Below are 72089 nucleotides of genomic sequence, written 5' to 3'. Positions count from 1 at the left end.
AATCACAAAATCCAACAACTTGTGCACCCTAAAAAACGAAGCTGACCTCATCCAAAAAAATGAAGCATCAGCACTGCCTATTAAAACCCCAAACCCAATTCCTTCGCGTGTACGTGTTCGATCTTTCGGTTGATCAAAACCCCACACCCAATTCCTTCGTCTTCTGGTTCAGTGAGAAAAGAAGCAACTTTATCACTCTTTCTCGTCTTCTGGGCACACGACCTCTATTCGAAAGCAACACGTATCCCATAAACATGACTCCGTGCCATAAAAATCGTATAGCTAGACTATGCAATTCAGTAAAACATAGAAGGGCAAAAATGTTTTGCCACTATTCATATGTATAGTTATAATTTCTGGTCTGGTTTGGTACTCACTAGTCAGTAGTCACTACCAATACTTCAGCTTATTTCTTAACAAAGTCAGAACAAGGATGTCACGCAAAGTACTGTGCTTGTAATTCTGAAAACTAGAAATTGTGCCCGCACTTTGTCACGGGTTTTGGAGCTAACACAATGTTATTTAAGGACTAAATTTAAAAGTATAGAAAATATAGCTGACATGATCATTATATTAACAAAAGATAGTCTGTTAAAGATAGTGTTGGAATTTCTTTGAGAAGCTTTTAACTTCTCCTTTTGTTTATCATGGCTGCCGCTCATTCTACCATCCATAAACTTCAAGCAATTGCTTCCAATCTTACCATTGAACAATGCCTACAAATTATGGCATTGGTAAAGAGTAAGGGTGTTTTTCCATCTCAAGCAAATGGTACATGTTTATCACATTCCTCTTCTTTTCTTAATCATTGGATCATAGATAGTAAGGCAATAGAACATATTACATCCATTCCTAATTCTTTATAAAATCTTGTTCCTACACCTTCGTTTCCTCTTGTGAAATTACCTAACGGTGAACATGCTCCCATTCATTCAAATGGGGATTTTTCTTTTAATTCTAATATTCGTCTAAATGACGTGCTTTGTGCTCCAAGTTTTAAGGTTATTCTTATCTGTAATACCCCAGAAATTGGTAATTATTTTCCGAGGATTTTCCGGAATTAATTCAGTGGTTGTTGGTACGAGTACGTAGTTCGAGGATGGGGTGGAAGTATTTCGGATGAATAATTACTCGAAACGTTTTATTTTTGAGGGGTCAATGATGTTGACTTTTTATTCATTGAGTTTCTCTGAAAACTTCCTTCACGAAAGTTGTAGAGCGCGTCAATACAAGTTCGTGGACATGCGGAATTCTTAAATCGAAGTTCGTATGAGAAAGTTATGGTTAGCGGAAGTTTCTGCTATTTTGGAAATTACTATAAATAGAAGTTTCCGAAAATAAATTCATTACTTGTTATTTTCAGAAAGTTTCCATTTTTAGAATTTCCTTTTCTCTCTGTTCTCTCTCCTCAGACCTAACGAAATCTGGCCGACCCGACCCGAATTTTCAGGCCGTTTCAGACGTCCTCCGGCTAAGCCACCAACACAGATAGTTTCGCCTCCGTGTTCTGGTCCTCCCTATGGCGGTCTCTAGCGATGATTTCCACCCACGGCGGTGCTGCAAAGCGGTGACTTTGAGTGTAGTCGGACCCGGCAGGAATTCTCTCCTTCGGCGACGGCTAGGCTTGAAACAAAGCGTGTTGATGTCGTAGGAGCCTCCTTTATCGATCCTTGGTGGTAGTTTTGATCGATTTTCACTGAAAGTGGTTTAACTCAAGGTGAACAGTGATTCTCGGCTTGAGGCGGCGTTCTAGGCCGAGTTGGTTCAAGCTCCAGGTATTAAAGTTGTTATACTTGGTATTCTTGACATTTTGGACGGTTGGATTGATGTGGTTTTAAGTTTTGACCGGCGGTGGTTGTGCCTCCGCCTGTGGCGGCACTGTGATGGCTTTCCGGCCATGTAAGGAGCAGTTTCTTGTGTTATTTATCATCTACTCGCCGATATGAGCATTTCAATATATAATACGTAATTTTTGGAGATCGTATGAGCATGTTAGGGTTTTTAGCGGTTCCGAATCGTTCTATTTTCGATCCGTGAGGATCCGACTGTTCGATCGACTTGTACCTTTGACATATCCATCATTTAAGTATTCCAGAGACTTTGGGTGGTCTTGGATGATGTTTTGCCTCGATTGGCGTTACTTTCATATTTTAGTTCAAATGGGGGATTCGAACTTTAATCACTTTGTGATTCGTGCACTGAATTGAGACCGTATGTATTTAGGTACTTGATAGGCTTGTGTTGAGCGGATTGCGGTGATTGGTGCTTGTCTTGGTTAGCTTGTGAAGACGCAGCAGGATTCAGAGGTGAGTAAATCTCACGATATTCGTTATGAGCATAGTTACCCTATTGTCTTAGAGTTATTAGTTTAATCATGACTATAGTTGGTATTAGTGGCATTCCTAAGGGGATGACTATGTATGTGTCTATATATATATATATATATATATATATTTACGTGAAATATATATGTATTGGTGCATTTGTTGTGATAGGAGCAATATATGATGTATTGAGTTCATCATCGTTTGGAAATAGTGAAATTGTGTATTGAGTTGTGATTATAGAACATCATTGTTGAGGTTGCAAACAAAGATTGGAATTGAGTTCATTATTGTTTGAGACTAGTGAAATGGTGTATTAAGTTGTGATTGTAGAATTCATTTGTTGAGATACCATGAGTCTAGTATGACCATCTTAATTGGGATTTAAGATATGGTAGCTTGTGTAGGAATATCTGTGTAATGAATCGATGACATTAGTGTGATAAATCTTTGTGATGATTGTCATGTAAAGCTTGTGTAGGAATATCTGTGTAATGAATCAATGATATCAGTGTGATGAATCTTTGTGATGATTGTCATGTAAAACTTGTGTAGGAATATCTGTGTAATGAATCAATGACATCAATGTGATGAATCGATGAATCTTTGTGATGATTATCGTGTAAAGCATGTGAGAATATCTGTGTGATGACCGCTAAAATCTGTGTGATGATTTGTAGGATGATTCTTATCTGTGTGATGACCGGTGAAATCAGTGTGATGATCAGTGTGATGACTGCTCTGTAGAGGAGTTGAATTGTTATTAAGTTAACAACGATCGAGAGGATTGCTGTGATGGTCGGAGCTACCTACAGATGTCAGAGTATGGGGTTATGATGATTTCTATAACTTGAATTGTTTGTTTTAATGTAACCTCCTGAACTAAACTATACGTAGGGGTTACTATGAATTGTTTCACTTTGTTTTGAATTGTGATTGCCTTGTTTTCTTCTTGGTTTTATTTGTTGATGGTTTGATTTATCTTAAAGTCCATATTGGTAACGATTGTGCTCTGTGATGAGGATAGGAAGGTGATTCATTGATTTTCACCTTTGATGTCATGTTGATGACAAAGGCTTCCAGTGGGGAGGAAATGAGTGTGATTTTGTAATTCGCCGTAGTGCGTTAAAATGGTTTCAAACATTACTTGAGGAGGTTTTGTTTGACTGGAATTTGTGTAATTGGATACTAGGTTGAGAATCTGAGAGTTTGGTTTTAGTCACGAGTTGACCTACGTAAGCATGATATGGAAGGTTATGAAACTGATGGTTGTAGTTGTGCGTTATGTGCTTATCGTTGTTAGGTTGAGGTGACTTAAGAATGTGTTTTTGCTTTGTGGTTTTGAGTTTACTCATACAAGCTTTCATAAGCTTACTGGGTTTGTTGTGTGGCAACCCGGTGCACTATTCAATAGTGTAGGGGTTAATCCTGCAGGTCAGGGTAATCGTGGCTAAAACTGAGGTAGCGTGCTAGCAGCTTTACGGTAGGAAGCCAATTTTGTGACTTTACCGTTGTTAAGACTTCCACTTGTAGTAAGCTCTGAGGAGCATTTACTTATTATTTTTTTGTGACAATTTAATTCGTAAACTTATGTAATATTTGACTCTGCGGAGCGAGTCTGTATTGAATAGTGGGTTCAGGGCATCAGTAGGTACTTGGTTTAAAAGGAAAAAGTTTTCCAGGTTTTTTGTATTGATGGCTGAACCATCACGCATGTATAATTATGAGATTATACATTGATTTTTAATTGTGTTTAAAAAATCGGGGCATGACATTATCTCAGTAAGCAAGCTTACAAAATCTCTTAAATGTTTCATCACCTTTTTTCCTGACATGTGTCTTTTGCAGGACTTGGTTATGAAGTAGATAATCGGCTTGGGTAGGGAGCAGAACGGTCTCTATTACCTCACTCCAAATTTAGCCACTAAACCTTCACATATTTCTTCTGCCAATCATGCAATCATTTCTTCCACCTTGTGGCATCGACGTCTTAGTCATCCTTCTCCAAATCGCTTGCAATTGCTAGCCAAAACAATTCCTGGTGTTTCTTGTAGCGTAGATAAAGTATGTGATGTCTGTCCATTAGCCAAGCAAACACGTCTCTCATTCAATTTGAGTACTATTTCCACAACCAAACCATTTGCTCTCATTCATTGTGATATTTGGGGTCCTCACAAAATTGCATCTCATTCCGGTGCAAGGTATTTCTTGACAATTGTGGATGACTTTAGCAGATGTACCTGGTTGTATCTTATGCATGCCAAATTTGAAACTCAAAATCTTCTGAAATATTTTGTTGCCTTTACTGAGACACAATTCAATCAAAAGTTACAACACATTCGTTCTGATAATGGAAGTGAGTTTTTATCTATGCGTGCATTTTTTCAAGTTATTGGCATCATTCATCAGCACTCTTGCGTTTACACACCCCAACAAAATGGAGTTGTATAGAACGAAAACATCGCCATATAATCACGATTGCCCGTGCTTTCCTTTTTCAAGCTAATCTTCCATTAGAGTTTTGGGCGGAATGTGTTCTCACATCAATTTATCTTATCAACCGTCTGCCTACACCACTTTTGTCTAGTAAATCTCCATTTTAAAAAATATTTCAACATGTTCCCCAATATTTTCATATTCGTGTTTTTGGTTGTCTTGCATATGCCACTAATGTTCACCCCAAACACAAATTTTGTTACGCCCCATATCCGATTTAACCTCTTTTACTGTGTGTATGTGAATTACGGTACGTTTTACCGTTCGCAGTTATCATTTTACAGTTTAGGGGGGGTTAGAATATGACTTTTTGTTCGGGTCAAAATCTGAGAAAATTTTCTTCACGAAAGTTGTAGAGGATGTTAAACCGAGCGCGTGCATATGTGGTTCGTAAAAATCGGAGTTCGCATACGAAAGTTATACGAGAAAATGTGAAAGTTACTGTTCATGATAAAAATTATATATATATATGGAAAATTACCGAGGTAGGTTTCCATTTCCGGAAACTCACCCCAGCTCTCTCTCTTCCCCGCGCTCTCCCCCTTCCTCTTCGGGCAGCAGCTTCCTCGCTGCAATTCGACGTCGTCCGGCCGTCCCCCGGCGTGTTCCAAGCCACCACAAACTCGCCTCCTTCCCACCTTTACGCTGGTGCCCTTGATTTTCAACGATTTGGCCGGAAAAGCTCAAATCGACGTGAAGTTCCTTCCGGGTCCGATTTCGATCCTTCCGGCGATTCCATCGTTTCCGACCACCTCCGACCGCCAAAAGTGGACAGCAGGGACTCCACGAGCTGGTGAACGTTTTCCCCAACCCCTCTTGCTGAAATTTCCGGTGTAGAGGTCGAATCGAAGAGGGGATCCGAAACCCATTTCTGAGTTTTCTTCACGGGCTTAATCCAGACGTTTAAAGGTAAAATTGAGAGAAGTTGTAGTTGAGAATGTTGTTGGGTCTGTGGTTTTGCAGCTACTGTTGATTTCTGGTGGCCATCGGAGGTGGTGGCCGCCGGCGCGTGAGCCCCCACGCACCGTCACTGTGGGTGGCGCGTGGAGGTGTGTAGGGCAGTGTTTTAATTCCAGTTTTTAGGCCATTAAATTCTATAAATGTTGTAGAGCTTGTATGTGAAGTTTGGTGATTTTTGGAGAAACTTGGAATTAATTATGAATTTTTGAAGTTTAGGGTTTCGATTATCGAACTACGAGAATCCGACCGTCGGATATCTCTCGGTTCTGCCTTGGAACCTTTAAATTAACGAATTGGTATTAGTGGTATAATTTGGGTTGAATCCGAGAAGAATTAGAGAGATGTTATATGAGGATTCGATTTTGAGAATCGTATTTAATTAGAATAGTTATTCACAGAATATAATTGTGTACAGGGCGACGTACCGAGCTATTGCTCGATGAAGGAACTCGTATGCGTGATCGTCGGAATAGTACTGTGAGTGGACTTTTGTTTTAAATAATGATGCATGCAATTATTTTCAAATTATTGATTTATTTAATTATCGAGCATGATATTTTCTTTGGATTATAATTTGACATTGATTTTTCATGAGTTTCGGATATGAACTTATTATGCTCGGATTTGGATTTATGAGTTGTTTTTGAGAATATGAATTGATTTTTCAGAAATTGATTATAATTATTATTTGAAATTCTGATATTGTGATTTTCAATGAATTCTTTTCCGAGGTGATTTCCGGAATTCCATATTTATTTTCATTCGTCGATTTTAGATTTCTGAAAGATTTTCGAAATGGGATTTCGATGGAATTATTTCTTGTTTATTTATCGACTTTCAGTTTTGGCATTGGGAATGCCTCGATGATGATTTTGGAATTGGTTTTGTTTCGAATTATGGAGATACTCTTGGCGTGTGGGACACGTCGTTGGAAATTCATTTGTGAGAGTTGGGGAAGCCTTATGTATTTATGGATTTATGGTTTTCGGATTTTCTTTTGCCATACTTTGGGTGACTATTATCATTGCTAGCATTGATCTTCCGCCTTTGTGGCGAGGTGATGGGATCACCGAAGCCCGTCCGCCTTTGTGGCGCTGGTTACTGTCTTTGTGACAGTAATGCTGAAGCCCAGTATCCTAATCGCTACACATAGTGGCGTGTGGGTATATAACGGGAGTATATGGGAGTACTGTAGCCTGGGAGGCTATCACCCGAGCCTGAGTGGCTTATTCGTGTGGCTATCATCTTCCCCTACTCATTATATTATTGCTGGGCTAGCGGGGTCTAGTCTGATTCCCTTAACCAGCGGGGCTGGTCTTATTTTCATGAGTATCAGAGTTCTTTACTCTTTGCTTGGTTGTGGCTAGCGGGGCTAGTCGGTTTTCTTGAGCTGAACTAAAATTGTTGTGTTTCTTTAAATTGTTGCATGCATCGGGTTTTTAAAGAGATAAATGTGGGAAAGTATGAAATCTTTTTTCTTTTTAAATTGTTTATTTTTGTCCACTCACGCTAACGTTTTCATGTACTTTCCCCTGGGCCCTTCGGTTTCAAATGCCCAGTTTGCAGGCGAAATTAGTTGAGGTCGGGCGTACATGGAGTCGAGGCATAGCCAACAGCATTGCTTCCGCGTACTCATTCTATTTCTGTTTTCTTTGTTACCTAGTGGATTAGTATTGCTCTGATAACCTATGGGATTAATATTGTTTTTGGGTTGAGACTGATATTTGTGAAATTGGAGTTGTGATTTGGGGAGCAGATGGCTCCAGGAGATTAAGGATGGATGATTTAGAAGTGTAAATGTTTTCCTACAGGTTTTGGGTAGCCTACTTTTAGGGGAAGTTCCGCCAAATTTTTGGTAGAATTTCTTCTAAAGTGGGCCCCGCAAGGCCACTTCGGATTTCGGGGTGAAATCTGGGGGCGGGTCCTGTCAAATTTGATCCTCATGCTCATAAATGTATATTTGTTGGATATCCTTTCGGTCAAAAGGCATATAAACTTTATGATCTAACTACCAAAATTTTTTTTACTAGTAGGGATGTTGTTTTTCATGATGATATCTTTCCTTATAAGCAAGATTCTCCTAATCTTTCTCTGCAGCTTCATGATGCAGTGCTTCCTAATGTGATTCCTGAAAATGATATCCCTCAAGAACCCTTGTCTGCATCTAGGGTTTCTCCCATTGAACACACCCTTCCTCAAGTTGACAATTCTTTATCTCCAGATGTCTCGTCTGACCATAAGACTCATCCCAATGATCAGACACCTCCATCACCATCTTCACATCATTCATCCCCTTCACTTGACAACTCTTCACCTTCATCACCATCTTCACCTCCTTCTTCTCCTCCAATACCTAATGAGGATATTGTCCCTGCACTTCGCCGCTCAGAACGCGTTAGAAAACCAAATGTCAAACTAAAAGATTATGTTTGTTCTCATGTTGTGTTGCCTACCCAGGAGGATTCATCGTCTTAATTTGTAGCCATTTCAATTTTTATTTTTTAATTTTTGGTATCAATTAATCTTGGCCTTCCATTTTGAATCGAGTTAATGAGGAGTGAATCAGAGCCGCTCATTTTGGATAGTGAAAGGTGGGGCCCAGCCTTCTTCCCTTAAGCCATTTTGGCTTTCTACCTTCATTCCTTAGAGCATCTCCAATGGAGTTTTCTTTTAGCTTGTGTCAAATTCAAATTTGACATGTGACATGGCAACGTTCAGTTTTGCCTAATCTTACTCCAACCGATATGTCAAAATTGTATGTTATTTTAATATATTTTATTCTATTTATTTTGTTTTTTTCTTTTTCAGATCTCATCCTCATCTCTTTCGCTGCTTCTTCTGTTTCTTTCAGTATCTTCTTTCTTTTCTCTCTCTGTAATCAAGTCCAACCCATCTACCCATTGATCAATCTTCCTTTCTATAATCAAATGGTACCCAACTACGATCTTCTTTACTCTTCTCTTTGTTTATGTTTTCTGCAAAATTTTCCATCCAACCTGCAATTACATTAAAACTAGTTCTCTCACAATTCAGGCATGCCCTTTCCTGTTTTGGCATCATACGTCTTCTCTAACACAAGATTCATAGGAGTATCCTTTGGACCAGATGCAACCAAATCAAGTGGTACCCGACTATTCTTCCCAAATTATTGATCAATGAAGGCCCAAATCAATCAAAATCTACGTGATTCTCAGCTTTATGTTCTACGCCTTCACGAATTCCAGATCTCAAATTGCCATTCCATGAAAGCCCAGAAGGATTCATGAAGGTTTTTTACAAGTTGCTTTGGTCTGGGTAGGATGAGTGAGAGAGAGAGAGAGAGAGAGAGAGAGAGAGAGAGAGAGAGGAGATCGACATATCCTCTTCTATTTCTACTTTCTTCCTCCATCTTCCTTCCCACTAGGATGAACTATTCTTATACTTACTGAGATTGATTGCTTTTTCCTACTAGGATGAGAATGATGAATCTGGGTGTTCTAAGATAGTTGTTCTAATTGGTGATTTTATTGGGTCAGATTGTATTTGCTTGGGTTTAAGCAATTGGGTCAAAGAATTGGGTTTAAGCAGCTGCAAAGAACTGGGTTTCTTGCAAATCGATCATTGCTATAAACTGGATTTGTTGCAATTGGGGAATGGGTTTTCAAAACTCGAATTTGTTGTACAAGTTTAGAAGCTTATTGAGATTGGGGAAATTTGATTTGGCATGGGTTTTCTAAGAACAAGTTTTGAAGGCTGCTATCACACTGGAAGTCTGGTTCTGGGTATGATTTTGGGTAAGAAGAAAGAGAGAGAGAAGAGAGAAAAGGAGAGAGAAAGAATAAAAAAAGAAAAGACAGAAGGGTTTGGATTTGTCAAATTTGACAAATTGGTTTGATATGTCAAATCTATTGGATTTGACAGATCTATTGGAGTTGAGTTGCTATGTCATTTCCTACCGTTGCCTTGTCCATCTAGCAAAAGACTTATCCGTTGGAAATGGTTTTAGTCATTTTGACTCAAGGTATGGCTCAAAAGCCATTTTGACACCCTTTTGATTTGGGTTGGAGATGGTGAAACAAAAGCCCCTTAGTCATTTTGGCTTTTGACTCCATTGTTGGAGATGCCCTAATGCACTTCGCTCCAAAAGCTCCGATACCCCCAGCTGCCTTTCAGTATGAGAAGCCTCCATCAAGGTCAACATCTACTCTTGCGATATCAGGCTTATCCATCACAATCAATATCACCAAAAACTGGGTAAAATTTGGCTCTCATAGAATCACTTGATTTAATCAATCTTTTGATTCTCTCTCATTCTATTATATATGTGTGGGCTAAATACTGTTTACCACCCTGTGGTATGGACCTCACATCAATTCAGTCCCTCGACTTTCAATTTCATCAAAAACACCCCCGAACTATCATTTTCTCGTCCAATAGGTCCTTCCGACTCAATTCCGTCTAAATTGGACGTTAAGTTTGACTTTTGAGGGCTAAAATGGTCATTTCAACATAAAAAATTAAAAAAAAAAAAAAAATTTCTGTTTTTTAGTTTTTTTTATTTATTTATTTTATTTCTGTTTCTTCGTTTTATTTATTCATTTATTTATTTATTTTGTCTTCAACCTATATACCACAAGTTATAATAGGTTTATAAAAACAAAAAAAATACTCTAGGTAGTTGAAAGCCGCCAGCTGGTCTACGATATTTGTGACATATCTCCAATAAAGTGAAGAATTTAGGATATATCCCCAATAAAGTGAAGAAATATCTGTAAAAAATAATTTTACACTTTATCTGTAAATAAATATCTGTAAAAAATGATTTTACACAAATATTTCTTCACTTTATTGGGGATATAAAGATATTTACAGATAAAGTGTAAAATCATTTTTTACAGATATTTCTACACTTTATTGGGGATATATCATAAAATTCTTCAATTTATTGGAGATATATCACAAATATCATAGATCAAAAATGATTTTACACAGATATTTCTTCACTTTATTGGGGATATACAGATATTTATTTACAGATAAAGTGTAAAATTATTTTTTACAAATATGAGTTTTTCCATTTTTATTTGCTTCCCCGCTGTGATCGAATGAGAATGGATAAGAGGCCTATTTCTCAAATATATGTTTATCAATACTAAATAACTAAATATCTTAATTTGATTAATTAGAGACGAATATTTTTTTAACTATTCCATATTTAATATTTCCTTTACTATTTTTTAATAATGTTTTTTGATATTTTACTATATAAAAAATAAAATAAAAATAAAACTATATAAATTCTAAATAAAATATTTTAGTACATGGTTTTTTATTTCTAGATATTTATTTTCTTCACTTTATTGGGGATATATCCTAAAATTCTTCACTTTATCAGAGATATATCACAAATATCGTAGATTAGCGAGCGGCTTTCAACCACTTAGAGTATTTTTTTTTGTTTTTATAAACCTATTATAACTTGTGGTGTATAGGTTGAAGACAAAATTAAAAAAAAAAAGTAAAAAAATTAAATAAAAAAAATAAGAAACAGAAAAAAAAAAAACTAAAAAACAGAATTTTTTTTTTTTTTAATTTTTTTATGTTGAAATGACCATTTTAGCCCTCAAAAGTCAAACTTAACGTCCAATTTAGACGGAATTGAGTCGGAGGGACCTATTGGACGAGAAAATGATAGTTCGGGGGTGTTTTTGATGAAATTGAAAGTCGAGGGACTGAATTGATGTGAGGTCCATACCACAGGGTGGTAAACAGTATTTAGCCCTATATGTGTTTTGCTGATACTTTGTTCATGTCTTGAATTTAATGATTTAACAAATTGGTTTTCTTTTTTATACAGATTAATTTGGTTCCCACCAAACCGATCGGAAGCCAGACGACCGGAACCAGCGGTCTCCGAAAGAAGGTATGTATCTATCTTTCATTGTTTTTGTTGTAGCATTTTGTTGAAATGAAGAAAATTGTACGTGATTCGAGTAAGCCAATTGGTTTAAGCATGCCTAGATGAATAGTGTTTATATATGCAGTCAATTCAATCATCAACGGCTAAATGGATACAATAGTTCATCAATTTCATACAAGTGAAGACAAAGAAAGTTTCTTTATGATCAGAACCCAGAGCCCATTTTCCGGATTGTTTTCATTTGCTACCGCTTTCGCTTGATCTTTGATTTGTTTTGAGGGATTTGATTGTGTGTGGAGCTCTGTTTGGTTAGTGGCTAAGTGAAGGAATAGGAAAAATGAAATCTTGTGTACATACCTCCAACAATATGGAGTATTTGCTACATCACCAAGCATAATTAACACCCACTTTGGGACACCCACGAGACATGGCAAGGCCCAACCGAGACATGCATCGTGTAGCCCTATGTTCAAGCTACGCTACGGTATCCGGAAGTCGCAAATCCGCCACCGGGAAGCCACCTTCCCGCCCTTGCAAAGTTGCCTCCACAAACTAGGCATTTCTACACTAGAATAGTTTCTACACTAGAATAGTTGTTACTTGTCCCACATCGAAAACAATGTAAAGGAGATGGCTTCCTTCACCTATGAAAGGAACTCTCCTCCCACTTAAACACCATTCATTCCACATTCATCCATCCCATTACATCTCTTGTAATCCCCTTGGGCCGCAAGGCTCAACACACATAGTTAAACATTCAAGTGGACGTAGTCTCCCGCTCATGCGGAGGCGAACCACTATACTTCGCTTGTGTCGCTCTCTCTCTTTACTTATAGTTAATTAGGATCCCCACGGATCCAAGCATTAACATTGGCGCCGTCTGTGGGAAGCCGTCACACAAAGGCTTTGTCACGTACCATTGAGTTAAGTCATATTAACCGAGCTCAAAATAATTTCTTTCTTTGAGTCATATAATTGAAATTCTTAGCGGTAACTTGTGCCATCGGGACCGGTCAACGCCCAACGCCCGGCGGGGTCGGTCAACGCCCAGCGGGGTCGGTCAACGCCCGGCGGAGGCGGTCAACGCCCATTAGGGGCCGGTCAACGTCTGGTCAACGCCAGCCAAAATAGGTCAACGCTGAACCTTAAAAAAAAAAAAAAAAAAAAAAAAAAAAAAAATCTCTCTGGTGCCAATTCTCTCTGGACACCCAGAGAATTATTTTGGCCACCCTCCTTCTTCTTCGCTGCATCAAGCCGCCAGCAGCAGCTCGCACAACACCATCACCTCCGCCGAACTTACTCAGCGGCACCGCCGAACTCCTCCTCCGCTGAGTTCCGCTCCGCCGAACTCCACCTCCACTGAGCTTCGAATTCCGCCGACCTTCCACCTCCGCTGGACTGTTCACCGCTGAGCTTCACCTCCGTCGGCAGGCCTCCGCCAAGCGAGTCCTCCAGGTTTGCCATCTCCGCTGAGCTCTGAGCTCCGCCCAACTATCCTTCTCCGCTCCGTCAGCAACCTCCGCTGACCACACACCTGTGGCCGTGCTCCGCTGGGCACCACCGCCGGCAGGCCAATACACGCCGCTACTCTGCCAAGGAGCCAACAACGAAAGTTCTCCGCCGAAGAACAATATCTGCCAAGGCAGCACTGACCCGAGATTCTTCCGCTAGCCACCTCCGCCGGTTAAAGATCCGTCAGCGGCACCGCTAGGGAGTGGCTTCGTCAGTGGCAGCGTCGACATATTTCTCCAAACTCCGTCAGCGGCAGAATTCCTCCGCTAACTCTTGATCAGCCAGCGGTACTCGCAAGTTTGCTCCGTTAGACAGCATCAGCGGACACCCACCCGGTCTGCAGCGACGTTCCCAGTTCTGCCAGCGCTACATCCTCTCTCAGGAGAACAGAGATGACGAAAGCTAAGCTTCTCTCATTTAAACACTCATGAATACATGCAAACCATGCCTCTGTTTTAAAAAACTCGAGTTTTCTGAAGTCAAGGAACGCATGCCTCTTAGTTTGCTGCCACCGCTTAAAAGCATGATGCAATTGTCAATACATGTGTACTTGGGTTCCTGTTCTAAACACTGACCATGTCTATTGCATGGCTATGGCCCGCGTCCCAACCAAGTATAACATGCTTTATGTATGCTACTGTGAGACCATAATCATGCAAGTCAATGCATAATTATACATATAATTTTCAAAGTGCATAATTCGCAAAGACCATAATTATGTATGCTGCTTTAGTATTCAATATCATATACAGCCAACTGCATCCAGTATGTCAAGCATTCTCACCATCCATGCTGCTATGCCATTCATATGCAATATGCACGGTCACCTAGGCCTCACATGATATGTACTGCACACTTTCATCATAATACTTGATTACTAAAGCATGTCCCATAGCATCAGACACAGGGCACCGAGACTACCATCTTGTATCCTTCTGGAAACTAACTTAATTGCATAGCTATTGGGCGTGTAACAACACATGTCAGTATATGAAACGCTTCGCTCACCTACCCTATAAGCATCTGACAGGGCGTCACTTGTAACCACACATATACTACGTATTCATGTCTCTGATTTTATGCAGTCATTTAGAACCCAACTATCCAAGTATGCCGCTTATTCTTCCAGCAAGAATAAGTCCAAATACTCATAAATACTTATGCAAACTCATTACTAGTGATTTTACAAACTCATGTACTAATCACCTACTTTATTTCATGGAGACATAATCACCGATCACCTCTCCAACGAATGAAATCATCACCCTTCTACTAAGGAACTTCGCCGGAGCAACGGAGCGGTCATGCTTGGACAACTCCAACATGATTTGGGTACTTATATCAATTCTAATTCCAACTCGCTCCAAATCGGCATAAGATAAGTAACTATACCTTATCTTTTACGCTCTTGCAATTAGAGCTACTACCATGCCAATACCATGCTTTTACTACTTCTAAGCATGCCTATAATATATCACACTTGATATGCTTTTACATGCTTCCATAAACTTTTGAGCATGCCTAAAACATTTCGTAGATTTGGCAACGCTTTCTAGGTCTCACATACTAGATATGCCATGCTTCACATACCGATCTCAAACAATCTCTACGCATGTTTACAATAATGCAAAAATGATATTAGCATCCCCATTACAAGTACATGCTATATACATATGCCATGTTTCTATTTAATTGCAACCAAATTAAATAAACATGGGACGCTCATACAAAATATTATTACTTGCTCTATGTGTTCATCATTTTTCATTCAACCGCCAAGCGGTAAGGCAACGCCTCATAATGACAATGACCGCTACGCGGCATTGCAGTCAAGTTTCTCCTATGAGAAATAGCAAAGGGACTAGTTAACACAGCCCACGGCAGCCATTGATCCGGCAGTTAACCCCGACGCTTGGGTATCAAAGATTGGGCTCGCTACCCAACACCCTCTGCTCCGCGCAGCTCCCCTCATCAAACAATTTTCTGACCATCCGGAGGTCTATAGCCAGGAGTGGGGGACTCCTCGCAGGGCCTAGCAGGGGCCCACCCGAAAGGGCAAAAGCGTTCGCTCCAACCAATTCTAGATGGACGACGCACTCGCACTAATTATGCTTGATATACGGCACAAAGCTACGCTTTGGTATCAACCCGCCAGAACACCCTCCTTGACTGGGGACTTCGGGGACTTGTACATACAGCCCGGCATAATTAGCAACGGTCACGCTCATGCCTCAGGGCATCACCTCAAGCTACCCGTTAATGCCTCATGGCAACACCGAGCTTCCCGCTCATGCCTCAACGGCAACCGCTCTTCGCGCTCGTGCCTCAGTGGCACCGCCGAGCTCTTCGCGCTCGTGCCTCAGCGGCACCTCCGAGCTCTTCGCGCTCGTGCCTCAGCGGCACCGCCGAACTTTTCGCGCTCGTGCCTCAGCAGGCACCGCCGATCTTTTCGCGCTCCGCCGAGCTTCCGCTCATGCCTTCCCGGCACCACGAGCTTCTGCTCATGCCTTCCCGGCACCACGAGCTTCCGCTCATGCCTTCGCGGCACCCCGAGCTTCCGCTCATGCCTTCGCGGCACCCCGAGCTTCCGCTCATGCCTTCGCGGCACCCCGAGCTTCCGCTCATGCCTTCCCGGCAACCCTTGAGCTTCCGCTCACGAGCTTCCCGCTCATGCCTTCTCGGCACCCCGAGCTTCCGCTCATGCCTTCCCGGCACCCACGAGCTTCCGCTCACGAGCTTACCGCTCATGCCTTCGCGGCACCCTTGAGCTTCCGCTCATGCCTTCCCGGCACCACGAGCTTCCGCTCATGCCTTCGCGGCACCCCGAGCTTCCGCTCATGCCTTCGCGGCACCCCGAGCTTCCGCTCATGCCTTCGCGGCACCCCGAGCTTCCGCTCATGCCTTCGCGGCACCCCGAGCTTCCGCTCATGCCTTCCCGGCAACCCTTGAGCTTCCGCTCACGAGCTTCCCGCTCATGCCTTCTCGGCACCCCGAGCTTCCGCTCATGCCTTCCCGGCACCCACGAGCTTCCGCTCACGAGCTTACCGCTCATGCCTTCGCGGCACCCTTGAGCTTCCGCTCATGCCTTCCCGGCACCCTTGAGCTTCCCGCTCATGCCTTCCCGGCAACCCTTGAGCTTCCCGCTCATGCCTTCCCGGCAACCCTTAAGCTCCCCGCTCATGCCTTCCCGGCAACCCACGAGCTTCCCGCTCATGCCTTCCCTGCAACCCTTGAGCTCCCCGCTCATGCCTTCCCGGCAACCCACGAGCTTCCCGCTCATGCCTTCCCGGCAACCCACGAGCTTCCCGCTCATGCCTTCCCGGCAACCCACGAGCTTCCCGCTCATGCCTTCCCGGCACCCCGAGCTTCCGCTCATGCCTTCCCGGCAACCCTTGAGCTTCCGCTCATGCCTTCCCGGCAACCCTTGAGCTTCCGCTCATGCCTTCCCGGCAACCATTGAGCTTCCCGCTCATGCCTTCCCGGCAACCATTGAGCTTCCCGCTCATGCCTTCCCGGCAACCCTTAAGCTCCCCGCTCATGCCTTCCCGGCAACCCACGAGCTTCCCGCTCATGCCTTCCCGGCAACCCTTGAGCTCCCCGCTCATGCCTTCCCAGCAACCCACGAGCTTCCCGCTCATGCCTTCCCGGCAACCCACGAGCTTCCCGCTCATGCCTTCCCGGCACCCCGAGCTTCCGCTCATGCCTTCCCGGCAACCCTTGAGCTTCCGCTCATGCCTTCCCGGCAACTATTGAGCTTCCCGCTCATGCCTTCCCGGCAACCCTTGAGCTCCCCGCTCATGCCTTCCCGGCAACCCACGAGCTCCCCGCTCATGCCTTCCCAGCAACCCCGAGTTTCCCGCTCACGAGCTCCCCGCTCACGAGCTCCCCGCTCACGAGCTCCCCGCTCATGCCTTCCCGGCAACCCCGAGTTTCCCGATCACGAGCTTTCCGCTCATGCCTTCCCGGCAATCCTCGAGCTTTACGCTCATGTCTACTCGACACACCATACGTTAATGGAACATTGAATTTTTCTACCATTTGTCGTTTACCGACCGCGACAAATCAAATTCTTTTCGAGTTCCATTAATACGAGCGAAAACTAAACAGACACAACCGAACGCGCGGTCATCGTTCATGAGTTACAAATGCATACCTTCGCTGCACTCATGCAACTTACACCTCACGAGCGTAACCCCGTCAAAATCGACCTCGTTCGTCTCCTTGCGCGCGTCACACATTTATCATATGCAATCCATATGCTCACACGACCATGTATCACGCACCCCATACGTTCATATATGCCAACGCATATCGGTGCAACTCACATTTGTTGCCCAATGCAACGAGCATTCTACGTATGCCTGTTTTTTGTCTTTGTTGTGCAGGTTAACGAGTCCCTTCTTGCTTACGGAGTTCGGGGACTTGTAGGGGCTCCGTACCGCCCGGTTACTTATGCTTGGTGACATCGTGTGTATAACTCCCCAACCAAGAAGCTCCTCTTACTTGGGGACTTCGGGGACTTGTACATACCTCCAACAATATGGAGTATTTGCTACATCACCAAGCATAATTAACACCCACTTTGGGACACCCACGAGACATGGCAAGGCCCAACCGAGACATGCATCGTGTAGCCCTATGTTCAAGCTACGCTACGGTATCCGGAAGTCGCAAATCCGCCACCGGGAAGCCACCTTCCCGCCCTTGCAAAGTTGCCTCCACAAACTAGGCATTTCTACACTAGAATAGTTTCTACACTAGAATAGTTGTTACTTGTCCCACATCGAAAACAATGTAAAGGAGATGGCTTCCTTCACCTATGAAAGGAACTCTCCTCCCACTTAAACACCATTCATTCCACATTCATCCATCCCATTACATCTCTTGTAATCCCCTTGGGCCGCAAGGCTCAACACACATAGTTAAACATTCAAGTGGACGTAGTCTCCCGCTCATGCGGAGGCGAACCACTATACTTCGCTTGTGTCGCTCTCTCTCTTTACTTATAGTTAATTAGGATCCCCACGGATCCAAGCATTAACATCTTGATTATGGGTTTTGATTTAACTCCGATGATATGTACTGGAGGAAGGGAAAAGAAATTTATTTGAAGTTTTTGTGTTTGGATTTGTAAATTGCATGGTCTGCTTTCTGTGATTCTGCAACATCTGTGGCTACAAGTTTCTCTTGCATGCATAAAACGGAGCTGTAGAACTCCTTTTACAACTAAAACGATTCAGAAAAGGGAAAACGAGGTTTCAAAGTAATTTAATTAATTACGTGAAAAAAAGATTGCATGTATAGTACTGCACAACTTATGTTTGCTATGAGATTACTGTTCTCTAGAGAGAGAGACAGACAGACTTACACTGTTCAAAGGAAGTTGCAGTAGTTATGGGATAGCTCATTCCAGAACATGTGATATTTCTTATATATCACTTCCAATTAAAGAGGGAACTGTAAGGTCATTAAAAATGGGTGTCTGAAAGTTATGGAAATTGGCACGGGTTTTATTATATGGATCAGTAGTTGAAAGTTAGCAAAGCTATATGTTGCAGATGAGAGTTCATCAACTTGAACAAGTTTTTTCTGGGTTCATTTTTCTTGAAATTAAAACCCACAAGATTTTGAATTGTTGTCTTGATTTTGCTTCACCTAATGAAGTGAGGGAGTCGATCAATATATGCTTCTGATATAGTTTTCTGGTAATGACCATAAACATAAGCTTCATGTTTGTTTTCATTAGGCACAAACGAATGCAATTTCATCGATTTGCACAGAGTTCTAAGTATATCATAAAGCTCCATTATTTTTTCTGGGAGAAAAAAAGTTGGGTTTAGCTAATTAACATGTCAAGTGGTCCTCTCAGCAGTACCACATGGCTGGAAATAGAGCATGAGAATGTAGAAACTAATGGTGTTTGTGTGAAAAGAATCAATGTTTCAGATAAACAAAGAGGTCCTTCATGGTAAGGACATTCAATCTGTTCTAATCAATATTATTAATCAAAAATTCAAAATCATGATATCCACCTTTTCCAAAGCAAAGAAAGATTGATTTGTCCTATTGACAATCATAAAATTAAGAGAAAATTATCCGTACGGTACCCGAACTTTTCCTCCTTATAACTTTTGGTACCAGAACTTCAAAAAATATCAATACGGTACCTGAGGTTTATTGCCCGACCGAGGATTGGTACATATGGCCGTTAGCTCCGTTACGGAAGTTGCCATGACAGGACCCGCCCCGAATTTCACCCTGAAATCTGAGGTGGCCCTGCGGGGCCCACCTTAGTGATAACTCTACCGAGAACTGGTCGAGTCACCCCTAAAGTGGACTACCCAAAAACAGTAACCCACAATAGATCAGAGCCAACAAAAAGAAGTGCGGAAGCTATTCGTCAACTATGCCTCGAACCATGTACGCCCGACCTCAACTAATAGCGCCTGCAAACTGGGCATTAGAAACCGAAAGGCCCAGGGGAAAGTAGACGAAAAAACGTTAGCGTGAGTGGACAAAAATAAATAATTTAAAAGAAAAAGGATTTCATTCTTTCCCACATTTATTACATTAAAAACCGATGCATGCAACAATTAGAAAACACATTTAGATTTAAATCCAAGAATTTCAAAACAGTAAACCGACTAGCCTCGCTAGTCACAATATTCGAAAAATATATTGTAAAATCAAAATCTCGGTTCTCAAGAAGATAAGACCAGCCCCGCTGGCTACAGTGAAAATCGGACTAGCCCCGCTAGTCAAGCAACGATAAAATATGGGGAAGAAGTTTCACCATACGAAAGAAGGGAGCCTCCCAGGCTCGGGTCGGAGTGTCCCACACTCTGGAGCATCCCATGCTCTGCTCTTACTCACCCACAAACACATAGTAAGCAGGGAGGAGTACTAATAGGCTAGCTAGCAATAAATATGACGACCCAGGTATGGAGGGTAAAAATCATACGAAAAAATCGAAAATCAGTAAGGCTTCCCCATAAGTCCAGCGAATAAAGAAAACACGGGTACGATTCCCAACCGTACCCGGAAATTCTCGTAGAAAGTCACATAAATCTACAACGTGTCCCACACGCTAAAAGAATAATTAGATCATCAACAAGGCATTCCCAATGCCAAAACCGAAAGTCGATAAATAAATAGGAAAATAAATTCATCGAAATCCCATTTCGAAAATCTTTCCAAAAATCTCAAATCAATGAATAGAGAATATATATTTAATTCCGGAAATTACCTCGGAAAATGATTCGTCGAAAATCAACATAAATTATAAATTCGAATCCGAGCATAACAAATTAATATCCGAAATTCATAACCGGAATAAATCATAATTACTTCATGAAAATCATTATTGAAAGTAAATCCACGAGATAAACCAAAATCAAATTCCGAAATCAATTCATATGCTCGAAAAGTAATATGTTAATTAAATAAAGCATTAATTTAAGAAAATAAACGCATGCATCATTATTTAAAACAAAAGTCCACTCACAGTACTATTGGGCGACCACGCAAACGAGTTCCTTCATCTAGCCGTAGCTCGCAACATTGCCCTGTACACAATTATATTTCCGTAAACGACAATCCGATAAAATAAATACGAACCTAAACGAAACCGGAAAATCCCTATCTCCATTACTTCTCAAATTTTGACCCGAACAAAAAGTCAACTTTTAGGGCCACTAAAAATGCTGAAATGACAATAAAAATGAAAGTAAAGGTCGTTTACCGTCCAAATGACTAGTAAACGGGTAAATTCAGGTTCGGGACGTTACATGCCAGCTGGCAATTTTAAACTTAAAATGACCATTTTGCCCATTACTCTTCTTTTTTTTTCCTTAGTTCTTCTTTTTCATATAATTAAATTTTTTATTTTTATTTTTTTACTTTACAGGAATAAAGAAGAATTTTCATCCTCACTTCTCCCTTGCTTATCAGTTCTTCTTCATTTCAATTATCCTTGAGTGTCAGCAGCAACAACAAGGATTGAACCATCTTCTTCAAGTTTCAGTCAAGAGAGAGAATCCATACACACCTTATAAAGGCAAACACAAATCATCAAATTCCAAACCTCTTTTCTTATCTTTCTAGGTTTCTTTCCCGCTTCACTTTTCTGGGTTTTCTTCCCCAATTTGGAAAACACAACTGAGAGACATCATAATGGATAGTTGTAGACATAAGAAAATCAATCAACAAGTATTGCCCTGCCCAATGAACTAAGTCACCAATGAACAAACAATTATAGAAAACATAGATCGAGATCTATATTTCTTTTAGGAGCCATACACTTTCATTACAAGCAGGCCCCTTTAAGCTGTCAATGAAACCCAGTACGGAGCCGTTCACCCGGTTCCCAGCTAAATTCAAGATCTCTAAGCTCACAGAAGATTGATATCTCACCATGAATCTTATTAAATCCAAGATTCAGAACCCTCAAATTATGGCAAAGACCCATGCCAGTTATAGAATTTCCTTCGAATCAACAACCTCTAAGTTCTCCATGCCCCAAATTTCAACAACCTCTAGAATTTCCTTTGGCCGTGCTGGGCTAGACCAAAAAGTGGCCATGGGAGGACATGGGCTGCGGTGGCAGTGCTGGGCTGGACCGGAAAGTGGCCATAGCATCAAAATCTTGGTCGGATCCAGATTGTGGATGGGAGAGAATAGGTGACAGCGGCGCATGTGCTTGCAGCCGTCGATGTTCATCGCCCACGAGCTGCAGATCCTCATCAGCACCACCTTCTTCATCACGACCCCCATGTTCCACCATTATTCAAATTAATTGATATTGCCACAGATTCAATGACCTTGCCACCACCTTCTCCATCCCCACCTAGCCTCCACCTTCACCGCCTTTGGTTCCATCGCCACCTCCGCCGTCTCCACCACTGCCATCACCAGAATTTTATCACTTTCTGTTGTCCATAGACTACTCTTCTTCTTCTTCATGTTCTTGTAGTTCAAGCTTGGGGCTTTCGGGTGAATAGGACAAGAGAGAGAGAGAGATGCTTGGGGAAAAAAAAGGAAAAAAAGAAAAATTAAGGCATGAAATGAAGAAAATACCCTTAAAAAATTGTCAGCTGGCAACCTCCGTAACGGAGCTAACGGCCATATGTACCAATCCTCAGTCGGGCAAAGAACCTCATGTACCGTATTGATATTTTTTGAAGTTCAGGTACCAAAAATTATAAGGAGGAAAAGTTCGGGTACTGTATTTTCCCTAAAATTAATGTATGCAAGAAATAATTATTAATGTATAGCAAATACATTAAATATGAATATGATATTATAGATCAAATAAAAATCACATGTCAGAAGGGTGTAGAATAGTGTAACAAACTAAAAACAAATTTTATAAAAATCACATATAACCAAAAACAAAAGAAATGAAAATCTATTCTTGAAGACTACTAAATTTGAAAAAAGAAAAATAAAGATTTAATTACCTGATTAACCTAGACAGCAATGTGTCTTATTAACAATAGCCAAACAAACAAAGACACAAAGTTCTCTTCTTTTTTGTTTGCTCAATCACCGAGAAGGCACTTCTGTTTACACCAAAGCAGCTTGATGACACAACAAAAGTATAGAAACTATTCATAAAGAAACAAACCATATGACTTCATTCATCATCATAGGAGAGAATAAACAAAGTAGTTTATTAAGTATACTGTGTAAGTTATCAATAGTTCACTCAAGAAAATCTATAGTTGATTCAAGTAAAAACAAAAATGGAAGAAAAGAGAAAGCAAAAAAGTCGGTCTGGGAGGCCAAAGGGAGGAAGAGGAAGAGAGGAAAAAATAGGTCAGTGGCAGAGGCGTAAAAAAAATTAAAATGAGGACAGAATCGTCTTTTCGCATCAGAATGAACAGTGATGAGGAATGAACGGTTAACAATGAAGGTTACTGAAATAGCAATGAAGGTTGCTTACATGTAATGCATGGTTCATTCAAAAATACATAGATATTCAAATTATTTACATTATTAGAAATTGAGAATCAGACCCTTTACAGAGGAAAAGCTCATTCCTTGAGAAAAAACTCTAAACCCTAAACCATCCGAAGCAGAGTAATTATTCTCTCTCACAATCCGAAGTAGCAACCAGTGGAGGAGCTTATGCCTCACGGGCACAAAAACTGCAAAAAGATGCGAGAATAATTAGAGAGATAGCACATGACCTACAACCACCTTCAAGCAGTTTACTTCCTCGATCTACTACTCTTGTTGTGCTGTAAGGAGAGGGTGAGTTCGGAGGGGGGGTTTTGTTGTTGGTGACTGAAATAGTCACAACAGAGTGACACAACTTGCAACCCTTTAACAGATTCCTAGTTTGAATTGAATGTACAAAAGTTTTAAAGTGACTCAAATAGTAATAGTAATAATAATTCTAGCTTTCTTTTCTTGTTTTTTTTTTTTTTTGATGAAAGGAGGTCAGCCCATTATATAGTTTCAGCAAGCAGTACAAAAACGAAACACCTCTAAGGGGTCGACAGAAAGAATCGTTTCTCAGAGTACCTTGAGACTCCTATTCTAAAACAAGAACATGAACCCACTATACCCCCAGTACACCCACCTTTTAGATAGTTCACGCACTTTAATTTCAAACAAAAATCAATAATCCCTGAAGCAAGATAAAAAAAAACCCTCAGAGATTATGATCTTTGCGACCTAACAAAATTAAATAACAATTGGAGGTTGTCTTCCTGGATCCCAAATTTTTATAAGAAATCCACTGGGATCCCAAATTCGAATCCAGAATAGAATAAGTCCACACTCTGCAGCCTTAGTCAATCCATTAGGGCCCAAGCCCAAGCCAGAAAAGTAGAGCCAAGCCCAAACCCAATTAGGGTTTGCCCTTGTAGCCAACGCAATAGTGACTCTAGTCTTGCCGCCACCACCGCACCAACCTGCCACCATGCCTCCTGTCAACCTGCCCTAAGGAACCAGAAAACTCCCGACTCCAACACCACCAAATGACTTAGGTAGAAAGAGGACGCCGACATACACCGTGCCTTCAACCTGCCCATATCGAGAGTGTGACCCAGTCGATCTAGCAAAATCAATGTCAACGCCTTGGAAATCGGACCACCCAAACGGCAGATCAATGACGACTCCTTTGCATCTTTGCCACCAGACAAGCACCAACCGTCGAATAGCCGGAAAACAGCCATGTCGGAGGTGCAGCCATTCGTAGATCGGAGACTAGAATAGAGTCTGACCCGACCCGGACGGAATCTTCAATCCCCTCCACCAAGGTCGAATCAGAACACCCTGCGCCTCTGGTAACGTTCCTCGACCTTTGAGCCTCGCCCGCATTGGTCTCCTTGAACCACCACCAACATCAAGAGGCAGAAACTCCGATAGAACACATGTCACTGTGCCTACCAGCCACCATGGCGCAGAAGGAGCCTGCGATAGAGAAGATACAGGGCAAGCCAATCTTAATTTAGGATCCCCCAGAGGAGACACCGTAGGTATACTCCATACAAGATGAAGAGAGGTACAGAGAGGCCAAGCTCGAGGGCGGCGCTCTCCCAACCCTAGCAGAGCTCTACTAGGTCGAAACATTTACAATTGTGGGTATGTTTTCTTTTCTTGTTAATAGACCTTTAAAACTGAAAGCATAGCACACTAAAAGCAAAACTGATTTTAATTTATCTTATGGTCCCTGGAACATGAAGCAAAGCTCCGCCACTCTGAAATGCAAGTTCAATGTTATTTTTCTAATCATATTATTTACATTAATATCAGGATTGAAGACTGCATCAAGTGTTGATAATGCATTTAATCATGACAGTGATAGTATGCTTTTTTTTTTTTTTTTTTTTTGACTTTGTCAAGGGGAACCCAAAAGCTTCCTAGGCCCAAGATAAACCCCTTCAGCGCATGTGAAATGCTCCAACTGTGCATTGCAGCACAGTGCCTGGCCACTTTGACAGCTTCGGGGTTCGAACTCGTTTCAATATTGTCATGCTTATTGTTGAACTCGTTTTTCCATCAAGCTGATGATTAGTTGACCCCTGTTTTCAAATAAATTCATCTAAAAGCTTTCTTTTTTCTTTTTTTTCTTTTTTAAGCGGAAGAACATATTACTTTCTTTAATCAAGAATACAAACTGGAAAATAAAAGATAAAATGAAACATTAATAATGGGGATTTAGAGATAGGATCATTGCTGGGTAAAGGAAGGCCCTTTTGTCTATTAAGGCCCTTAATTTTTCTTGCGGTCTTGGATCTTCTTGGACATGGCTATCGATCAAATTGAATATCAAAGAGAAGGTTATAAATAATGAAGATACTATTCGGCATTAGCATGGTTATCAAGGAAAATTATCATAATTTTTCCTTGATTTATCTTAATTTTAGCAAACAGCTAAAAATCAGGATAGAAAATATATAATTAGTAGTGATAAAATTCCTAATAAATAATGAAGATAGAAAATATATAATTAGTAGTGATAAAATTCTAAGTTAAAACTATTTGTTTGCAAATCATAATTACTTCTCTCTTGCACAATCATTTGGCGTGGTGGTGACTATGATATAGAGTTATAGACCTGATTTTTTGTTACATGATTGATATGAACATGTCAATAATTATGTAACTTAAATTACATAGCTAGAAACCTAAAAAGGTCATTGATTGAGACGTCATTGCCTTATTTTATGAAATACATTGAAATTACAAAATTCATAGTGGACATATTGGTAGATTAGCTAGATTCTTCGGATCTTGAAGAGTAGATGGACAAATTTTTTTTTTTTTTAATAAAGTAGATAGACACTTTTTTTTTTTTTTTGAAAGGTGTCTATCTACTCTTTTTGTGTCAAATAAATGTAAAACACGATTGACATGCATATAAATATATAATTACATGGCCCAGCAATGAGCAATTATATGTACAATAGAAACAAAAAACCCACGCGAATCATGATCTTGCAACACAAAAGCAAAAACAAAAATAAGAATCCTTCTGTAGCTTAGCTATATACATGCAAGACATATATAGGTGGTAGCTGCTGACTGCTGTCTCTACACTTAGAAATGGCATCATTAAAGGTTTCTTCAGTAAAACTAGGATCATGTGGTGATGAAATTACTATGCCAGTAATAGGCATGGGAACTTCATCGCACCCTCCGGTGGACCGTCAAACGGCCAAGGCTGCCATTCTTGAAGCAATCAAAGTGGGTTACCGCCACTTTGACACAGCCTTTGCTTATGGTAATTCAGAGCAACATTTGGGGGAAGCTATTGCTGATGCTCTACGTCTTGGACTCATCGAGTCGAGGGATGAGCTCTTCATCACAACCAAGCTTTGGGCCAGCTTTGCTGAAAGAGATCTTGTGCTGCCTGCAATCAACACCAGTTTAAGGTAATTAGGAATTTAGGATCCTCCCCATTATTTTTCTACACGTATCTTTGGCTACTTAACGAGATATATATGTTGAGTTTCTGTTACAGCATCATCAACAACCCAATTAGTTGTTGAAAGCAAAGAACAATACCACAAGAGGTCTCTTTTTACATGGTATTGCAAACTCACCAAACAATTACATGTACATATATATTTTGGTAGGAATCTTCAAATGGAGTATGTTGATATGTACATAATACATTGGCCATTCAAATTGGGGCGAGAGATGACGGGTATGCCTCTCGACGAAGATCAGGTACAACCCCTCGATATCAAATCTGTTTGGGAGGGCATGGAAGAATGCAAGAAACTCGGCCTTGCGAGGGGCATTGGCGTCAGTAATTTCACCTCCAAGATGCTCGAGGAGCTCCTCTCCATCGCCAAAATCCCTCCTGCCGTCAATCATGTACGCACGTATATATCATCGATCCATTACTAGCTAGTAACAATGGCAGTTTACTAGCTAATCAGCGAGGTCGATGTTTTAGGTCTGTTACTGATAGAAATTTGGTGTTTATATGTATGTAGGTGGAGATGAGCCCAGCTTGGCAGGTGAAGAAACTGAGGGAGTTTTGCAAGGCAAAAGGGATACATGTCACAGCCTACTCTCCACTGGGTGCATCTGGGACTTCATGGGGAGACGACAGGGTTTTAGGCTCACAAGTCCTCCAACAGATTGCCAAAGCAAAAGGGAAAACAACTGCTCAGGTGGGTACATAAAATCATAAATTAATTAATCTTTTGGCACCTATATTATCTCTGTCTACCTGCAGCACGTTAATAACTAACCTTATAGCTTGATTGATTAATTAAATTAAGCTTTAGTTAATTATTAATTAATAGATTGTATGCATATGTTGCATGCGTGAATTGCAGATATCGTTGAGATGGGTATATGAGCAAGGGGTGAGCATGGTAGCGAAAAGCTACAACAAAGAAAGAATGAGGCAGAACCTTGATATCTTCGACTGGTCCTTGACTGAGGAGGAGTTGCAGAAGATGAGTCGTCTTCCACAGATCAAAGGCTTCGTTTTTGCTTCACTTTTGGGACAGCATGATCTACTGCTTCAGATTGACGCTGGATTATGATCGAATGATCGATCATTCATTCCATCACGTCAAGATAAGATCCTAGTTAATTGATCGACACCCTCGATCACAATGTATCATAATAACTGAATGGTGTTGAAATTCAGATTGCAGGATAGTGGTCTTTCTTAACTTCATATTGTATCACGTTATGAATAAAATCAATCAAAGCTGATCTTTTGGATGCAAGACGCTAGCTAAACAGTAAGGCTTTCCCTGCTTTTATCTCTTTACAGCATGTATTCTCTCATATCTTTGACTAAATGTAAGTACTGAAAATACTGAATACATATAAGTTAAATAGTGAGCTAAATTACTCTAGAGTACAAAGGAAAGAGCACTTTCAGAGAGTACGTAAAATGTGGTTAATACAAGTTATTCCCGTGTCACATAGATACACTCAAATAGTGAAGAAGAGTTCAGGAGCACCACATCTTCCCAGAGCCTGAAGCAAGAGCCGTACTGAGGGTTCAGGTGTTTTAATTTAGGAAACCTTGCGTCCTCTGCTGCTTCTGAAGGCACTCTATCATCTACCTTCTACCAAAAATCATAGACTTTTTCCAATGTTCTAAAGGAAGAAACAAGGACCAATTCACCAAAAAGATCCAGCTAACCCGCTATTCACACTTGATAGACTTGTAAATGTGACAAACAAAGAGCAAAGCAGCACGAAATCCAACAGTGCCAAGCATGAGAAAGAAGCCAAAGCAAATGCAAGCCATGTAACCAAAGAAGAACGATGTCTGCATAAACCAGACATGTCTGATCTAGCATAGTAGTAATACAAGCAGTAACCATAGATAAATAGGCCAGTCGATCCACTGCAAAGAAAAGACCTGCCGCAAATCAAGAACTCTGATTAGTCCATAACAGTGGATTGACAATATATCAATATTTTCTTGCTTTAAATAAACTGCATCTAGTATCGTAAAGAAAATTCATTTGAAAAAGCATATGCCCTGTCAGAAAACAATGAAAACCCTTATTGTCATTTTTCTTTTTCTGTTGCTTTTTAAACTCCAGACTCCCAGTAAATTTTCAGTTGCCCAGATATATAGGCATGAAAACTCCAGACCCCCACAAACTTCAATGATTAAAAAGAAGAATAGAACAGCAGCAAGGCACAAATCACTATACAAACAGCAAAAGCTGAAGTCTGATAGTCTGTAAATCAATAAGCTATTCCGAGCTATACAACTTTGTGGAAAGGTCTCGATAATACTTGCTTTCATCTGTGTAGCAAGGGAACCATGATTGTACTTGCTATAGTAAGATAATATGATTCCTATCAAAAACTTTGAAGTAAAGCTCAATTTGATGTCATCAACAACAAATCAGGCCTGAAACTACCAGTAAAAGGCACAGCCACAAAACTAATAACTCACTCAATGAGTATAATGTCACAAAAACCTTACTATAGATTTAGGACTAAGCAGTATAATGTCACAAAAACCGCAATACAAATATGATCACACACACACACACACTATAATATTATGTGCAAAAAAAATTGTTTACCTCCACCACCACTCATGATCTTCAGCAGCAAGTTGGAAGTAGGTCAAAGCCACAGTTATAAAGGCAGTGACAATCAAAAGAATAAGAAAAACAATAAACAGAATGCTGTAGATGGTGTAAATCCTGTGACCCCAGACACTGGCAAATATGTAGTAAAGCTCAATGTAAATCGCACTGAAAGGGAGAAATCCTGCCATTGCCATCTGAGGAACAGTTGTCCTGTACCATGGCAGAGTTGGAATTTCTCGAGGATACTTTGTGGTGCGACAAGAAGCATGGATCTCAACCTTACTGTTCTTCCCAGCAATACCACCCAAGACGAGCAATGGTGCTGTTACCAATGTCCAGATAAGGACAATTACCACAATAGTACCAAAAGGAAGAGCTGCAGTTGCACAGCACTATAAGCAATTGCAACTGTGTTAAGGAAGCAGAATGTCAGGAACAGAGGCCCACAAAAAAGGCAACCAGTAAGTAATAAATTTCTGACCTGTCAATCAGAAAAGGAAAGTCATGATTCCAATAAGCTACAATTTGTTGCACAGGGAGAGATAGAATCTTTACTTACCCAATTTGTCCCTTCAAGCTGACAGTAGAAAGAGGTTGAAGTATATCCCGCAATGCCAGATGTGAGTGCGTATATGACCACAAGAGCAGTGAACAGAGCTCCTCGGTTGTATGGATAAAATACATCGACCAGTGCAAGCATAAAAATGAACACTGTGCTGGAAATGCGCAAAGTAAAAAGACAGTAAATTTACTAGACATGTATTTAACCAAAACTCATATATGAGCTGCAATAAGATCCTTACAGGGTGAACAACTGGGTTCCAGAACCATGGGCAGCAGCAAACAACAATTTGTACTTGGGAAACTGGAAAACATCACCATGAATGTACTTCCATCCTGTCTCTTCTTGGTCATCGGCTGCTTCCTCATCTTGGGCACACCTTTATGAGAAATTAATAATATGATAAGTGAAAATACATTGTAAACCCAAAACCGAAAGATTTGCAGATGAACTACTAGATATCAGGCTCAGCTAACAAAATCTCACTTCATGAAATCATTCTTCAAGACTCGCATGAGAATTGTTGCAAGAAAACCCGTCAAAAGGAGAACTGTGACACAAGGAATTTATGATTGAGAACCAATGAATTTCCAAGTGATGTGGCAGTGAAGAAGACTGTGAGTACTTATCCATTCTATTCTCAAATGGAATATTTGTCTCTCTCCATTTCACAGTGTACATGAAATGTGCATCAACGTCCTTGTCCTCTGTCAAGTCCACACTGAATGAGGATCCATCTTGGCGCCAATTTGGATCACACGCTCTTTATTGTATAGAATTTCAAATTGGATGTGCTTGTACAGGAAATATTTGTATTCACTTGGGTCAGTTTTTCCTTCCTTGTCAACCTTTCCTAAGAACCCCCCAGATGGGCAAGTCGTCATAGTACATTTGAAGGTAGTAATCCTTTTTCACAGCCTTTCGAAACTGCGCAACTTCCTCCTTGGTCAGCTTCCTTGTACAAGCAACTTCGGTGTCTTTCTCTTTCCTGAACTCAAGTTTATAAGGAGCACTCACTAGACGATCTCGATTCAGCACCTCCCCCTCCCCGAGAGCTTCCCTCTTCTCCTTCACATCACCTACCACGATTACAAATCATTCTCAGCCAATTCAAGAAACAAAAGACACAACGCTTAAAAAGTACATCTCATCTTAAATGATACAGATCGACTCGCTAAACAGTATCAAATTCTACAAACACAGCTGCATCAATTGAAACCTTGCAGACCTTAATTTTATCTTTTAAAACACAAAACATTTGAAACCTTCAACATGCCCTTCAAAAACCATAGCAATGTGTACGAAATTGGTTATACTGACCGAAAATTCTACATAAATATAACAACTGCAAACTCACCATTTCCTAAATTTAATTATCACAGCTGCAAACTCTTCTTCTATGAAATAAGGAATGTAACAGCAAAATGCTAGAGATACAACAAACCTGGTGAGCAAAATGGCAGATCAAAATAGCGATACGTCTCACTGAAACCAAACAATGAAACACATTAATCATCAGCACAACGTCAGCAAGGGCAAGGGCAAGGGCGTGTTTGGAAAATCTTCCACAAATCCGAAATTGCATACAGAATCTCAGAAATGCGAGAATCGAAACAAAGCAGAGATTACCAGATAGGAGATTTGATAGGGTTACCTGGGGTTGTGGAAGGGGCCGACCTTATTGGCGTAGAGGGGGACGACGTCGCCTTCATTGTAGCGGTGATCGGAGCCGTCCGATCTGACGAAGGTGGCGCCGCAACCGGAATTTGTTTTGTTTTGTGAGCTTTTTGCCTTTGGACCCAAAAACTACGGACCAAGCTCTTGATAAGCCCGAATCACACCTCAAAGGCCTTGTTGTTTTTTATTTTTTGGTTTGATACATGACGCACCTGAAGGACCGGCTCCCCAGCTTTTCAATGCAGCATAGTATAGTCTCAGACTAGCGTATTAATAATTAGGGGCTTGACCACTTACCCGATTTTAGGCTAAAAATTGTTCATTTACTCTACTAAGAGTTTTTTAACCCCATTTACCCAATCTAAACATTCATTGACAGTTTTGACCCTATTTTAATTAATAAATTACATCTCTCTCTATCTTCGATCTATTTTCTCTCTCCTTCCCCCTCCTCGATCTCTCCCTCCCTCCCTTCCACCTCCGGCCGGCGATATGTTGACCACAGACCCGATCTCTCTCTCTCTCTCTCTCTCTCTCTCTCTCTCTCTCTCTCTCTCTCTCTCTCTCTCTCTCTCTCTCTCTCTCTCTCTCTCTCTCTCTCTCTCTCTCTCTCTCTCGCGGCTCAGACGGCACAGGACGGCTGCAGAAGCTACCGCCGTGGGAGAAGAAGATGGACACCGTCACCATGCTCGTGGCGGCGCACCGCTACGTTCGATTCCTCCAGCCTCAGGTCGCCGCCGTCCGTGCCATGCCCATCGTCGCCTCCGGCTCCGTGCCCGTTTTGAAACAGCGACGAGACGAGAGAACACGCCTGCGAGATCGGCGCAACCTCCACTTCGCCGGTCTCCGATTTCACGGCTGCCTCCAGCTCCTTGAATGCCTTTGCAATTTTCCTCAGCGGCTTCTCGTTCGCCATTACAAACTTTCTCTCTGTAGAAATTTTCTCTCTCTTCTTCTTCTTCTTCTATGAAATTCTCTCAAGTTCTTTTTTTTTTTTTTGGTAAATTTGGCAGAAGGCTTATAAGGAAAGAAGAAAGAATAATGAAAAAAAAAAGTTTTATTGAGTAGTTATACATGTCTATTGCGGGGCAATAATATGATAATTGGGAGGCAATAATATGAGTATTGGGGGGCAATAATATGCATATAAATTGATCAATTGTGTCTGTAGTGTATTCATTTTGGTTTTGGAAGTTTATACAATTCACTGGACGCAAAAAATATGATTTTGGGAGGCAATAATATGATTATTGGGAGGCAATAATATGAGTATTGGGGGGCAATAATATGATTACTGGGGGACAATAATATGGTTACTCGGTATTATTAGGAGACAATAAATTCAAACGCCGGAATCCGGTCACCAGTCCTGTAGCCGGATTCCGGTGACCGGTCGCCGGAGTCGGCGCCCGGCCACTGGTCACCGGAGCACAGCAAGGTGGAGGATGACTTCTCTCTCTAAGTGAGAAAGAAGGAGAGGGCAAAAAAGTCTCAAAAGTAAATAAAAAGAATAAAAAAAGAATTAATTGGGTATTAGGGAAATTATTATGTTTTGGGTAAATGGGGTTAAAAAACTGTTAGTGAAGCAAGTGAGCAATTTTTAAGCTAAAATTGGATAAATGATCATTTCCCCTAATAATTAATGCATAGAGTCAATCTCTCTTTGAATCACACTAGTATACTTAAATATAATATATCGTAGATGAACTAGGAGTTCTCTTACTTTCAAATTTGTGCATTTGGCAAATTAATTTTAACAAATTACATATAAGTTATTGATAAAAAATGACTTAACAAATACATCCTTTAAAGATTGAATTAAACATATAAGGACTAAATCTTAGAAATAAAGGACAATGTGCTCTTCACTTGCCACATGTCATGAGTTAATTTACTTTTTTATCCTTAACTACTTTTGACTTCTAATCCTTTTATAAGGATTAAATATTACAAATAAGGACAATCTACTCTCCACTTGCCACATGTCATGAGTTAATTTACTTTTTTACCTTTAACTACTTCTTTTATGTTACTTTTTTTTTTTTTAGAATAATCTATTTATGTTACTTTTTATTTTTTTTAGAATAATCCCTTTTTTTTTAGAATATTTTTTATATTACTTTTTTTGTAACTTAGCTTTATCGATATTTTAAACTCTTCAAAATATCTTCAAAACTAGTTTTAGATACGAATATTTACCCCATATATCAAAACTTCCATCAAATTTTCTAAATTTTAATTTAAGCAAAATATCCATTGAAATTTCCACAATTTTGAAGTACCAAAATTTTCTAAACTTTGTCTCACTAGTACGTTTCCCAACACAAATCCCCTCTTCCGGTAATGCACTCGTCATCGCGTAATCCTGCTACTGCACTCGCTGCACTCATACTCGTCCAGTTCTGCTACTGCACTTGTACTCGTGTTCTGCTACTTCACTCGTCATCGCCTAATCTTGCTACTGCACTTGTCATCGCCTAATCCTGCTACTGCACTCATACTCGTCCAGTTCTGCTACTGCACTCGTCAAATCCTGCTACTGCACTTGTCATTGCCTAATCCTGCTATTGCACTCATACTCGTCCAGTTCTGCTACTGCACTTGTCCTCGCCTAATCCTGCTACTGCACTTGTCATCGCCTAATCCTGCTATTCCACTCATACTCGTCCAATTCTACTACTGCACTTGTACTCGTGTTCTGCTACTGCACTTGTCCTCGCCTAATCCTGCTACTGCACTCGTACTCGTCCAGTTCTGCTACTGTACTTGTACTCGTGTTTTGCTACTGCACTTGTCATCACCTAATACTACTACTGCACTCGTCAAATCCTGCTACTGCACTTGTCATCGCCTAATCCTGCTACTGCACTCGCTGCACTCATACTCGTCCAGTTCTATTACTGCCCTCGTACTAGTGTTCTGCTACTGCTAGACCTGTAAATGGACCGGATTTGGATCGGATCGACCTAAATCCAAATCCGTTTACTTAAAAAAAAATTCGATCCAAACCCGCTCCGTTAACCCGGCGGATCGTTGATAGCTCGATCCAAATCCGTATCCGTCGGGTTAAAGGATACCCGATCCGCTAATCCGACCCGTTATAATTTCAAATATTTTAAAATTTTAAATAGTAATATTAAATTTATATCATGATACCTCATAAAATATTAATAAAATATTAAAAAAACATGAAAAGTATCACCAAAAGTAGAATTATATTAACAAAATTTTTAATGCTTCTTGGAATCTTGGGTGATAGACTCTCCCTTAGATTTTTGCAAAAAAATTGTATTAGAAATTCTTCATATTTTATATTTTATATTTTTAAAAAATAATAATATATTAATAAAAAAATAATATTTTATTATTACAAAAACGGGCCGGATCATTAACGGATCGGATCGACCTAGATCCGTATTTGATCCGTTAAATAAACGGGTTAACGGATTCGGATCATTAACGGATCAACGGATCAAAACTTTCGATCCAAACCCGTCCAATAGTCACGGATCTGGAGCGGGTCCGGATCAAAATCCGGTTCATTTACAGGTCTAGCTACTGCACTCGTCATCGCCTAATCCTACTACTGCACTCCTCCAATCCTGCTACTGCACTCGCTGCAGTCATGCTCGTCCAGTTTTGCTACTGCCCTCGTACTCTTGTTCTGCTACTGCACTCGTTACACTCATACTTGCACAATTAATGAACAAGAAATCCTAAGACTTGATAACTATGTACATATACATCATACGCAGAATTAACCTTCCAAAACCTATTAGAGATTTCATTTTCATAACACTAAATAACTGCCTTGAAGTTGAAATGCCCAATTAATAGCATCCAGTAAGCAATCCCTCCACTCAAAAATGATATTTATCCAAATCGATGAATTAATCAATCAATGTATTATACTATTTACTGAATCATCATTGCAACATTATACTACTTGTATCAATCCTCACAAACAAACAAATTCCAGAAACAAAAGCAATTGCATTTGAGGGTAAAATCGGAAAACTCACTTCTTGTGCCGGCGGCCTCGCTTGGGACCCCAGCCTTCAAGCTTGGCAACGGGGCACCCACACCGTGCCCAAAAAAGCAAGAGGGCAAAACCATTGGGTGGAGCCATCTTCCGGAGCTCGGACTGGAGACACTCGTAATCGGGATTGGCGTCACTCCCGCCCTTCCAGGGCAACTTATCGATCTCCTTAGACCCGGTCTTGACACACTCCTTCGTTTGCAGCTGCAAATCGAATTCCATGGCCTTCTTCAAGCCTTTGTAGCCGTGGCGGTCGCACTTGCGCGATCGGGCGCCGCAGAAGAACTCGACGAAGAGGAGGGTGACGAACAACAGAATCACATGGCAGAGGCTCCCTGATGTCCTCGTTGGAAACACCATAGTCGGGATTAGAGATGTAGAGCTTGGTTCCAGTTTCGATGGCGGAGGCTCTGCCAGCTGGGGCTGCATAGGCGGCTCCCTGATCCGAGAACATGTCGTGTTGCCACTGGACTCCGGCGCCTGAATCCCCAAATCATTCATGAATATTCATTCTTGTTGTATTGTTTTAATTAGAACAAGGCAAAATCGGAGCAGGAAGCAAGATATTTACTGCTTTACCTTGGCGGCGCAGAAGTCATAGGGTGTCGCATGATTTCCGGCACGATTGGGCAAGCAGCGGGTGGGTCCGGGAGCGGAGGTAGCTCGGGCGGCTTTGGGTTTTCGTTTTGGGGTGTTGGTATTGGGTCAGTGGCATACATGTAAATATTTCATCAAACTGAGTATTTTGGTCATTCTGCATTAAACTTGGGGGTCAGGCTTGCATCATTTGACTTTTGGGTCTGGGCTCATGTCCTAATTTGTATAAATCTTTTGGCAAGTGGGGTTTCTGTGTTTACATCTTTAGTCATGTGCTACTATGTAATTTTCTAAATTAATTTTTCCGAAAAATGAAGACGTGTAAATGGCTTTCTCTTTCAAACATTTGCTCGTAGCTCTTTCGTTTTTTATCTTTTGATCATTGTTTTGTCTCACAATATCTAAAATGAATCTAGCATTAAATTTCAGGTTTGAAAAAATGAATATTTTGAAGTAGAGATCGATATTTTGCATTACAAAACAATTTAAAGTTATTTTTCTTCATTTGAAACTTCATTAAATTGATACGGATGGGCAAGCGAAATTCACCATTTCATAAATTTTAGTGAATTATATCTCGAGACACAATAAACACATATCTCGTTTGTTGGTATGAAAAAATTCGGTATAGGATCTCCTCACTTACTTTGCTGACTATAGTAAAAGTGAAGGCTTCTTGGTCAAGAGGTTGTTCTCAATTATGCCCTTAGGATTTGGATCAGTGTAGGTAAGTCAAGTTAGAAGAGAGGGGACATGTACTAAAATTTGACTGTTGATTGTGGTAAACCTCATGAAATATGGGAGAATCTAATACAGTGCTAAGACATAATCACTTTTCAACTATCAGTTTGTTCATGGCTGAAATTCATGTTGTATAGGATGGTTGTTTCTTTTCTGTCCTTTTATGTTTGCCTTTGATTCTAATTGGGATTCCGCTAGCTCATTATTGCTTGATTCTAGCTCAAAAAATTGTAAATAAGATATTCGAGTAATAGCAGTTTAGTTCATCACCTATAGTAGCATATAGTGAGTTGTAATGCACTTTGCTCCAAAAGCTCAGCCAAAGTTCTGAAAAACAACACAAAAGGGTGGTCAAGTTTGAAGCAAAAACAAAAGAACCCTCAATGCAAAAAACAACACTTGAAACAACAAAATGATCACCTCCTTGCAATTCTCGCAATAGTTGAAACTCCAAAAACGTGGGATGTCACACCCCACATCTGATATACCTTTTTACTGAGTTACATGAAATTCTTTATGGTTACCGTTCGCGGTTATAATTTTAACGTTTAAGGGGTGGTTAAAAATTGACTTTTTATAAGTTATTAATTTGAGAAAATTTCATTCATGAAAGTTGTAGAGGACGTTAAACCGAGCGCGTGCATATGTGGTACGTAAAAATCGGAGTTCGTATGTGGAAGTTATAGCTTAAAATGTGAAGTTACTGTTCATGGTAACAAAAATATAAATATGGAAAGTTACCACTGTAGGTTTCCAATTTCGGAAACCCGGTAACTCTCCCTCTCTCTTCTCCCCCGACCCCTTCCCCTTTCGGCCCGAACTGGTATACCTCCGATTTCTCCCTCCTCCGGCCGACCCACGACGGAATCCGGCTACCCCCAGGCTCGTCTCCTCCCCCTTGACACATTGGCGGTGGTGTTTTGTGAAGATTTGGCCGGAGAAGCTTGATTTCGCACCGGGAAGGTAATGGTTTCAGTTTACGACTTTTGCCGATTTCCGGCGATTCCGGCCTTCTCCGGTCACCAGACCGGCGTCGAAGGTCGGGCTTTTGCTAGAGATGATTTCCCCTAAGGTCTTGCTTCTCAATTTGCAGTGTGGAGGTCGAATCGATCGAACCCGATCCTAGGGTTCTTGAATTTTTCTGGAAAATTTTCACCGGCTTAATTGGAGCTCTTCCAGGTAAAATTGGAACTTCTTGTAGTTGAGAAAGAGGTTGGGTCTGTTGAGTAGGTGGTGCTGCCAAAATTTGGTGGCCATTGGTGGTGGTTGCCGGTGGCGCGTGGGCCCCACGTGCAGCCACTGTGGATGGCGCGTGGTGGCGCGTAGAGCTGAGTTTTAATTACTGTTTTGGCTCCATAAATCCTTTATTGATTGTAGAATTTTATACATGAAGTTTGGACGAAATTGGAGGAATTACGAATTGAGTATAAATGGTTAATTATCGATTTACGTGAATTCGATCGCCGAATTTCTTTCGAATTCACCTTAGAATTTTTATAGCGATGAATGAATATTATTGGAGAATTACGGATGGATTCGATGTGAATTAAGGAGTTGGTTTTTGAAGGGGGACGTTATGAATCTCAATTTCTAATTATCGTAAAGTTAATTTTTGTCCTGTAAATATATTTTTACGAGTGTTATTTGTACAGGACGAGAGGAGTCCCCATACGAGGAAAATACCGAGCGACGTCAGGATTGACCATATACTGTGAGTGGACTTTTATTTTTTTTATTTTTTTTAAAGAATGATGCATGCATTTATTTAATTGGTTCCGAGGTTATAATTTGTTTATCGTATTATTTGCCCGAGCATATGGTTATTTTCAAAAATGGTTTTGGATATTTGATTATTTGAAGGTTTTATGGCGTGCGGGGTCACGTCATTGGATTATGCTTATTTTCTCTTATTTATTTATTTCCGATGTGATTTCCGGATTTATACTATTTACATTATATTTATATTCGGCGATTTGAGATTTTTATGAGATTTTCGAAATGAGATTTTCGAAATGAGATTTCGATGGAGTAAATCTCTATATTTATTTATCTCCTATTTATTTTTGAACGTGAGATTATCTTGGCGTGTGGGACACGTCATTGGAAATTCTTTTACGAGAGATGGGGAAGCCTTTTGTATTTATGGATTTACTTGGTTTTCGGATTTTCTGTTGCCATACTTTGGGTGACTATTATCATTGCTAGCATTGATCTTCCGCCTTTGTGGTGAGGTGATGGGATCACTGAAGCCCTCCGCCTTTGTGGCGCTGGTTACTGTCTCTGTGACAGTAATTCTCAAGCCCAGTATCCTATCGCTACACATAGTGGCGTAAGGGTATATTACGGGAGTAATGGGAGTACTTTAGCCTGGGAGGCTATCACCCGAGCCTGGGAGGCTCACTCGTATGGCTATCGTCTTCCCCTACTCATTATACTATTTTCGACTAGCGGGGCTAGTCCGATTTATTTAAGCCAGCGGGGCTGGTTTTATTTCCTTGAGTATCAGAGTTTCAACCTTTTCTTTTAATTGTTTGTGACTAGCGGGGCTAGTCGGTTTTTCTTGGGCAAAACTTCTCTCATTTTGGTTTCCTTAATCATTGCGTGCATCGGGAGTTTTCAAAGAAATAAATGTGGGAAAGTATAAAATCCCTTTTGGTTTAAAATTGTTTATTTTTGTCCACTCACGCTAACGTGTTTTTCAATTACTTTTCCCTGGGCCCTTCGGTTTCAAATGCCCAGTTTTCAGTGTTGCTGCTCGGCGTTCAGGAGTGAGCCATAGTGACCGTATCCGCTTCCGTCATCATATTTTGTAGGTTAATTATTTAGCCTACTATACTCTATGCTAAACTTATATTCCTAGAATGCTCTGATTACTAAGGGATATGTGACCCAAACTTGTATGAATTATATTTGAGGTCTATGACCTAACTTTGGTGATTGTAGTAACTTGTACCTTTCGGAGATTATGTATGATGTTGTTAGCTTTGAGATGGGATTGGTGGAATTTGGGAGCAGGGTGGCTCCAGGAGTTGTGGTTGGATTATTAGAAGTGAATTTTGTTTTCCGCAGGATTTTGGGTTATCCATTTTTAAGGGAGGTTATGCCGAAATTTTTGGTAAATCTCCTTTAAAGGTAGGTCCCGCATGGCCACTTCGGATTCCAGGGTGGAACTTGGGGTGGGTCCTGTCAGTTGGTATCAGAGCACTAGGTTTCTAGATTCTGTAGACTTCCTTACTTCCTTGCTACTTTATATGCCTAATGACGCCTAGTACCTCCCGAGTGATGGCCCGACCGCGGCGGATCCCCATCGTGTGCTCTTCGGTACTAGTGTGTTATTATGCATGTAAAGTAGATACTTTGTTGTACTGATCCTTGAACTTCTTAATACTCTTTCTTCAGGCACTATGGCTTGTAATCGCCGAGCACGTAGGGAAACTCCTCCTATTGAGGATGATGAACAGATGCCTAGGAGGTTTGCGGATACTTTTGGGCAGTTCTTTCGACAGATTGCTGCAGCGCTCCCCGGGTCACGTACCGACTACTCTGTGGAACGTGCTAGGAAGCATGGGGCCCAGACTTTTGCTTCTGCCGCCTCACCTGTTGAGGCTCAGCGGTGGCTTGACAGGATGGAGAGAGTTTTCTCCCAGATGGACCTTCCAGAGGACAGGAAAGTGAATTTGGCAGTACAGTTCCTTGAGGATACCGCCTGGCATTGGTGGACTGGTGTGGTCAATGATCCTGCAAATGCTGGCCCGATGACATGGGATATGTTCAAGGCCCATTTCTATGGACGGTACTTTAGTGATGCCCACCTTAATCGGATGCAGGACCAGTTTTTGAATTTGAAGAAGAGAGATGATCAGTCAGTGTTAGAGTTTGAGCAGGAGTTTCTCTCCTTGGCTCACCATATGCCGGATTTGGTTCGTACGGAGCAAAGTAAGATTCGTAGATTTGTCCAGGGACTTGGAGGAAAGTTTAAGGATAAGATGTTAGGCACACCGTACAAGAGTTTTGGTGAGGCAGTATCTTATGCCATGGACATTGAGTCGGACTCACCTGCTGGATTTCACCCTAGGGATCCTGGTGGCCCTAGCCAGGGTCCATCTAAGAGGGCTACTTCTACATCCGGTTCTGGTTCTTCAATTGGTAGTGGAAAGAGCAGTGGTTCCAGCTCGAAGTCCCGTACTAGATTCAGGGGACGTGTCAGGAGATTCTCTCGGGGTCAGTTTAGTGGACAACAGTCGGGGCAGCTTGAGAGGTCCAAGAGTTATCATGGTGGTTCGAGTGGGACTTCTTCTAGTCAGTCAGCTCAATTTGGGCAGTATCAGACAGTGGGGTGTTTCATGTGTGGTCAGCAGGATCACTTTAGGAGGGACTGCCCTCTTTTGACTCAGGGAGCCATATCTACCCCCACTCAGACTGTTGGCCAGTCCTCTGTTGGCGGTTCTACTAGTAGTGCCCGCACTAGCTCGGTAGGTCGAGCTGGTTCTCAGCAGACCAGGGGTCAGCGGGGTCGTCCTGTGACACATGCTAGACTGCACGCCATGACCCAGCAGGAGGGCCGTGACTCACCGAAGGTTATCGTTGGTACGTTATTTATTTTTAATCAGCCTGCTTTAACCTTAATTGACCCTGGTGCTACGCACTCATTTATGTCTAGTAAATTCGCATGTTTTGCAAATGTTCCATCATCACTCCTTATTGGCGAGTGGTATGTTTCTTTACCTGCGGGAGGAGCACTTAAGATAGATTGGGTTTTTAATGGTTGTGGTGTAATGGTTGATGGTTTTTTGCCTGGAGGTCAATCTAATTCCTCTAGATCTTGTTGATTTTGATGTAATTCTGGGGATGGACTTTCTGGAGACACATGGTGCATTGGTTGATTGTTTCCGTAAAGAAGTAGTGTTTCGAAGTCTAGGAAAACCGGAAATCACTTTCCGTGGTGAGCGGAACATTCTCTCCTCTTGCCTGATTTCGGCCTTTACAGCTGAAAAGCTTTTGAATAAAGGTTGTCAGGCTTACTTGGCTCACATTGTGGATACAAAGAAGGAGGTGTTGAATATTGAGGATATTCCTGTGGTCAGGAAGTTTCCAGATGTGTTTCCTGATGAACTACCTGGTTTGCCTCCAGAAAGGGAAATAGACTTTACCATTGAATTGCTCCCCGGTACTACACCTATATATCAGGCACCTTATAGAATGGCCCCAGCCGAGTTGAAAGAGTTGAAGACCCAGTTACAGGAATTGTTGGATAAAGGTTTCATTTGGCCAAGTGTGTTCCCTTGGGGTGCTCCGGTGCTCTTTGTTAAGAAGAAGGATGGCACCTTGAGATTGTGTATTGATTATAGAAAATTGAATAAAGTCACAGTGAAGAACAAGTACCCATTACCACGAATTGATGATTTATTTGATCAATTGCGGGGTGCCAAAGTCTTTTCTAAGATTGATTTGAGGACAGGTTATCACCAGTTACGGATAAGAGAGTCCGATGTACCCAAGACCGCTTTCCGATCACGTTATGGTCACTACGAGTTTGTGGTGATGCCTTTTGGATTAACCAATGCTCCTGCAGCTTTTATGGATATCATGAATCGAGTATTCCGCCCATACTTGGACCGTTTTGTGATTGTGTTTATTGATGACATTCTGGTTTACTCCAAGAGTGATGAGCTTCATATTAAGCATTTGAAGCTAGTACTTCGGACTTTGAGGGAAGCTAGACTATATGCTAAGTTAAGTAAGTGTGAATTCTGGCTTAACAGCATAGGATTCTTGGGCCATGTGGTGTCAGCTGAAGGTATTAGTGTGGATCTTCAAAAGGTGGAAGCGGTTTTGAATTGGAGAAGACCCACCACCGTGACGGAAATTCGTAGTTTCTTGGGTTTGGCCGGTTATTATCGGCGGTTTGTGCAAGATTTCTCTAGACTTGCAGCCCCCCTCACTAAATTGACCAGGAATGGTGCTAAATTTGTTTGGTCGGAGGAGTGTGAACAAAGTTTTCAAGAACTCAGGAGACGTTTAACTAGTGCCCCAGTTCTAGCGTTACCTGATGATAGTGGGGAGTATGTAATTTACAGTGATGTCTCAAGACAAGGCTTGGGTTGTGTGTTAATGCAGCATGGAAATGTAATTGCCTATGCATCTAGGCAGCTGAAACCTCATGAAGTGAACTATCCGACTCATGACCTGGAGCTTGCTGCCGTGGTACTTGCACTCAAGTTATGGAGACACTATCTTTATGGGGCTCGCTGCCAGATTTTCACGGATCATAAAAGTCTTCAATATTTACTTACTCAAAGGGACTTAAATTTGAGGCAGAGGAGGTGGTTGGAGTTAATTAAGGACTATGATTGCACTATTGAGTACCATCCAGGAAGGGCCAATGTGGTAGCTGATGCACTTAGTCGAAAGCCCTTTAGCTCTTTAGCCCATTTGAAGGCAGTTCGAGTTCCTTTACTTTATGAATTGCGATCTACAGGGGTTAATTTGACGATTGAAAAAGAGTCTGGAGCATTGATAGCTAGCTTCCATGTGAGGCCGATTCTCATTGATAAAGTGCGGGAGGCACAAGATGAAGATGAATATCTAAGACAATTAAAAGAAGCAGTGAGTAATGGCACTAGAGCGGACTTTATTCTCAGAAGAGATGGAGCCTTAATGTTTGGAAATAGAATATGTGTACCTAATCTTCATGATATTAAACGAGAAATTTTGGAAGAGTCTACATGAGGCTTTGGGTACCGGATTGAGTTTTAGCACTACTTTTCATCCACAGACTGATGGACAATCAGAGAGAACTATCCAAACTTTGGAAGACATGTTGAGATCCTGTGTTATGCAATTCAAAGGAAGTTGGGATAGCCATCTGGCATTGATTGAGTTCGCTTACAATAATAGTTATCATTCCAGTATTGACATGGCTCCTTACGAAGCTCTCTATGGAAAACAGTGCCGTACTCCCTTGTGTTGGAATGAAGTGGGAGAAAGAAAACTCATAGGCTCTCAGATTGTACAGATTACCACTAAAAAAGTTAAGTTGATCAAGGAGAAACTCATGGCAGCTCAAAGTAGACAAAAGAGTTATGCGGATAACCGCAGGAAAGACTTGGAGTTTCAAAAAGGTGATTGGGTATTCTTGAAATTGTCCCCTTGGAAGGGCGTTGTAAGATTTGGAAAGCGGGGGAAGCTCAGTCCTCAATATATTGGACCTTTTCAGATAAAAGAGCGAGTTGGCCCAGTTGCTTATAAGTTAATACTACCTCCGAGGTTATCAAAGATTCATGATGTCTTCCACGTGTCCCTGCTCCGCAAGTATATTGCTGATCCTTCTCATGTCTTAGAAGAACAGCCTATTCGTTTGAGGGAGGACCTGACTTATGAGGAGGAACCGATCCAGATACTCGACAGATGGGAGCAGGTCCTTAGAAACAAGACAATACCTTTAGTTAAGGTACTGTGGAGTAATCATTTGGTGGAGGAAGCAACTTGGGAACCGGAAGACCTAATGAGACGACAGTACCCCCATCTGTTCTGACAGGTATGTAAATTTCGAGGGCGAAATTTTTTAAGGGGGGGTGAATTGTCACACCCCACATCTGATATACCTTTTTACTGAGTTACATGAAATTCTTTATGGTTACCGTTCGCGGTTATAATTTTAACGTTTAAGGGGTGGTTAAAAATTGACTTTTTATAAGTTATTAATTTGAGAAAATTTCATTCATGAAAGTTGTAGAGGACGTTAAACCGAGCGCGTGCATATGTGGTACGTAAAAATCGGAGTTCGTATGTGGAAGTTATAGCTTAAAATGTGAAGTTACTGTTCATGGTAACAAAAATATAAATATGGAAAGTTACCACTGTAGGTTTCCAATTTCGGAAACCCGGTAACTCTCCCTCTCTCTTCTCCCCCGACCCCTTCCCCTTTCGGCCCGAACTGGTATACCTCCGATTTCTCCCTCCTCCGGCCGACCCACGACGGAATCCGGCTACCCCCAGGCTCGTCTCCTCCCCCTTGACACATTGGCGGTGGTGTTTTGTGAAGATTTGGCCGGAGAAGCTTGATTTCGCACCGGGAAGGTAATGGTTTCAGTTTACGACTTTTGCCGATTTCCGGCGATTCCGGCCTTCTCCGGTCACCAGACCGGCGTCGAAGGTCGGGCTTTTGCTAGAGATGATTTCCCCTAAGGTCTTGCTTCTCAATTTGCAGTGTGGAGGTCGAATCGATCGAACCCGATCCTAGGGTTCTTGAATTTTTCTGGAAAATTTTCACCGGCTTAATTGGAGCTCTTCCAGGTAAAATTGGAACTTCTTGTAGTTGAGAAAGAGGTTGGGTCTGTTGAGTAGGTGGTGCTGCCAAAATTTGGTGGCCATTGGTGGTGGTTGCCGGTGGCGCGTGGGCCCCACGTGCAGCCACTGTGGATGGCGCGTGGTGGCGCGTAGAGCTGAGTTTTAATTACTGTTTTGGCTCCATAAATCCTTTATTGATTGTAGAATTTTATACATGAAGTTTGGACGAAATTGGAGGAATTACGAATTGAGTATAAATGGTTAATTATCGATTTACGTGAATTCGATCGCCGAATTTCTTTCGAATTCACCTTAGAATTTTTATAGCGATGAATGAATATTATTGGAGAATTACGGATGGATTCGATGTGAATTAAGGAGTTGGTTTTTGAAGGGGGACGTTATGAATCTCAATTTCTAATTATCGTAAAGTTAATTTTTGTCCTGTAAATATATTTTTACGAGTGCTATTTGTACAGGACGAGAGGAGTCCCCATACGAGGAAAATACCGAGCGACGTCAGGATTGACCATATACTGTGAGTGGACTTTTATTTTTTTTATTTTTTTTAAAGAATGATGCATGCATTTATTTAATTGGTTCCGAGGTTATAATTTGTTTATCGTATTATTTGCCCGAGCATATGGTTATTTTCAAAAATGGTTTTGGATATTTGATTATTTGAAGGTTTTATGGCGTGCGGGGTCACGTCATTGGATTATGCTTATTTTCTCTTATTTATTTATTTCCGATGTGATTTCCGGATTTATACTATTTACATTATATTTATATTCGGCGATTTGAGATTTTTATGAGATTTTCGAAATGAGATTTTCGAAATGAGATTTCGATGGAGTAAATCTCTATATTTATTTATCTCCTATTTATTTTTGAACGTGAGATTATCTTGGCGTGTGGGACACGTCATTGGAAATTCTTTTACGAGAGATGGGGAAGCCTTTTGTATTTATGGATTTACTTGGTTTTCGGATTTTCTGTTGCCATACTTTGGGTGACTATTATCATTGCTAGCATTGATCTTCCGCCTTTGTGGTGAGGTGATGGGATCACCAAAGCCCTCCGCCTTTGTGGCGCTGGTTACTGTCTCTGTGACAGTAATTCTCAAGCCCAGTATCCTATCGCTACACATAGTGGCGTAAGGGTATATTACGGGAGTAATGGGAGTACTTTAGCCTGGGAGGCTATCACCCGAGCCTGGGAGGCTCACTCGTATGGCTATCGTCTTCCCCTACTCATTATACTATTTTCGACTAGCGGGGCTAGTCCGATTTATTTAAGCCAGCGGGGCTGGTTTTATTTCCTTGAGTATCAGAGTTTCAACCTTTTCTTTTAATTGTTTGTGACTAGCGGGGCTAGTCGGTTTTTCTTGGGCAAAACTTCTCTCATTTTGGTTTCCTTAATCATTGCGTGCATCGGGAGTTTTCAAAGAAATAAATGTGGGAAAGTATAAAATCCCTTTTGGTTTAAAATTGTTTATTTTTGTCCACTCACGCTAACGTGTTTTTCAATTACTTTTCCCTGGGCCCTTCGGTTTCAAATGCCCAGTTTTCAGTGTTGCTGCTCGGCGTTCAGGAGTGAGCCATAGTGACCGTATCCGCTTCCGTCATCATATTTTGTAGGTTAATTATTTAGCCTACTATACTCTATGCTAAACTTATATTCCTAGAATGCTCTGATTACTAAGGGATATGTGACCCAAACTTGTATGAATTATATTTGAGGTCTATGACCTAACTTTGGTGATTGTAGTAACTTGTACCTTTCGGAGATTATGTATGATGTTGTTAGCTTTGAGATGGGATTGGTGGAATTTGGGAGCAGGGTGGCTCCAGGAGTTGTGGTTGGATTATTAGAAGTGAATTTTGTTTTCCGCAGGATTTTGGGTTATCCATTTTTAAGGGAGGTTATGCCGAAATTTTTGGTAAATCTCCTTTAAAGGTAGGTCCCGCAGGGCCACTTCGGATTCCAGGGTGGAACTTGGGGTGGGTCCTGTCATGGGATGCTCCAATGTTTTGGCTGGTGGAAGCTTCTTGATTCGAGTAATCTGGCCTCCAATTGAGGAAAGAGCTGAAAGCAAAGATCAACCTAATGTTAATGTTATAGTTTACCTCAAAACATCGACTGTGAAAAACCTCAAAACGATCTCACCACTCCAGCACAAAAAAAAAAAAGAAAGACAACCACAGTTCTGAAATTACCCAAAATTAAAAACTCACCTTCAACCTCTTCCAATCAATCACTCAAACCCCAAACTGGAGCACGAACAATACCCCTACAAAATTGAAACCCAGGTTAATTGAAAACTACTTGGATTGGTTCTTGAACAGGAAAAACCAAAACGGTGATATCTGATGGTGGAAAAGCTAAGAGACTGAGAGTACCTGGGATGATCAGTTTACTCGATTTCTGTTCAAATCGAGCATCAACTTCTTCCTGTCTCCCTCTTCTTCTTCCTCCTCTTCTTCTTTTCTTTCCTTCTATTTTAACAAAATCCAAAAGCAAAAACAGGTTTTATTAGGTGTAATTGAACAGAAACCCAACATTGACTGAAAATTGAACCGAAAACCACCTTGATAGTCTGCAAGAGCGGATGTCGGTGTGGAGATATTAGTGGAAATAGATACTTCCAAAAAGAGGAAGAAGCGAGAATTATACCCAAACTTCTCAGGCAAAACTGTCATTCATCAAAATACCAAGGGCAAAACCGTCACTCCACTTTGTGTACAGTGATGAACAGGAAACCGGGCAACTGAGCTTTAGTATATAGACAATGTGCTAGCCTCTGTGCTTGTGCTTAGTATTGTTCATCTCACAAGGTCCTTGTCGACGTCTTTGATATCCGGGGATCCCGTGAGATTGTGAAAAGAGTTCGGAATTTGGCTTCGGTTTTATTCATAATGTCTAAATACCAGATAGAACAAAATGATTAAGAAAACTGCTTTGCAAATGTATAATGAACTTTCAAGCCAACACCAAGATTGCTAATGCAGTGTAAACCTCTCTACTGAGGAAACTTCACTGTGTGGCTTTTAACGTAGCCAACACGAGAAAAACAATCCACTATGAATCAAATGAGTTTACAGTATACAAGTAGTGTTGTTCACAACAATCACTTTCACTTAGCAAATAGCTAACTTGTTTTGCAAATGTTCTAACTCCTAACTCAATTATCACCCTATTCAAATGAGTCAATCTTCCATTCTTCCTTGCACTCAACGTCTCACTGATCTTGAGAATGAACTATGCTAGTGACAGAGTATGCAAGGAAAAGAAACATATAACATGCAAAGAGAGTTTTTCAGAAAATGATTTGAGTAAACATATGCAGCACTAATACGACAAGTTTTGATGCTCAAAAACTCTACTCTATAAAATCAGTTTCGAAACCTTTTATAGAGGAGCAAGACTCCCCCTCAATCAAATCTCTTTTTGATATCAAACAAGATAAACAATGAAAGCTTTTAAAACTGATTTCGATAAACACTCAATATTTTCTATCTGTTTGCAAATCCAATCTATATTTGATATGCATCTCAAAAACCTTTTAATGCAGATAAGTATCTCAAATCAACTTAATCGATATGCATATCAATTTCAAAATCATATGAATGATATGGAATGAATACCACTTTTAACTCAAGATCAGTGAGACGATTCTCCTTGATTTCCTCTTCATGATCCGATTCTGCAATCTTCTTTTTGTTTCCTTGAACCACCGGGAAAATAGGAGAATTACTCTTCTAGTTCTTTGCAAGCTCTTATCTCCTAGTGTCTTTGGGAATGTGTGTGTTGAATGAGAATAGCCCAACATACTTACATAATGCTCTTCTGCATGCTATCACTCTAATCAATAAACTGCAGAATGATTTGATGCATGTCTTGACTTCTTCCTTGTACTCTTGTCTATGAAGTATCTGCTTCTATTTATTAGCTACGAAAAAACATGTCAAGACACAAAAGGATGAGCTAGTCCAAATCGTTTCATAATCGTTTCTTTAGCTAGGAAAATCACTCACAAATGATTTGTGGGGATCGTTAAGCTTCCTTTTGAAGTACAAAATCTCGAGATAAACTTACAATCACTTATAAACTACATCTATCAGGTAAGCGATTGGTTCCGGTAAAGTTATCAAATTCTAAGGAGGGGCCTTAAGTTTTCTGTTAGCACAAAAAAATGAAGAGTATACCGCAAGCAAGATAATTTTGACACAAACATGTCAAACTCGACACATTTAACAAGAGCAACACATTTGGAACATTGCTCCCAAAATCAAAATGAAGAGTCTTTCACTCTCAGCCTCAAGCCACTCAAAACCCCTCCTCCACCTTCTTAAACCCCAAACCCCCAAATCCAAATCCCCCGTCTTCCTCCTCCTGAGCCGCCACCTCTGCGCAAATCCCAATTCCAATCCCAACCAACCACCCCAAGACGACTATTCCCTCGTAACCCAAGTCCTCCAACTCCTCCGACCCAATGAGAAAGACTGGAACTTTGACCGACTCCACACCCTCCTCTTCCCCAACTCAACCTCTCCTTCTACTCGCTCCCTTTTCCTCATCACTCGCCGCCTCGGCGCTCCCTCCAAAGCCCTCAAATTCTTCGACTACGTCTCCGTAAACGTGGCCGGAACCCCTCCAGGATCCAAGGCTCTGCTCTCCACCGCATTCCAGGCCCTCCTGGAGCTCACATTGCGAGAGCCCACCTCGGAAAACAAGCTCTTTGAGCTTTACAAGATGGCCAAGGACCGGAATGTCCCGCTGAATCTCAAGGCCGCAGGCCTGCTTGTCCGGTCCATGGGCGCGGCTGGGATGGAGGACGAGGCTCTCGTAGTGTTTAACGAGCTTCATTTGGGATTGAAAACTACTCACATTCGCAATGTGGTGATTCGGATGTTGCTGAAGATTGGGCGAGTAGATGATGCACTGAAGGTGCTCGACGAAATGCTTCACCCAGAAGCGAAGTTTCGGGTTGATGATTTCACCGGCGATGTTGTGATTGGCTCATTGCTGAGGAGAGAGCAGATAGGGAGGAGTGTCAGTGAGGAAGAAATTGTGGAGTTGGTGTCGAGATTTGGTAAGCATGGTGTGTTTCCTAATAACACAATACTCACGAAATTGGTCACTGTTTTGTGTAGGAATAGGAAGGTTGGTATTGCTTGGGATGTTTTACATGATGTCATGAAGATGGGTGGTGCTGTAGAAGCTGCTCCGTGCAATGCGCTTTTGACAGCTTTGGGAAGAGGTAATGATTTTAAGAGGATGAGTGAGCTTATGGCGAAGATGGAAGAGATGGGCATTAAGCCCGATGTTATAACTTTTGGTATTCTTGTTAATCGGTTATGCAAGTCTAGGAGAATAGATGCTGCCCTGGAGGTGTTTGAAAAGATGAGTGGGGGAGTAAAGGGGGTTTCGGCTGAACCAGATGTGATCATCTATAACACTCTGATTGATGGACTTTGTAAAGTGGGAAGGCAAGAAGAAGGATTGCGTTTGATGGGAAGGATGAGATCGCAAGGTGGCTGTGCTCCTAATACTGTTACCTACAATTGTTTGATTGATGGCTTCAACAAAGTTGGGGACATTGACAGGGGCCGTGAGCTCTTTGATAAAATGAAGGAGGAAGGGATACCACTAAATGCGGCCACCCTTAATACTTTGCTTGATGGTCTGTGCAGGCATGGGAGACTCAACACTGCATTTGAGTTCTTCAATGAAATGCAGAGGGATGGTCTGAAAGGCAATGCTGTCACTTACACAATCTTAATCACTTCCTTTTGTAATGTGAACAATATTAGCAAGGCAATGGAGTTGTTTAATCAGATGTTGAGGGCTGAATGTCCCACAGATGCAATAGTTTACCACTGCTTGATCTCTGGTTTAAGTCAAGCTGGAAGGATGGAGGATGCCAGCTTTGTTGTCTCCAAGTTGAAGGAGGCTAGTTTCTCCATGGATATCGTTTCCTACAATGTAATGATTAATGGGTTCTCCAGTAAAAATAAGCCTGATAAGATTCATGAGATGATTGAGGAAATGGAGGCGTCTGGAGTGAAGCCTGATAGCGTAACATACAACACCTTGCTTGCCTACTTAAGCAAAGCTGGGGACTTCAAAAGTGCACATAAAGTACTTGACAGGATGATGGATGAGGGTATTGTTCCCACTGTTGTCACTTTTGGTACATTGATTCATGCACATTGCTTGGATGGTGATATTGACAAAGCCATGAGAATCTTCAGAGACATGGGTTCTAAGTCAAAGATACCTCCGAATACTGTAATATACAATGATTTAATAAATTCTCTCTGCAAGAAGAATGATGTGGAACAAGCTCTTTATTTGATGGAGGATATGAAGGAGAAAGAGGTGAGACCTAATACCCAAACGTTCAATGCCCTGTTCAAAGGCCTTAGAGAGAACAATTTATTAAAGAAGGCATTTCAATTTATGGATCGAATGGTTGAACAGGCCTGTAATCCTGATTATATAACGATGGAGATTCTTACTGAATGGCTTTCTGGTGTTGGTGAAATAGAGAGGTTGAGAAAGTTTGTTCAAGGATATCCGGTTTCAAAGCCTCAGCTCCAACAGAAAGATGGGATAGTCGCATTGTAAATTGTTCATGGTTAGGAGAAAGCATAAATGATTCTAATCTTCAAGCCTTTTTGCAGCGGACAGGTCAGCTTATTATGTAGCCATGTTGATCTTGGTTGATACATGTGCATCGGATATTCTTGTGTGTATCCCTTTTGGTCTTAACATCTTTGGTAAAGTTTGTTTCATAAGATATGTTTGTAATATCTTTGAAGTTTACGTTCTACTGCAACTTTAGCTTTTGCTTGGTAAAGAACTCATTAGGCATTTATAGGCTTTAGGAACTGTATTCTTATTTGAGACTGCATGGTCAGCGTATATGGATTCTGATGCATTGGTTGGCATATGTTAATTCAGCTGCAAGTAGTTGCAAATAGTAGGGATTCAGGTAGACGTTTGGGTAGGCTCAAACTACTACGTATTCTGAGCTCAGCCTCAAGCTTGTAATAAGCCTAGAACCAAATACGTGTCACAACTTATTCTATTGGCTGTAGGCATCAAGCTCCAACTTATTTGTTCTCCCTGATAACCTATGGGTTATTGGGTTTGGTCTAGAATTCTTGTTTTTTTCTTTCTTTCTTGTCCTTTGTCAGGGTTTTGGCATCATATATAATTCTCTGTTGACATAATAAGCTTATCTTCAATTATTTCCTTATATCATGCAGGTGCTAGTTTACCATGATTGCAGCATCCACATCATGCCAAGGGCCCAAGGTTAATTCAACAGTAAAATCTCCTTGGTATCTCTTTCTTCTCATGGATTTTGTTTAAACAAAGAAGTAGCTTCCCTGAGGGCAGCCGCACCAGCCCTTTATTCAAAAAAAAAAAAAAAAGTAGCTTCCCTTTTGCAGGTTACCCCTAAATTCCGAAGCAGTTTGCACAAGTTGGAGATGTCATCAACAAAGCTCTAGTAGAGTACAAGTTGTGGGAAGTGTCCGGGTGCTGCCCATTGCCCATACAAAATTAATCCTCCTGATGTTGATGGCTTTTTAAGCGAGTTATGTACAAAATAATGGGTTTGAACAAGGCTACATCTGCAGCCGCTGAAGCAGCGGAGAAGATATACACAAGCAAAGCAAAGTAACTGGCAATGACCCAGAGGCTCATGTGAGTAAATACCCATCTGGTCAAAAGTTGGATTTTGAAGTATAGTATCGCAATGCGAAAATGTGAAATATCTAATGAGTCTTGCATTATTTTCATGATAGTCAGCGTTATCTTACATTAGTTTGAAGGAGCAGAATGCCACCTTCCCCTTTGACATTTCTCCGTAACAGTGTAGGTATCCATTGAATGAAGTTTGGTTCCATTCTGAGTTGTAAAAGAAAGGTTCTTCTTGTTTAATGTTGTGTTTAGAATTTGAAAGGAACTTCAGTTATTAAGATTTGAATATCACTACTATCATTCCTGATTCCATACGTGTCACTAGACATTTTTTGTCAAACTATTTCATGTACATTTAGGGTTTGCTCTGCTAGGGTTTGCTTTCTAGGGTTCTCGAAGGAGGGTTCTCTATACCATCTTTGATGGAAATTCTTAGTTGGAATTGCAGAGGCATCTGCAACGACACTACTAAGCGGGCTTTGAAGGATTTAATCGTCCAAAACAAGCCTCAGATTGTGTTTCTATGTGAAACAAAGATTAGCAGGCAGGAAGACTTTCGGTCCCTGCATCATGCTTTAGGTTTTTCGAAATCAAAAGAGGTGCTTAGCGAGGGACAGGCCGGAGGGTTGGGTCTGTTTTGGAGTGGAGAAATCGATCTGAGGATTCGAACCAGATCTGCCCTTCATATTGATGCGGAGATTCATGGTGGGCCTGGCGATCCTGTATGGCGACTAACAGGGTTTTATGGTTATGCACGTACATGTGATAGGGAACGATCTTGGCAACTGTTGAAGGATCTGGGGGATCTTGATTCACTGCCCTGGGTAGTGATTGGGGACTTCAATGAAATTCTCAACAATGGGGAGAAAATTGACGGACCACCTAGGGCAGAACGACAGATGAGGGGCTTTCGTAATGCTTTGGGTTATTGTGAGTTGCTCGATCTGGGGTTTCAAGGTCCTAGGGCTACATGGTGGAACTCGGAAACCCACCTACGGCTGGATCGTGCTGTTTGCACTCCTACTTGGTGTGATGTGTTTGGATTTGCTAAGGTTACTCATCTGCCTCCTAGCGATTCCGATCACGTCCCAATTCTTCTTCAGGCTAGTGCAGTTCCTATTCCTAAACGGCCAAAACATCATCGCTTCAAATTTGAATCGTTTTGGTTACAACATCGAGAGTGTGATCCATTGGTTAAGCAGTGCTGGCAGACTGAGTTCACTGGAGTTCCCATGTTCCAAGTGGTTCAGAAAATAGCCCATACTCGGATTACCCTAGATAAATGGCAGAGGGAGACATTCAAATATAGGCAGCAACAAATGCTTGGTGTACGTACTACGCTTGAAGAGTTGTTGGATTCCAATGCTACGGTGGTAATTCAGGAAGAAAAAAAATTGTTGATGGATAAACTTCAGTCTCTGCTCTCCCAAGAAGAATTGTTTTGGAGGCAACGAGCAAAGGTGAGTTGGCTCAAAGAAGGTGACAGAAACACAAGTTTCTTTCACCGTAAGGCAGCAAATCGGAAACGTAAGAATGCTATTCATGGTTTGTTCGATGACCAAGGTGTGTGGCGTGAGGATGATGATGGAGTGGAACATGTGGTGACGAAGTATTTTACTGACATGTTTACTGCTTCTCCGATTGACATGGATGCTATGCTTCACACGTTAAATGCTATACAGCCTTGTGTAACACCAGCAATGAATGCTCAACTTTGTGAGCAATATTCGGAGGAAGAAGTTCGGATTGCTTTATTTCAAATGTATCCTACAAAATCACCAGGGCCTGATGGCATGCCCCCATTATTTTTTCAACACTACTGGCAAGATATTGGAAAGGATGTAACAGAGGCTGTGCAGAATTTCTTACATACCGGGCTGCTGTTAAAACAGGTGAACTTTACTCACATTTGTTTAATTCCGAAAGTTGACAATCCTCTGAGGATGTCGGATTTACGGCCAATTGCACTCTGTAATGTTCTTTATAAGATATGTTCAAAGGCCATTGCAAACAGGCTTAAGGTGTTATTGCCGGAAATCATTTCACCTTTTCAAAGCGCTTTTACTCCTGGTAGATTGATCACAGACAACATCCTTGTTGCCAATGAAGTTGCCCATTTTGTACACAACAAAAGAGCAGGGCATGATGGTTATATGGCTCTGAAATTGGATTTAAGCAAGGCATATGACAGAATGGAATGGGAATTCCTTGAGAGGGTGTTAGAAAGATTTGGTTTTTCTCGAGTTTGGATTGACTTGGTAATGCAGTGTGTAAACTCAGTAAAGTTTTCCTTTTTGATTAGAGGAAAGCCTAGAGGACTTGTTACACCTAGCAGGGGTTTGAGGCAAGGTGACCCCTTGTCACCTTATTTGTTCTTGATTGGTGCAGAAGGTTTTTCTGCGCTTCTACAACAGAAACAACATCTTGGCTTGCTGCCAGGTATTGAGGTTTGTCATGGTGCCCCTTCTGTTAATCATTTACTGTTTGCGGATGATAGTATGCTGTATGCAGAGGCTTCGCTTGAGGCATGTTATGAGATACAGAATGTGATTGACATTTATGGCCGAGCTTCAGGACAACTTGTGAACTTTAATAAATCCTCAGTTGTGTTCAGTAAAAATGTTAGCACAGATTTGCAGGAGGAAGTGGCTTCGTTAATGGGAGTAGAAATAGTGGAGTCTCATGAAAGATATTTAGGGTTGCCAACCTACGTGGGACGTAAGAAAACAACAACTTTTCAGTACATAAAGGATAATTTGGCCAAGAAGTTAAAGAGTTGGCAAGGGAAAATGCTTAGTGGCACTAGGCCAAAAAAGCTAACAGACAACGGACTAAATTCGTTGTGTGATTTGGACGATCTCCGTTGTGTATCGGAGCGTTGTGTGATGAAAAATGGCACAACGGTGGAAACGCGTTGTGTGAATCACAAACAGTCAACACTTATTTGGTTAAAACTGTTGTGTCTTCTCTCGGCAGATGGCAACCACAGTTGCCGCGCAGTCATGCTGCACATGTCATTGGCATCATTCACACAACGAAAGTTGTTTCCGAGCCGTTGTATGAAAGACGAATCAGACAACAGCATTTTATTTTCTTTGTTGTATGAGTTATCCTCACACTTCACTTTTGAAAATTTTATTGTTGTGTGTTAGTTTTAGATAACGTATTCTAGTTATTACAGTTGTGTGATTGTAAATAAGACAACGTATGTTTGTTAGAACCGTTGCATGTTATATAAGGATTCATTGTGTGAACATCCAAATTGTTACTTCAGACAACATTATTAACGTTAGAAATTCTGTTGTGTGATAATCGTCTTTTCTGGATTTTGTGCATTGATAATAATGCTCCATTTTACCTAATGAACAGTGACCAATTGTAAAGAAAAGACACTGGAATCTATGAAATGAGTAATCCAACTCATACTATTTGAAGAAAAGCATTCAAACTTTAAAAGGGAGGATTTCCCAATCATCCAAGCCAACATTGAAATAAGAAAAGCATTCAAATACATGCCCATCTACTTGGGACATCAAAAGCTTATACAAATACAAACTATTTGTTACAAAACATGCCACACAGTGCATGAATATTGTACCAGCAGAGAAGCACAAAAATGATGTTTTCCTTCAGCAACAACCTACTTCCTCTTACGCTTTCCTTTAGCTCCTATACATACGCCTTTACGACATACTTTGCCCATTCATAGCGGCCAAGCTGATACACATGTTGTTCCAAAACATGTCTCTTATGAAGTCTTTATTGATGGTTGTCAAATTCCTTGAACAAATTCTTCCTTATAACTGCCCTCCAATGCTATCTGCAAAACATGTAAGAAGAGTACTTTTAGTAAGCTAACTCAAACATGCACTAGCACCTGAGCTTCATCTAATATTACTAAATCAGAAAGCACACGTCTTCATCTAATATTACAAAATCTGAAAGCACATGTTCTAACACTGAATTGAATGATCAAGCCTATAGCAGCAATACCCAAAAAGAGAAGCAGAGCTATAACAAAGACAAACTTATATTGGGGGACATGGGGTACCCCTTCTATATAATCAGTTATATGGAATCGCCTTCAGCATCCCCATGGCCAATTTTTACCCTGTAATTACATGACTAGCAGAACAACAAGAAGACACTTTTCTAATAAAACAGGGGATACCTTCAGATGAAAACAAAACTAGAACAACAATGGACATTTAGTATAATTACGATAAACAATTATGACTTAATGAAAGAGAAAGACGTACATGTTGACTGCCAAATTTTTTATGCCTTAATTAAAGAAGTTACATTGCATCAGGTTCCTACAAAAAAAAATATCACTTAATTAAAGAGAGACAAAAAGTTCCAAAACGATACACTAGTTTAAGGCACAGAGCTAATACTATGCACACCATTTGGATATCGCAGAGCCAAAAACTGACCTGTAGGCATTGCCCTTCACTCCAACCAGCTCAGACTACAACATCACAGTCAATTTAACAAGCATTTCACCATATAGTTAAGTACCAAAGCATTTTTGGTAACAATAACTTTTTACAAATTTTGCATCAGACTTTTTATCTAAACAACTAGAAACAGAACAAATTTCAGCGCCCTTTGTAGATGGGGAGTTGGGATAGATTGAAAAGAAGTATATAAATATCAACTTAGGACGATAACCAAGTGAATGAAACAAGAAATACTTGATCAACTAGGTTACCATAATCTTCTCCAATGCTTCACTCCTTTTTCAGATGCTTACTCTAATAAAATGGTACAAGAATTTCATGACTAATGTATAAGTGTACAAATTACAAAAGTATCACCATGATAACAGAAAAAATTGAAAAGAATGAATTACCAGTTTCATGGAGACCATAGGTGGAAGTTGATGAAAGTAGCCCGACATAGATCGACATGGTAACAAGCTTCCCTATGTTCTTACTCTCATTCTTTCTGATTTCACTTTTCACTTCCCAACCTGCTACCCAAAAGAAAAGAAGAATCAAAAAGAAGAAAATATCATAATTTTTTGATCAGAAATTAATGGAGAGATAACCCAAAAGCCAGTCTCCATGTCAACCCCACAAGACCCAAGACCCCATTCATCAAATCTACAGAGCTATGCAACCATATCATACACTTGCAATTTGAATAAAAGAAACACAATTCCAGACTGAGAAGAATCAGCCAAAACCAAGCCTAGAAATAAAAACCCGTATGGTATAATTGAGCAAGAGACCAATAAAGACACAAACTTGCCAAGCACAACTCACCAAAGTGTGTGAAGCTTTAATCTAATAGAAGCACTACACAGCTTTGGGACATTAAAGCTATGAGAGAGAATCAAAATCCACTTATTCGAATTCCCAATCTTTTAAAAATATTAAAATCCAAATTCAATAGTAGCTCCCTTAGAATCCATTTATAGTAGAATATATTACAGAAGAACCCAGATTTGAAGGCCGGGCCACTACTACCTTCAATCTACCATATCGTTAAGCATAGAAAGTTGGGTCCATTACCACCTTCAATCTGCAAATAAATAATATGAAAAGTGAATTTTAACATGAACAAATAAATAACATAGTAGGAAATTTAGAATACTTACAAAAGATGGCATGAATAAGTGAATAACCTTTAGACAAAATAGCTGCCTTTTGAAGCAAAACACTGACAGAATCTTGAAAACAAGCCATCTCAAGTCAAAATTGAATGAATCAGACCAGAAATAAACCAGTACACAGTAATATACTACATAATTCTCAATCACATGAGGGTAGGCCACAGCTTTATCAATTCATGGTGAAAAACAACAATATATGAAAATCTCTCTCTCTCTCTCTCACTCTCACTCAAAGGGGCTCTCCTTCTCCCTCACAGAAACTACTTTCTGTGATGGATATGATAAGGGGGGTGGCAGTGAGATTAACACCAGTACAAAAACCTCATTATCAAATCAGTATATCTCTAATACTACCCAAACACACTTGCAGCTACCAAGTTCTATTACATACATAACCATCTCGGCAAGACCCACAACCCACCAGAAAAACAAAGAAAGTTAGAAAAATACTTCATTCCAAACCGAATATATGAACATGAGTAAACAAAAACTAAACCCTGCAAGTGCTGAACACAACCATTGCTCCTACTTTCCTCAATTTAGAGGTATCGTTCATGACAAAATAAGCAAAGGCCAAAGAAAACATTAGTTAAATTTCTATCTTATTAAAAACACATTACATTAAGCCTTAACTTCTAAATTATAGTGGTTATTTTTTCCTCATATATCTGTTTCTTGCCTACCACCCAGATGTCATATAATAAACACATCTAAACCATAATCTAAATGCAAGTGCAGACTTTCTCATGGCATCCAATCATTATCATCAGTACATCCCAAATGACGCATGGTTGGTTACGTACTGTATACATTGACAACAAATCATCCCCTAAATATACTCACTCCTTAGAATTGTAATTAATTTAAACCAATGCTAATAACAAACATCAGTAATAATACAAAGATTCCATACCTAAATGAATACAGAACAACGAACCAATATCAAAGAACAAAAACAGGAACACAGTGGCAGAAAAACAATCCAGATACTTTTTCGCATAGAACCTACATAATCAAAACAAAATAACTATCAATATTCCTTGACAAAGAAAAGATTCAAAAAATCAAAACCCATAAATTAACTGAAAGCCAAAACTTTGAGATCACCCAAAATCAAAACGTCACCCTGAACCTCTTACTCTTCTAATCAATAACCGAAATACCAAACTCAAGAACAAACAATACCCTAAAGGCTAAACCATCAAAGCCCTTATCAATTCAAAGCCAACCAAAACAAAAAATCCAACGAAAACCAAAAGATCCACCAATCCATTACAGAATACCTTATACAATACCTTCCGTCGATGTTAAACCTTTCAAAATCCACACAAACAACAACCCACTACGTATCGAAACAAAACCCGCACCAACCTCTCCTTCTGTTCTCTTGATCCCAACGACCTAGCAGCCTCTATCGCCTTTCCCTCCCTCAGATTCTTCTACCATAAAACGGCAAAAACGAGTTAGCAATAACGAAAAGCAAGAAAGCAAAAAGAAGAAGTGAGCAACACACCTAAGTAGATCTCTCCAAAGGATCCACTACTGTTCTTCCGGCCGACTCGGAATCGTCCCCCTACGCGAGGCTCCATAGCCCAAAAAAGCTGCTTCTCTTCGCTGCTTGGAGAACAAGAATTGAAATCTGAGAAACTAGAAATGAAATCAAAGTTGATTAATTAGTGAGTTTGCCAAGATTGTAGTACCTTCGGCTTTGGCTATAGAAATAGTGGAGAGTCTGAATCTATCTCTGAAAGGTCACTCACTGAATTGGAGTGAACGAAGGCAAAGGCGAAGGCGAGGCCAGAGAGGTGGGCTGTCGCGACACCAGGTCAGAGAAAAGCTTCAGAGTACGGTGGAGTATGAGGGGTCGCGAATGAGTTGGAGAGAACGAGTTAGGGTTTCAATGATTGAAGAAACCCGAGAAACCACCCCGCTCCCTCCTCCTTCAAATCCCCAAATTGAAAACCCTAATTGAGTATATCGAACCCTAATCGAGTGTTTTCAGAAGATGGGTTTTAAGAAGAAGATGGGTTTCGAGAAGAATAATGGGTTCGATTCTTTAAGAGAAGAAGAAAGATCGATGGTTTTTGATGATGTTGAGAAGAGAGATGCTCGAAGAAAGCGAGTTGAGGAATCGGCTGTTTTGACAAAGTGTTGAAGTTTTTTAGCTGAAACTCTCTAAGGCCAAAGTGGGAGTGAGAGATGGAAGGCTCGGGGTTTTGCTCTCAGACTTGAAAAATGGCTAATATGGTTAAGTGTGTGTAATGGTGCCCTCGAGTTGTATAAGGCACCACGCATTAATTTTTTTTTTTTTAATTACTCAGACAATCTGTTAGTCTAAAGTGTAGCAAAGTTGAGGGAACAAAGATGGAAATTTCCCGCTTGTGCAATCAAAATTTCAGTTTTGGCGCTGAGGCTAGGCATTTCTCAATCACACAACAGAAATAGTTATTATGTTGTAGGAACTTGCAAGCATGACAAACCATTGAAGCCAAATTTGCTCGTTTTGGGGGGAGAATGAATGCCATTTTGGAGACTTCTCCAAATTTTGCCACTCACTTGCACAACGGCACATTAAAAACCATTGTATGATGATTTGCAAGTATACTCCTACAACACAAGTAACTAAACTGTTGTACAATTTAGTGGCATCTAGGGTAGAATTTGGAGCCAAATTTGAGTCCATCTATGAGGGAAATATGCCGCATTTTTTTTTTGATTCACACAACAGATTATTCTTGTAACCGTTGTGCAATGACCTTCTAAACAAAAACTTCAGAATTTTAACCACCTTATACAACGTAAGTTAACTAAACATGTTGTGTGATTCACTTTTCTTCATCACACAACACTTTTTTTTTTTCGTTGTGCAAAAAGTGTTGTGTGTTAACGTTTTTGGCCTAGTGTGGAGCAGGAAAGGACATTCTAATTCGGGTTGTAGCTCAAGCCCTTCCTACATATGCCATGAGTGTGTTTCAATTAACAAAGAATTTTTGTGAGGATTTGGAACAAATGTGTGCAAGGTTCTGGTGGGGGAGTACAGATGACAAAAGAAAGATACATTGGCAAGCTTGGGAGAAGCTTTGCCTTCCTAAAGAAGAGGGAGGCTTGGGATTTCGAAGTCTATCTGATTTCAACCTAGCTATGCTTGCAAAGCAAGCTTGGAGGTTAGCTAGCAATCCGCAGTCTCTCATTGCTCGAATTTTTAAGGCAAAATACTTTCCTGATAGTTCCTTTTGGCATGCTTCGACCCATAGTGCTCCATCTTATTCCTGGAGGAGCATTTTTGGGACGAGAGATTTGTTAAAATCAGGTTCGTATTGGCAGGTGGGTGCTGGGCATATGGTGAGTGTCTGGACTGATGCTTAGGTGCCAGGGTTACCAAATTCCGCTCCCATCTCTGGTCGGACAAGGTATAATGAGAATATGACTGTTGGGGAATTATTTTGTGCACCAGGTGTGTGGGATGAGGCTAAAATCCGGTCCCTGTTTAATGGGGTCGAGGCAGAAGCTATCTTGGCAATCCCTCTCTCTAGACGTCTAGTGCATGACAGGATTGCATGGCGACTTGAAAAAAAAGGAGAGTTCTCTGTAAAGACAACTTACAGACATGCTTGCTTTGAAAATGTGGGGAGACCAATGATGTTGGTTGGTACGACTCCCCAATTTTGGAAGCGAATTTGGCAAGCTAAGGTTCCAGCTACTACTAAAGTGCATATGTGGAAGATTTGTCACAATATTCTTCCTTCTCTGGAAAGGTTGGTGACAAAACATGTTCCTCTTGACTCACAACTGTGTGTACTTTGCATTGGGAGGATTGAATCTACACTGCATTTGTGCCGGGATTGTACCTTTACTCGTGAAGTTTTGCGTTCCAATGTTACGCTGGCTCAGGTATGTTTCACTACTGAATCAGATGGAATGGGAATTCTGGAATGGATTATGTTTTGTTCGAGTAGGTTGTCTTCAACTCTGTTTGATCTCTTTATCTTTCTTTTGTGGAGTGTGTGGAAAGAAAGGAATACTAGAGTTTGGGACGGTAAAGCCAGGAGTGTGGGGGATGTTGTTTTATTTTCCACTTCCAGGCTACAAGATTATATCTATCATAATTCTTGTAATCTTGATCGTGGTAGAGGAGCTAATAGGGAGGTTCGTTGGCAAAGTCCTCCAATTGGCTGTATCAAAATAAATATCGATGGGGCATTTGTGACTGCTTCTGGAGCAGGTGCCATTGGTTTGGTCTTGCGAGACAGTTTAGGAAACTTTCTTGTGAGTAAAGGAAGGCCAATATGGGGGTTGCTCTCAGCTGAGCATGCTGAACTTCTCGCGTGCAAGGAGGCATTGGAGCTTATAATTGAGCAGTCCTTGCAGCCTGCAATTGTGGAGACAGATTCTTTGGTTATTAAACAGCAGCTATCTAGTTCTGGAGTTAACTTGTCTAGACTAGGGCGTATATATGAAGACCTACGAGTGTTGTTGGAAGCACTGCCTAATGTTCGGATAGTGCATACAAGAAGAGATGCAAATAAGGCAGCTCATCTAATGGCTGCCCAGGCATCTGCTACGGGCCAAGCTCTCTTTTATTCTTCTGTTCCTTCTTTTCTTCATGAGGTTATTACTCATGAACTTTGTAATCACTAGCTACTTCTTTTTAATAAAGTTTGACACCATTCATCTCAAAAAAAAAAAAAGTTCTCCCATGGAAAAAAAAAAATAGAAACATTAAAAATCATAAAGAACATCGATCACATTAGTAGAAGCTAGCAAATGCATAACCCAGATACCGAGATCTGTTTCTTATTCTTGTTCTTGGGATAATTCAAAACCACGTACTAGTGGCAGACCATAATATTTATTGTATCATATAAGCTAGGGCATCATGATCATGCATGCCCCCAATCATCATATTCAAGTATTCAACTATTCAAGTACTAGTACAGAGGCGAGTTCCATCGGACAGGTAAAGGGCGCAGCCTGGTTCCGATGCTAAGCAACAGTTGCAGAGTGGTGAAAGATGCTCGTTTCCTGAAGACGGGCAAGTCATATAAGCAGCTGCATCATATCAAATTAGAGGGCAAACTTTGGCTTCAGTTGGAATCTCTCCCAGTATGATTGAACCTGCATATACATCAACCCTCATAATCGAGCGCAAAAACCTTTGTGACATGCATGCACGTACATAAGATATACGTCTTAATTTCAGAGGATTCTATCAAAACCTAGCTTGCTGGATTTGGCAGTTCTTGAGAACAGTGAACACAGTAATTCGATGGTTGAGTACGTGTGAAACATACACATTTTTGGATCGTTTCTGTACTTTGAGAATTACAGATTTCAGATTTTTTTTCATTAAATTCGTTTTTCTTTGGTTTGAACACAAGTTAATTAATTACACAAGCTTAAATAGAATGAACATTAATATTTGAAAAGAGTGAGAAATCATACCACAAACAAGGAGAAGAACTATTGCACTAATACTCTTGTCTCTAACCATGTTTTGCTTTGAGTTTTGAGGCTGTGAACATAAGCCTATTTATACTAACAATCAACAATTTAAATATAATTAAAGAATATTTTATCTCCGATCCTACTGCTTCAGATTATATATGTTCTGGTGTGAAACCAGTCACATGATCATGATCCGGCTGGATATATAATTCAAGTTAAGTTTGATCTTAAGTTGGTGCCTTTGAATTCAAATAAGCCACGACTTGATCAAAATATACATAGAAAACCTTATAGCTAGTCTTGTAAGTTACTTGGAGAAGGGTATAGATAGATTGCTGGGGGAAATAAAAAACTGCTGATATAATATTACCAAATGAAATTCAAAGTCAACAAATGGAGGGAATTGATTGTCAAGTTAGTAAAGTGAGCGCTCACACTTATACAAGGATTCCCCATCTCCATTATTATTCTTGGGAAACAGATTTTGGTATGTATGCTCCATTGCATGAGGAGATTTCATCCTGAGATTTATTCTCTGGTTGGAGCTGGCTACGTAACATCATTAGATTTTTGGGCATTCTTTACACCCAAGGCAAACATGTTGAAGCTGACTTTGATGAATCTGTCAAGCTTTTCCTTTAAGCAGTATATCGTTTTATTAGAAGAGATGCTAATAGATATGATCTGCTCGTTGCTGGCTCAAAGAACTTAACCCCTGTTGAGAGTCAATGTACTAAATAGTCAACATTTCTTCTTGAACAAGTGTCATCATCAAGAATGCAGTGCCACATGTCTTAATCTGGTGGTTCAGTTAAAGGGCTTGTAGTTAAGAGATACTTTCTGAGTCTTAGTTCTGTGGTCACTTGGTTATTTTATTTACCATATTCTTAAGCATGCATGATTCAGTCTTCTTTTGGTTTCTCATCTGTAAAAAACTCATAAAGTTTTTATGATGATGAGATTCTCATGCTTTCTTATGAACCCGAACCCTAATGATGTGTAGCTGAAGCGTGAGGTTTTACAGGCATGTCTAAGCAGAGCTTCATTATTGCAAGCTGGTTATTAACATAAACAAAATTGAGGGAGACTCCAGGACACTCATTGTTTGCATCAATGACAACAAAGATTCTCCTTGATCATCTACCCAAAAATGAAGCACCTCACTAGGATGTTCAGAGTACAGAGTACAGACACATTTACAAAGAAGCCAAAACTACCAGTAGAGTGATATTAATTACTGCACGCATACGCAGTTCTTCTAGTTTCCTTACTGTTATGGTGAAGCATCAACGGGTTCAACATGTTAAAGTTAATGCTTAGTTTGCTTTAACCTTATGCTAGTTAGTTTTTAATTCTAGTTAAATAAGTTGTTGTAAGACATTTAATGCTCCTTGACTTTTGTGTCTATGGCATGGGTATGTCATATAAGACCATCTCCAATGGAGTAGTCTTTTGCCACTTGGACAACTGAACGGTTACTTTTGACATTTTTCTTCACTCCAACCCATGTGCCATTTCTGACGTGGTCTGATGTGGCAAAAGACAGATGGGGAAGCCTGTCAAATTTGACAGACCAAAGGCAAACGGTCTTTTATTTTTTTATTCTCTCTCCTCTCTTCTCTCTCCTCTCTCCTCTCTCCTCTCTTCTTCTATCTTCTATCTTTTATCTTTCCTCATCTCTCTCGTTCATTCTCTTCTTCATACCCATTATCTACTATCCAGACCAAAGCAAAATCAAGAAGGAGAAGAAGATAGAGATTTCAACAACACCCTCTTCCTAATTTCTTGGGTTTTCCAAGAACAACAAAAAAGACAGAGAACAAATGTTTTCCCCAGTCTATTAAAGCCCTAATTCTATCCCCAAAATTTCTTCTCTTTCTCTGATTCTCTGGGATTAATGGCCCGCTCGCAAATCCACCCGCGGCAAAGCTATGAGGAAGCAACTCGCCAACAAAATTGCTCAACTTCGGGTTTTCCGGCGAAGTTCCTGCAATTTTCGGGTACCCGCAGAGCCGCTGTCCTCCTTGGTCGTCCTATGCTTCTGGGTTCATCTCCGACCTCCTGGAGCATGGATTGGCACCTGGTGGAGCTTGATTCCTTGAGTGGGTTGAATTGGTGAGTTGTGGTATACGCTGCCACTAGGGTATTTCCTTTTGGATTTTGAGAGAGATTGGGTTTCAGAGAAGAAGAAGAGCGAAGACCTGAAGATAAAAAGAAGAAAGAGAAAAATAGTTTTCTTTTTGTTATAAAATATTTCGAAAAATAATAAAATAATATTTAAATATAACTAATCCATTGGACCAAAAATTTGTCAAAAATAACCCTAACACGTCATCAGTCAAATTCGAATTTGACACAAGTTGTTTAACCAACCCGTTGGAGATGCTCTAAGTCATGTTGCTCTGCTAGAGTCAGTAAGATGAGAAGAAATTCTGAACAAAGAAATATCAGAAGAAACAGATCGAGGACTGAGCATCAGTGTGCTACAGCCCCTACTCCAATACTTTGTGACAACAAATCCGCAATTGCGATGGCTAAGAATCCGGTGTTTCACAACCGAACCAAGCACATAGCTCGCAAACATCACTTCATCAGAGATGCTGTTGAAGACAATGAAATTGATGTGGTATATTGCAGGACGGAAGATCAAGTAGCTGACATTTTCACCAAGGCATTGCCAAAAGAAAAGTTCCAGTATTTCAGAGAGCTACTGGGAGTCAAGAAACAAAGCATTAAGGGGGAGTGTTAAAGTTAATGCTTAGTTTGCTTTAACCTTATGCTAGTTAGTTTTTAACTCTAGTTAAATAAGTTGTTGTAAGACATTTAATGCTCCTTGACTTTTGTGTCTATGGCATGGGTATGTCATATAAGTCATGTTGCTCTGCTAGAGTCAGTAAGATGAGAAGAAATTCTGAACAAAGAAATATCAGAAGAAACAGATCGAGGACTGAGCATTAGTGTGCTACAGCCCCTTTCTCAACAATATCATCTTCTTCTTGTATCTTTGTTATTATACATCACTTCTATATCAAATATATATTGGTGTATGTGTGTGATTGAGTGCAGGAAATAAAGATCAACTTATCTAAGAAGCTAATCAAGGCAACGTACCTGATTGGAGTTGTGAAGAGCAGTTGCATAATAAGGCAGCAAGCTTGGATCAAAGGAGGTGAGTAATAGCTCAACCCCAACATCTGGTATCAGAGCTTAGTCTGATCAAGGCTAAGCTGGGTGTTGTGATTTCTAAAAAAAGAAGAAGGAGAAATTAATCAAATTTCTTGAAGAATCAACCATGGCAAGTGCAAGCTCAAGTGGTGATCTTCGAACTCCAATATTTGTTGGAGAAAAGTTCGATTTCTGGAGAATCAAGATGAGGATAATCCTCAAATCCTATGATATTTGGTATCTAGTTGAAGATGGTTTTGATAATCCGGCAAATACGGAAGGTTTGACAGAAGCTCAGAAGATGGAGCTGAAATCGAACATGAAGAAGGATGCTAAAGCTCTTGCAATAATCCATGGAGCAGTCTCAAAGGAAATCTTCCCCAGAATCTCAAATGAGGAGACTTCAAAATCTGCGTGGGATGTTCTAGACGAAGAGTACAGAGGTACTACTGAGGTTAGAGCAGTGAAACTTCAATCTTTACGTAGAGATTTTGAATATACTAGAATGAAAGATGGTGAATCTCTTGAAGATTATCTCACTAGGCTAACAGATATAGTGAACCAAATGAAAGCTTATGGAGAAACTCTAGATGATAAGAGAGTAGTTTAGAAAATACTTATTAGCTTATCGGAGAAGTTTGATTCCATAGTTTCTGTTATTGATATGACAAAAGATATTGAAACTTTAGGGGTTCAAAAAGTCATTGGTTCTCTAAAAGCCTATGATCAAAGGTTGAATAAGCGTGCTGAAAGTGCAATGGAGAGTGCCTTTCAAACACTTAGCCTTAGTTCAAAGAACTCTGATCAACCTAGTTCTTCTCAAGGCAAAAGCAATAATGTGCCTAAGAAGAATTGGAAAGGAAAAAACAAGAAGTGGGAAAAGAAGAGCAGCAATGAAGAAAAGGGTAGTCCAATTGTGGAAAGTTTCACATTGGTGTTTGTTGGTTTAAAGGAAAGCCAAAATGTCAAAACTGTAACAGGTTTGGACATGTGCAAAAGGATTGCGATCTGAACAAGCATCAAGCAAACTTCACCGAAGAGCAAGACAATGATGGCAACATGTTCTTTGCTTGTCAAGCAGCAACTATACCGAAAAATGAAAATGTTTGGTTTGTTGATAGTGGCTGCAGCAATCATATGACAGCAAATCAGTCCATTCTTGTAGATATTGATAAATCTGTGATCAAAAGAGTAAAGATGGGCAATGGTAATCTAGTACAAGCAAGAGGAAGAGGAACACTTGTTGTTGAAACAAAGAAAGGAAGAAGATTCATAAGAGAAGTGTTGTTGGTTCCAGAATTGGATCAAAATCTTCTAAGTGTTGGGCAACTTCAAGAGAATGGTTACCTAGTACTTTTTTATGATAATTTGTGCACAATCTATGAAAAGAAAAAGAAAATGCAGATTGTGGCAACCATCAAGATGGAGAAGAACAGAAGTTTTCCTATATCTTTCAAATATCCAAGCAACATGGCTTTGAAGGTTGATGTTCTAGATGACTCTTGGCTTTGGCATAGGAGGTTTGGGCATCTAAATTTTCAGAGTTTGAAGCAACTACAACAGAGGAATATGGTGCATGGTTACCAACAATTCAAGAAGCCAATGAAGTGTGTGAAGGTTGTGCCATTGGGAAGCATCATCGAGAATCATTTCCTAAAGGGAAAGCTTGGATAGCATCTACACCATTAGAGCTTGTCCATACTGATGTGTGTGGTCCAATGAAGACAAAAACTCATGGTGGCAACAGGTACTTCATAACCTTTATTGATGATTTCTCTAGAATGACTTGGGTGTATTTCTTGAGACAAAAATCAAAAGTGTTCACTATGTTTAAAAAGTTTCAAGCGATAGTGGAAAGGCAAAGTGGGCATCTTATCAAGGTCTTGAGAAGTGATAGAGGTGATGAATATAACTCAAAGGAGTTTGATAAATTCTGTGGAGACATTGGGCTCCAAAGGCAACTCACAGTGGCCTACACTCCACAACAAAATGGAGTAGCAGAAAGGAAGAATAGAACCATAGTCGAAATGGCTAAGTCTATGCTGCATGAGAAGGGGATGACACATGAATTTTAGGGCGAAGCGGTATACACTGCTGTCTACCTAATGAATAGGTGTCCTACTAAAGCAGTGGAAGATAAAACACCATTTGAAGCATGGAGTGGCAGAAAACCATCAGTGAATCACTTCAAGGTGTTTGATTCTGTTTGTTTTGCTTATGTTCCAAAAGAAACAAGGCAGAAACTTGATGATACAAGTGAGAAGTGCATTTTTGTGGGTTATAGCACACAAAGCAAAGGCTATAGACTCTACAATTTGAAGAAAAAGAAGGTGATAATCTGTAGAGATGTTATCTTCAATGAAAAGGCCTCTTGGGATTGGAAGCAAAATGCAGTCCAAAGTTCCAACATTGAAATGGAAGAAGAGGTAGAGAATCGAGAAAATGAAGTTGAAGTTGTTGGAGGAACTCCACAACAAGTGACTCCAATGGGCAGTCCACAATCACAGTCATCCCGATCTTCATCACCAAGTTCAACTCCTATAAGAATGAGGGATTTGAATGATGTCTATGCAAGCTGCAATTTCTGTGTCACAGAACCAGAAAACTTTGAAGAAGCAATGCAAGATGAAGCTTGGAAGAAAGCAATGGTGGAAGAGATAAATGTGATTGAGAAGAACAACACATGGGAGCTTGTGAACAGACCAAGTGACAAAGAAGTCATTGGAGTGAAGTGGATTTACAAATCAAAGTTGAATCCAGATGGTTCCATTCAAAGGAACAAAGCAAGGCTGGTTGCAAAAGGGTATGCAAAACAACCCGGAATTGACTACAATGAAACATTTGCACCGGTAGCATGGATTGATACAATAAGGAGTGTGATCTCCTTAGCAGCTCAAAAAGGTTGGTCTCTACACCAACTTGATGTGAAATCTGCATTCCTAAATGGAGTCCTAAAGGAAGAGGTCTATGTTGATCAACTGGAGGGCTTTGTTGTTAAAGGAGAAGAGATAAAGGTGTACGTACAAGTTGAAGAAAGCTCTTTATGGGTTGAAACAAGCACCTAGACCATGGTATGGAGAGATTGACTCTTATTTCATTGGGAAAGGCTTTCAAAGAAGCCACAATGAACCTACTCTCTACATCAAGATTGAAGGTAAAACTAACATCCTCATTGTTTCATTATATGTTGATGATTTAGTTTGTACTGGAAGTGATGAGAATTTGATTAAGAAGTTCAAAGAAGAGATGATGAAAAAATATGAAATGAGTGATTTGGGTCTGCTGCATTATTTTCTTGGAATTGAGATTTGTCAGAATGAAGATGGCATATTCATATCTCAAAAGAAGTATGCAAAAACTATCCTGAAAAAGTTTGGGATGGAAGGATGCAATTCTGTTCCTACACCATTGGTGGTTAATGAAAACCTTCAAAAAGAAGATGGAAGCAAAGAAGTGGATGCGTCAATTTATAGAAGCTTAGTTGGGAGCTTATTATACTTGACTGCAACAAGGATAGATATAATGTATGCTGCAAGTTTACTATCAAGATTCATGCACAAGCCTACTCAAATTCATTTTGGGACAGCGAAGAGGGTACTAAGGTACATTCAAGGTTCAATAGATTTTGGAATTATGTTTGAAAGAAATGTGGTGCCAAAACTATATGGATTTTGTGATAGTGATTGGGGAGGTAGTGTTGATGATTCAAAGAGTACTTCTGGCTATGCTTTCACTCTTGGAACAGGTGTGTTCTCATGGCAGTCCAAGAAGCAAAAGACAGTTGCTTTGTCTACTGCTGAAGTTGAGTATGTATCAGCATCATTGGCAACTTCTCAAGCAATATGGCTGAGAAGTATCATGGAAGATGTTGGTGAAAAGCAAGGAGAACCTACTCCAATACTTTGTGACAACAAATCTGCAATTGCAATGGCTAAGAATCCGGTGTTTCACAACCGAACCAAGCACATAGCTCGCAAACATCACTTCATCAGAGATGCTGTTGAAGACAATGAAATTGATGTGGTATATTGCAGGACGGAAGATCAAGTAGCTGACATTTTCACCAAGGCATTGCCAAAAGAAAAGTTCCAGTATTTCAGAGAGCTACTGGGAGTCAAGAAACAAAGCATTAAGGGGGAGTGTTAAAGTTAATGCTTAGTTTGCTTTAACCTTATGCTAGTTAGTTTTTAACTCTAGTTAAATAAGTTGTTGTAAGACATTTAATGCTCCTTGACTTTTGTGTCTATGGCATGGGTATGTCATATAAGTCATGTTGCTCTGCTAGAGTCAGTAAGATGAGAAGAAATTCTGAACAAAGAAATATCAGAAGAAACAGATCGAGGACTGAGCATTAGTGTGCTACAGCCCCTTTCTCAACAATATCATCTTCTTCTTGTATCTTTGTTATTATACATCACTTCTATATCAAATATATATTGGTGTATGTGTGTGATTGAGTGCAGGAAATAAAGATCAACTTATCTAAGAAGCTAATCAAGGCAACGTACCTGATTGGAGTTGTGAAGAGCAGTTGCATAATAAGGCAGCAAGCTTGGATCAAAGGAGGTGAGTAATAGCTCAACCCCAACACAACACACATGTATCCAACAATATTAATTAGTGTGTGGTACTGGTTGCATTAACGGACTAATCAATGCATATATGACTTTATTTTTCTGATGTGGAACTAATTAAGGGTTCTGGAATCTCATTGGTGTTGTTAGTGTTCTTGTACTAATAAAATGCCATCATCCTCATGGACGCATCGATCTTGTTCCCAGGCAGTATACTACACACCTATTTCAATATACTTAGGGTTTATATATATTGCTCATATTCAGTTAACTTCTTAATATTGTAGCTTGGTGTTGTTGGACCGTTGGTGGTCTTCTAATAGTTGTTTTTTTTTTTTTTTTTTTTTACTTTTTTCTTTTCATTTTTCTCTTTTAGATTACATATAAAAAAAAAAAAGTAGAAATCATAAAGAGAGATCGGACGGCAAAG

At 40.4% G+C, this 72089-nt stretch overlaps 4 protein-coding genes, 2 long non-coding RNA genes and 1 pseudogene across 25 annotated transcripts; 4 read left to right on the top strand and 3 right to left on the bottom strand.

Moving 5' to 3' along the window:
* Positions 1–9447: 9447 nt before the first annotated feature.
* On the top strand, positions 9448–11946 carry LOC133743054 (uncharacterized). Its single transcript, XR_009862915.1, has 3 exons — positions 9448–10013; positions 11617–11682; positions 11804–11946. It is a non-coding gene; the product is annotated as an uncharacterized LOC133743054 (long non-coding RNA).
* Positions 11947–26204: 14258 nt separating this feature from the next.
* On the top strand, positions 26205–27909 carry LOC133743572 (D-galacturonate reductase-like). Its single transcript, XM_062171548.1, has 4 exons — positions 26205–26576; positions 26781–27024; positions 27147–27326; positions 27495–27909. Exons 1-4 carry the CDS (start codon positions 26248–26250, stop codon positions 27705–27707), a joined length of 966 nt encoding a protein of 321 aa, XP_062027532.1. The 5' UTR covers positions 26205–26247; the 3' UTR covers positions 27708–27909.
* A 140-nt stretch (positions 27910–28049) lies between these two features.
* Positions 28050–32389, bottom strand: LOC133744417 (transmembrane 9 superfamily member 2-like; annotated as a pseudogene).
* Positions 32390–35491: 3102 nt separating this feature from the next.
* LOC133744415 (uncharacterized protein At5g19025-like) lies at positions 35492–36013 on the bottom strand. Its single transcript, XM_062172528.1, has one exon. The coding sequence runs from the start codon at positions 36011–36013 to the stop codon at positions 35492–35494; it is 522 nt and encodes a 173-aa protein (XP_062028512.1).
* A 4241-nt stretch (positions 36014–40254) lies between these two features.
* Positions 40255–41679, top strand: LOC133744414 (uncharacterized). The gene has a single exon (XM_062172527.1). The coding sequence runs from the start codon at positions 40255–40257 to the stop codon at positions 41677–41679; it is 1425 nt and encodes a 474-aa protein (XP_062028511.1).
* Positions 41680–49330: 7651 nt separating this feature from the next.
* Positions 49331–53095, top strand: LOC133746470 (pentatricopeptide repeat-containing protein At3g61520, mitochondrial-like). 2 transcript variants are annotated; one of them, XM_062174647.1, is made up of 3 exons: positions 49331–51835; positions 52417–52465; positions 52603–53095. In XM_062174647.1, the coding sequence occupies exon 1, from the start codon at positions 49436–49438 to the stop codon at positions 51770–51772; it is 2337 nt and encodes a 778-aa protein (XP_062030631.1). In that variant the 5' UTR covers positions 49331–49435; the 3' UTR covers positions 51773–51835; positions 52417–52465; positions 52603–53095. The 2 variants fall into 2 exon arrangements, with proteins under 2 accessions (XP_062030631.1, XP_062030632.1); XM_062174648.1 differs by lacking the exon at positions 52417–52465.
* Positions 53096–56255: 3160 nt separating this feature from the next.
* On the bottom strand, positions 56256–60713 carry LOC133707366 (uncharacterized). 19 transcript variants are annotated; one of them, XR_009845086.1, is made up of 10 exons: positions 60176–60713; positions 59989–60089; positions 59759–59914; positions 58488–59480; positions 58330–58384; positions 57711–57830; positions 57570–57612; positions 57262–57326; positions 57115–57171; positions 56256–56675 (listed from the first exon to the last, which is right to left on the bottom strand). It is a non-coding gene; the product is annotated as an uncharacterized LOC133707366 (long non-coding RNA). The 19 variants fall into 19 exon arrangements; XR_009845074.1 differs by having other exon boundaries at positions 57262–57612; XR_009845070.1 differs by having other exon boundaries at positions 57292–57612.
* Between the last annotated feature and the right edge of the window lie 11376 nt (positions 60714–72089).

Source organism: Rosa rugosa, chromosome 4, assembly GCF_958449725.1.
Source record: "Rosa rugosa chromosome 4, drRosRugo1.1, whole genome shotgun sequence".
Classification (NCBI taxonomy): Eukaryota; Viridiplantae; Streptophyta; class Magnoliopsida; order Rosales; family Rosaceae; genus Rosa; species Rosa rugosa.
This window is presented reverse-complemented; position numbering and strand designations above follow the sequence as displayed.

Excerpts from the sequence above, each read along its gene's own strand:
- LOC133744415 (XM_062172528.1), bottom strand. The coding sequence starts at position 36,013 with ATGAATGATTTGGGGATTCAGGCGCCGGAGTCCAGTGGCAACACGACA.
- LOC133743572 (XM_062171548.1), top strand. The coding sequence starts at position 26,248 with ATGGCATCATTAAAGGTTTCTTCAGTAAAACTAGGATCATGTGGTGAT. Across the intron at positions 26,577-26,780 it reads GCAATCAACACCAGTTTAAG|GAATCTTCAAATGGAGTATG; the intron begins GTAATTAGGAAT and ends ATATTTTGGTAG. Across the intron at positions 27,025-27,146 it reads TCCCTCCTGCCGTCAATCAT|GTGGAGATGAGCCCAGCTTG; the intron begins GTACGCACGTAT and ends ATATGTATGTAG.
- LOC133746470 (XM_062174648.1), top strand. The coding sequence starts at position 49,436 with ATGAAGAGTCTTTCACTCTCAGCCTCAAGCCACTCAAAACCCCTCCTC.
- LOC133744414 (XM_062172527.1), top strand. The coding sequence starts at position 40,255 with ATGGCTTGTAATCGCCGAGCACGTAGGGAAACTCCTCCTATTGAGGAT.